The sequence below is a fragment of the Indicator indicator genome, chromosome 32, assembly GCF_027791375.1.
Source record: "Indicator indicator isolate 239-I01 chromosome 32, UM_Iind_1.1, whole genome shotgun sequence".
NCBI lineage: Eukaryota > Metazoa > Chordata > Aves > Piciformes > Indicatoridae > Indicator > Indicator indicator.
Window position 1 is genome coordinate 9723079 of NC_072041.1, and position 60948 is coordinate 9784026.

At 53.0% G+C, this 60948-nt stretch overlaps 1 protein-coding gene across 1 annotated transcript; it reads left to right on the forward strand.

Annotated features, from left to right (window-relative positions):
* Positions 1-32982: 32982 nt before the first annotated feature.
* WNT4 (Wnt family member 4) lies at positions 32983-48435 on the forward strand. The gene is made up of 5 exons (XM_054395085.1): positions 32983-33059; positions 44659-44894; positions 46942-47073; positions 47618-47760; positions 47968-48435. Exons 1-5 carry the CDS (start codon positions 32983-32985, stop codon positions 48433-48435), a joined length of 1056 nt encoding a protein of 351 aa, XP_054251060.1.
* Positions 48436-60948: the final 12513 nt, after the last annotated feature.

Genomic DNA, 60948 nt, shown 5'->3' on the forward strand with positions numbered 1-60948 from the left:
AATTGGTAAGGAAGGAGAATGTGGATGGATGACAGATACTGGGATGGTGAACCTGGGCAGATGGCTGTGGATAGGGGCAGAGCTTTGTGGGAAGGCTGGGACCACAGAACTCAAAGGTGGAGTTTGGAGCATGGGAGTCCCCAGAAACAAAGGACAGGAGGTGACTGATGGGAGCTGGTGACAGAAGGGGCAGGCAGGTGTCCCACCAAGGTCTGTGGGATTCCCAGTTCACTGTAAGGTGGGCATCCCCCAACCACACAGGCAGTAGTTCAGGATGACACTGGAATATCACCTGAATGAAAAGTCACAAGGCCGGGGAGGGCTCAGCTTCCTTTATCACTCTAATCTTGGCACACTTTTAAGTCCCAGAATCCCAGAATCCAGGTTGGAAGGGACCCCAGGGATCATCTGGTCCAACCTTTCTAGGTGACAGTCTAGTGGAAATGAGCTGGCTCAGCACCCTGTCAAGATGAGCCTTAAAACTGTCCAGTGTAGGGGAATCCAACACTTCCCTTAGGAGATGATTCCAGTGTCCAACTGTTCTCATTGTGAAAAATTCACCTTCAAGTGACCAGGATGAGCATCCTTGCAGCCTAAATCCTGCTCAGAGGGACTGCAGAGACCATGAGCCAACTCTGTGTCAACAAGGGGTCAGAAGCCAGGTAGGTATCAGGGGCCAACAAGGGTGTGACAGACACCATGCTCCTCTGGCCTGAGGAGTGACTGTTCCTCCAAGGAGTGAATATTTCCCCTACTCCAGCCACTCCCTACCTAGATTCACAGAGTGGTCTGGGTTGGAAAGGACCTCCAAAGGTCATCCAGTGTCACCCTCTGCACTCAGCAGGGACATCCTCCACTAGATCAGGTTGCCCAGAGCCCTGTCCAACCTCACTTTGAATATCTCCAGGGCCCAAACTACCGCCCTGGGCAACCTGTTGCAGTGTTCCACCACCCGCATGGTGCAGAACTTGTTCCTCAATCTGCTCTGCTCTGGTTTGAAGCCATTGTCCCTCGTCCTGTCCCTGCAGGTCTTTGGAAAGAGTCCCTCTGCAGCCTTCTTGGAACCCCCTTCAGGTACTGGAATGCTGCTCTAAAGTCTCCCTGGAGTCTTCTCTTCTCCAGGCTGAACAATCCCAGCTCCCTCAGCCGGTCCTCATCCCAAAGATCTTGAGGGGTCTTACTGTTCCTACCCCCTATCTGCTGCTGGGAGGGGACCCAACACCACTGGCAGCACCTCAGGCAGCAGAGCAGTGTGGGAAAAGGTGCAGAGTCCAGTGCCAAAACGAGCCCCAAAGCAAGGCAGCTCCCTGAATGCACATCCCCAGCCTGCCTCACTGTCCTGTGGTGGAAGTCATGGGATGCATCCCTTCAGGGTCACCAGCACATTGTCCTGGAGAGTTGTCATGGAGGGTAAGGATAGCCTGGGCTCACACATGCTGCCTGCAGCAGACTTCAAGCTCACTTCCACCTGTTTCCCATAAGCTCTCTAATCCCTCCCCATAATGATTCTTTATTAATGGATGCTGCTGTCTTCATTACATGCCTTAATTAGTGTTTTGTGAGCAAATTCAAGGGGATAAGCAGCCTGTCACATTTTCCAGTGAGAGGTTTGCACGCAGCTACCAAAATAGCTTTGTCTGTGAAACTGGAGTTCCTGTTCCACCCTGCCCATGGCCGGCATAGCAAGAGCTGTTTCTGCCTAATCCAGCAAGAGGCTGGAGCTGGGTGAGCTGAGCTTCTACCCCCTGCCCAGCCATCCCTCCCTTCCTCCCTGGATGGGTTTGCTGAGCTCCCACCAGCCAAGATGAATTTCAGTCACGCACAGACTTGAAGAGAGATTTGTCACCGGGAATCAAAAAGTCCTGGAGAAGTTCAGCCCACTGCTGCCCTGCTCACTGCATCCCCCCATGTCTGTCTGGACATGGGGATGGAGGGCAGCTGGGGCTGCTGTGGTCTCTGCTGACTGATGCTGCTCAGGCTGGTCACTCAAGCTTAAAGCATGAGGATGTTCCCTAAGATACTCCCAGAGTCCTGGGGGAAATGGCAAAATCCTGTCAGGGTCTGTCTTTTCCTGGCCCAGGGCCCAGGGGCGGGAGGAACTGGGTTGGCTGTGGCACAAGGGGATCAGAACAGCACCAGCCACCAGCAGCCTTCCTGGCAGAGAGAGACTGGCAGGAGCTGGTCCCATGCAGGCATTGCTGTCAGGTTGGGACCTGGCATAGCCAGCTCCCAGATCACCCAAGAGGGAAAAAAGTCAGAGCAGTGACCAGCAGTGCTGCTGCCCCGGGCAGGAGCTGTCCTCCTCGGGCACAGGCTGTTCTGTATCAGGCCCCCTCCTGATGCCAGCACAGCCTCTGGTGCTTTGGGACCAGCCTCTGCCCCTTATACAGGTAAGAACACAGCAAGGACACAGCGGAGGTGCCCAGGTATCCTGACACTTTCCCTGGCACTGGCCACCACCATGGGTCTGGGGACCCACAGCTTCACATGGCCCTGCCCCAGGTCTGCAAACCCTCTTTATCTTGACCCCATGTGGACACACCAACTCCAGGTCTCAGTGCCAGAAATCTCCTAAACTCTGCTTTCCTCTTAAAATTTAAAGCAAGTGTCACTTGCCACTGTGCCCAATCTGCTTGCAGCAGCAGCCTGAGCCTCCCAATGGCTTGTGCGTGACCTGAGGATCCCTGTGGTAGAACAAGGAAGGGGATCCCAGCAATGGGGGAAGCTCTCCTGCACAAACCAAGCAGGGATCCTGGTGCATGCCAGCACAGCCATGAGCCATGGATCATCTCCCCAGGTGTTGCAGTCCTTCCTCTCTGCCTTAACCCCTTGACATCCCCACCAACAAATTCCAGTTCCCACTAGGACTTTTCCCACTTTCCCCGAGAATGAAATGACCCAAAACTTGCCCCTTCCTGAAGGCTCTGAGGAGAATTTAATTCCAAGGTTCAAAGCTTCCCTATCCCTTCCCAGATAAAAGGGTGATCAGCAAAAGGGGATGAGCTGGTTAATAAAAGCTGAAGAAGAAAGCAGGACAGCAGGGCTGTGCCTATAGAGCAGAGCCCAGCAGGAGAGAAGCAGCTTTTCTCCACCGAGGCTTTCCCCAGTTAATAATTACAAGCCAGGCCCACCAGTTCCAACCCACTGCTCTGCAAGAAAAGGCAATTAATTTAAGACTAATAGGATTTTAAATTCAAAACAGCCCCGAGTGGGGCTGTGGCAGGCTGTGAATGCAGCCGAGAGGCAGCCAGCGGCTGGCGGGGTGGAGGTTGGGTTTGGCAGAGGGGCTGAGGCAGATGAAATCTCATCTCCTGCGGCCGCTGGGCTGGGGACGGCAGCTCCTCATTCACCAGGCAGCTCAGCAGGGGCTCTCCTCAGCGGCAAGACAGCGAGGAGGCATTTCATTAAGCTCACAACAGTGGCAGCAGCTGGACACAAAGAGGAGCCACTCGCCCATGCTGAGCCCAGACCACCTCTGATGCTGGGGCCAAAGGACTCTAAAGCCCATCCCTACTAGAGATAGCCCTGTGATGGCCCACAGACCTCACCCTGGCTCCTCAGAGCAAGTCCTGCATGAGGTCTAAGCATGCTCCAGCCATCCCCCCTCTGACCTGACACTGAGAGCTGGGGCCTAAGAAGGTCATGATGGGCCTGGGGCTGTCCCTGCAGCTCAGCCTGCAGTGACAGAGAAGCTCTCAGCTCCCGCAGCACCTCGTGGCTGTGTCTCCACCTCCCAGCCCAGGCAGGCTGGTACAAAATTTCCTCCCAGTCCCTGGAGGACTCTGCAGCAGCACCCAGCCAGGCTGAGCTCAGAAAAAGGGAGCAATGCCAGCCCATGTCCTAGGAAAGGGCTGGGGAGGCAGAAGACTCATCTGTTATGGAAGCTGCATGGTGATGGCAGGGGAAGGACAGGCACAGGGGCTCTGCCCTAATCCCCTCCTTGGCAGACAGAGCCCTGATGGTTCATTAGCATCTGCTAGGAGACAGTGGACTGGGAATCCATGTGGAGCACACAACTCCAGAATTGTAGGTACAAGAGTGCAAGGAAAATAATCAAGAGCTATGGGCTGCACTGAACTGCAGTCATGCTGATGAGAGCTGTGAAGGGGGCTTGAGGCCATAGCTCCTCCCACAGGATTTACCACTGCTGCAAGTAAAGTTCCTCTAAGACTGACTCAAACAGCCTCTCAGGAAGCCTTTCAGCATGACAGCATCCCTTCACTCCAGAGCAGCTGGGGATGTGGGCTCAGCCTCACAAGACTCCTTAGGTGTGGCAACACAGCCAAACACCCTGGTGAGTGCGGGGTTTGGCATCTGGTGCTACTGGAATGATCCTCTGCTGTGTTTGCAGGGACCCTGGAGACACAAGCATCATCCTGTGCATCTTTGGTGCCATCAGTCATCATGGAAGCATAGAATTATTTGGATTGGAAAAGCTCTCTAAGATCATGTAGTCCAACCATGAACCCCACACCACCATGGCCACCAAACCCTGTCCCCAAGTGCCATGGCCACACCTTTCTCGCACACCTCCAGGGATGGCAACTCCACCACCTCCCTGGGCAGCCTGTTCCAATCCCTGACCACTCTTTCAGCAAACAAATTGTCCCAAATCTCCAACCTAACCCTCCCCTGGCACAATTTCAGGCCATTTCCTCTCTTTCTGTCACCTGAGACTAGGGAGAAGAGACCAACACCCACCTGGCTCCAACCTCCCCTCAGGGAGCTCTAGAGAGCAATGAGGTCTCCCTCAGCCTCTTCTCCAGCCTGAACATCCCCAGCTCCCTCAGCTGCTCTTTCCCAGCCCTGTTCTCCAGACCCTTCCCCAGCTTTGTTGCCCTGCTCCAGCCCCTCAATGTCTTTGTGGGAATGAGGGCCCCAAAACTGACCACAGGATTTGAGGTGCAGCCTCACAAGTTTCCAGTCCAGGGGCACAATCACTTCCCTTGTCCTGCTGGTAGCACTCTTGGTGATCCAGGCCAAGATGCTGTTGACCTTCTTGACCACCTGAGCACATTATATCTACCTCTCAGAGCTGATGTGCAAGGCAGGAAAAGGGATGCTGCACACCTCTTCTACAGGTGCATTTTATGAAGGTCCCCATTCAGATCAATGGGATTGGTGTGAGGTTCTCTCAAGATCCTAGGGAGCTCAGCCTGATAAATAAAGACTGTTGGTGTCTGTGCATTGTCCTGCACCAACCTCAGTGCTTCTGAGAACTATGGAGAACGACTTGCTTCGAACCACAGTGACCCTGTGGTTCAGTGCCCTGCCAGGTCCCAAGGAAGCACTGCCCAGCCTGGGAATGAGGTCACACCTTGCTGCACCATCTCTCTCTCCAAGACAAGGCAGATGGAGAAGATGGCCCTTGGCCAGGCATGGGAAATATTCAAGAAGTTGATGAAGAAGAGTTTCCCAAAACCAGACTTCCCTTCTGCCAAACTTTCCACACCCACAGGTACCACGTCTGCTCCTGACCCAGGTCACAGTAATGCAGCACATTTCTCCTGGCCTTATTTTGACAGAGAGCATTTTACCAAATTTTCTATTTCTCCAGCAAAACAAATCCCAAACACCATCCTGGAGAAAACTCCACCCTCAGTTATGGGAGCTGGACACTGAGTCTTTCATTGTAGGAAACACAGAGATCTATAGGTAATGGGTGGAGTTTCTCCAGGCAAATAGGAGGCATTTATGGACCTGGCCACAGGCAAGGGGAAAGTCCCCAGGAAATATCTTTGTCCCTAGCCACAGGAAGGACGTGACCTGTGGTGCTGCCTTCATGGGCCGAAGGACAGGCATGAATCAGAGCCCTGCTCCTACACTGCGATCCCACAGGAATGAGAGGAAAAGCCAGGGATATTCAAACAGTTGCATCCTAGCTGGACACAGTCAGCAGAGATATACAGGGATGCAGAAGAGAGAGACCCCAAATTCCAAAGGCTGTGACTATGGAGGGGTAAAAGATGAAGGTGGGCTGACATTTCTCCCCAGTGCAAAACAGTAATGGTCCTTGCTAAGCTGACAAAGAAAGCTGTGAGGGTGGAAACAGAGAGCAGACAAGGTGGTGCATTGGAGATGGAAATTGAGGGACGTGTCAGGGCCCTGAGGAAACAGTCACTGCCAAAGCTCCCCAAAACCTTGCTGTGTCCTCTCAGTTCCAAATCCAGTGGCAACAGAGCCAAGGATCCCCAGAAAAAAAAAATGGGCATGGGAAGGAAAATAAAATCTTTCTTAGCTGCGGGTCTTGATGAGGAGGGAGTGGAGCCCTCATCAACTAACCCAACGTCAACAGCTAGACAAGAGACCCCTGGTTTGGTTGGGTGCCAATCGGACAAGAACCAGTTGCTGCTCTTCCACAAGAGGAGTGAAGCTTTGTCCCATTTGAACATCACAGTGAGAGAGACAGCACCCAAAGCCAAGCAGAGTCCTGCTCTGCTCAAGGCACAGTGTGCAGAGTGTGGGCATCCCATGTAAGTCTGGGGCTGGGCATGAAGGAAGCCTGGGGGAAACACAGATGCAGCGTTTGTTGGAGCAGGAGGAAGTTCTCACACGCTTGGTGCAGAGACAGGTTCAGCATTGTTGGAAAGCGTCATCCAGCAGAGCACAGCAGGAGCTCTTTCTAGCTGTGACCTCACTCCACTGTAGGGAAGACTGAAAGCTAGCAAGGAAAGCAGAACCCCCCACAGTTGTTCCAAGAGCAAAGGCAGCAGGAGGCTCATGACCAGTGGAGAAGTCTGCAGGGCTGTGACTCAGAGCCCTGCTGCTGCCATGGGGCCAGCCCAGTTGAGCAGCAGCCCGTTCTCCAGGGTCAATAATATTGATTGGGTTTGGGATGCTCAGAGGACCAGTGACAAATGCTGGCCACCAGCCATTCAAATAAACAGTAGGCAGCCAGTTGGCCAGTGGCCACTCAAATAACCAGCCCCAAGTTAAAAAAATACAGTAAGCCAGTAAATTTAGTAACCTAAAGAGAAACATTCCCCTACCAACCAGATGCAAATAAGCCAGAGGGGATATAGAGCTGACACAGTCCCCTGTTCGACTTTTGATATTCGATGGCCCTTCTCCAACTGGCTGCCAGTTGGTTATTTGCATTGGAACAGGAAACAAATTTTTCTCCTATTTATACTGCTTACCTCAGGAATAAACTAATTACTGCTATAAAATCCCATTCCCACAGTGTCCAGCACACATCTGTAACCCCTGGAAGGGACAAACGCACACAGCTTGCCAGCTGGACCGCCCCTGGCAATGGCCAAACCCCAGCTTGCGTCTTCGTTGACCCTCCCCATTAGATGAGGGAGAGGAGCCTTGGCTGCAAGCACCCCTCTGCAGCAGCTCTCCACCTCATTCAGAAACAGGTCACAGCTGCAAGATGCTCTCCAAACCTGCCCAGCCATGGCAAGATGTCCTGGGGATGGGACAGAGGAGCAGAGAGCAGTCTGCTGGTGCTTTGGTTCCTGCAGCCAAGGACAGGGCCAGCTGGCTGCTCCCAGCACCCGCCCAGTGCAGCAGCTGGGAGCAGAGGGTCCGGCAGTGCCGAGGCCCAGCCGTGCCACTAGGTGGAGTTGGACTGCGAGAGGTCCCCACAGCCCCCTCAGAATGCTGAGGCAGGCTGCAGTGGAGGTGGGCTGCAGTGGAGGTGGGCTGCAGTGGAGATCGGCTGAAGTGGAGGTGGGCTCCAGAGGAGGTGGACTGCAGTGGATATGGGCTGCAGGGGAGGTGGGCTGCAGTGGAGGTGGGCTGCAGTGCAGGTGGGCTGCAGTGGAGATGGGCTGCAGTGGAGATGGGCTGCAGTGGAGGTGGGCTGCAGTGGAGATGGGCTGTAGTGGAGATGGGCTGCAGTGGAGGTGGGCTGCAGTAGTGATGGGCTGCATTGGAGATGGGCTGCAGTGGGAATGGGCTGCAGTGGGGGTGGGCTGCAGTGGAGGTGGGCTGCAGTGGAGATGGGCTGCAGTGGAGGTGGGCTGCAGTGGAGATGGGCCGCAGTGCAGGTGGGCTGCAGTAGCGATGGGCTGCATTGGAGATGGGCTGCAGTGGAGATGGGCTGCAGTGGAGGTGGGCTGCAGTAGCGATGGGCTGCATTGGAGATGGGCTGCAGTGGAGGTGGGCTGCAGTGGAGGTGGGCTGCAGTGGAGGTGGGCTGCAGTGGAGATGGGCTGCAGTGGAGATGGGCTGCAGTGGAGGTGGACTGCAGTGGAGATGGGCTCCAGTGGAGGTGGGCTCTGGCGATACTGCAGATTGGAATTCCTGAGGTCCAGCACTGGCAAAGGACTGTAGGTCCCATCATGGTGGAAGCTGTGTCACACCACATGCTCTTGGCAGAGAGGACCTGTGGTGGGCAACACTTTTCCTAGTGTGGCAAGGCCCTTCCCACCAGCTTCAACACAATAGAAAGCTCCACCATCAGTCACTGCCCTGTGTGCATCCAAAGCCATGGCCAGGAGCCCTCCTGGGATGGAGCATGCCATGCCCAGCAGCACAGCGAGAGCACCAAGGCCACTGCAGCAAGGCCACCCCTCAGCAGCATTGTGCAGGAATTGCTGTTTCCTTTCAGCCCCAGCTGCTGCAGCCAGGGTATTAGCAAAGAAAAGCTGCATTCTTCCTCTTCATCTCCCTCTGTAAGGACTTTCTTGTAGCATGCCACTTGCAGATGGCATCTGAGGAGCATGCAGAGTGTTTGCTTTGCTTTCCTCTCATTTTAAAAGCCAAACTTCTGGTTTGCCAAGTCCTGACCCGTGAACACTTTGCAAGCACCTTGGAGCCACTTTCCTCTCTGCAGAATCCCTGCTGCCTTTTGCTGGCTCCCGACATAGACCCCCCTGGCAGAGGGAAGCTTCTCGCTGGTTCCCTGTTGCCAGAGCCCTGCTCACTGAGCCAGCAGACCCCTGAGCTTTGGGGGGTGCCATGCCATGGCATTACATCTGCAGGGCCCTGCTGGGCTCTGTATGGCTCCCTGAGCATGGAGGTAGAAAAGAAGTGATGGGTGACACACAGGCTGCTGACAGAGCTACCTACAAGCTCAGGTAGATGTGTTCTTATGCATCCGGGACAGGTTGAAGTTGGGTGTAACAAAGTGCAATTGGTGGGGCAGAAGGGTCCTAAGGGAAGAAGCTTCATCTTATTTGGGATGCATCTCATCTGACACTCTCCATGCAAGCTTGTGAAACCGGGCTACAGACCAGCAGATGCCAGGTGAGAAGATGAGGAGAAAGGTGGACTGGAGGTCAAGAAACACAGCAGCTGCAGATATTGCATCCGCAGGCTTGTCTGTTGGGATGTGGATGGAGACCCTGAGCCCACCTGGATCCTGAGATAGTGATTTCCCCATCTCTGGCCTTTGAGCACACTGGCTCTTTTTGTTTGCCATGTGCCCAGGTGTGGTCAGGCAGAAGAGTGCCTGTGTCAAGCATGGCAAGATGGATGGGGACCTTTGCCTCCAAACGTGTATGGCTGCCAGTGCCACAAGGGCACATTTGGTGTGTGAGGGAGGAGTGCTCCTGGTGCTTCAGGTTTCTGTTCACACATTATGGAGATGCTATCAGGGACCAGCCTGGAAGAGGTCACAGTACCATGCTGATGAGCCAACGCTTTCTGAAAACATCCAGCTTCTTTTCCTCAAGCCAGGTGTGGATGTTTTTCACCCTCCCTCTCCTCCTATTTGTCTGTCTGCTGCCTGCACATTCTACTCCCAAGCACACCTGCCCTCTTGTTCTCATTGCTCAGAGCATCAGCAGAGGGAGAATCAAAGACATTCACCCAGTTTGGATGAAATTCCAGTTATTATCCACAGCAGTCAGCATGGTCTGGGTAAACTGCCAGCACCCAGTGACTCTGTCATAACAATCCACAGTCAACCCAGGAAGGTGTCCTGGCACTGGATCTTTTCTGGATCTTCTGTGGGCATCAGATCCAGAAGATTCAGGCAAGCACAGTTCAGGACCAATGGAGAGTTCTGGGGCCAGCTACAAGTCTTAGGAGCGAAGGGAAGGTGCAATATGGCTATTGCTCACCACCCAGTCCTTGCTTACTGGAGCCCAGCCTCTGCCAAGGGAGAGGATCCAAGAGTAGGATTCTGGAAGGGCTTGGAGCTGGTCCTCCATGTTTCTGATCTATGTTTGGAGAAAGCAACATCTTTAACATCACTGGGACCTGCACCAGGGCCAGACGTGTCCCTAGCACCAGCCCAAGGCATCCCTGCATGACACAACTCAGGCACAGAGTTCAGGCATGCTGAAGCAGCATCACTAACCCACAAGATCACTGGAGGATTTCAGAGGACCTCATGGCTGGCAGTCATAGTTGGGCCACAAATACCTTTGTGCTCAACAGGCATCCACAAAGAGATGAAATGAGCTGTGAAGAGACCCAGACAGAGACATCTGGGGCCTGCTGAACTGACTGGCAGGCCCTGGCAGAAAGCAAGGCTGGCATGAGCTAAAGGAACTGCCCTGGTCTTCCTTGGAGCTATTGACATTGCAGAAAACTGGGAAAGGACAGCAGAGCTGCAGAGCTGGGCCACACTTTGCAGATGGGACAGAGCAATGGTAGTGGGACAGATGGGGCACTGGAGCAAGAGCAGCCTGTGCTGGGCAAGCGAGGCAGGAGACCAGGAACACGTGGGATAGAGGTGGCTGAAGATGGTCTGCAGGAAAAGATGGAGATTTATCATTGCAGGTGAAGGCAGAGGGAGTGGGATAGGTGTGTGCGTGGCCTTGCAGGAAGGCAAGCAGTAGATGAAGATGGAGTCAGGATGGGTGATGGAGCAGTGAGCTCCCTAGGTCCATTTCCCAGTGCTGTGGTTTCCCATCAACCCTCTAATCTCATACCCACCAAGAGCAGGGTTGGATGAGAAAGACCCTTTCTATGACCCAGGGCATCACTGAAGGGTCTCTGTCACTCAGGGTAGCTGTGCTGACCTCAGGAGGTTCCCTGAGCTCCCACAGCAGTTTGGAAACTCTGTGCTGTAAGATTAGAGCTGCTGCTGAGCTGGCAAGCCCAAACCCACAGAATGCCAAATCCTGTGCAAATCCCAAATCTAGACTTTCCCTAGCACCTGAGCAGAGATAGCATCTCCCCAAGGCCTGGAGTCCACCCAAGATGGAGAAAGAACTTCTGAGGTTGGGAAGAAGCCAACCCAGTTTCTTCATGCAATGTCTCTCCACAGGGCCATGAGAGGGCTCTGAACATCCCCTCATGAGAGTCAGATGGACACAGACTCAGAGGCTCTCTCAGATATTCCTAAACAAAGAGGCAGAAAGCTGGAAAACTGGGAAGGAAGCTTGCAGTTAGAAGACCCTTGTCTTGCATCCCTTGTCAGGAGAGCCATGGAAGAGGTGTACAGAGCCTTTCCTCTCTCCTGCAAGGAGAGAAAGTAAAGCCTAAAGACCCACCAAAAGGCTGGTTCTGTGGGGAGCTGGCAGAGGTGGAAGACCCAAGTGGCTCACAGCAAGAGGGACTCGAAAACTGGGGAAGTGCTCAGAGGGACAGCTGAGTCTTGGGGACATAGGATGGCTCTGTGGAATCAGCCCTGAACAAAGCACAGTGGTTCATGCACACAGGCATCTTTCTCCTCCACTCTGGCCACGGCAACATGCTTGGGGCTGGGGAGTCTGCACAAGACCACCCAGTTCCTCTTTTGGTCACCTTGGGCCTGTCATAGCTCACCAAAGGCAGCAGACCTCATGCTCCTCTGGAGAACACCTCTCTGTCCCTATTCTTGTGCCCCACACCCATCATCATGGCCTTGGAGATGGAGATGTGCATGACCTGGTCCCTTCCCAATCATGATCTCAGCCACATCTCATACCTTCCCCATCCACACACTGGTGCAAAGCTGCTGCCACACGAGTGTGTGACCTTGGCTTTGGGCTCAGCCTACCCCAGCAGCAGCACCAGCCCCAGTCCCCTCTTTCCAACTCCTGACCTTTACTTTGGTGGCCAAGTGTGTGACGTCTCCTCACACATATCTGGAGGCAAGGCAGTACTGTGTGGAGCAGGCAGAGCCCAGGACAGAGAAGCACTCAGAGAGGATTAGATTTGAGATTGGGTTAATTGCTCCTTTCCATCATTTGTTTGGTTTGGTGTGGGTCCAGCAGGCAGGAATGACACCCCCCACCCCCCACCCCCATGCGCTGCTCTGCTGACAGGCATCCGGATATTGCATCTGGTTTGAATATGGCAAAGTGGCTGCAGAGGCAGAGACAGTGTGGAGCTGCCTGAAAAACAACACACACCTTATGCTCCTGGACTCCATGCACCGTGTGCCCTGCAGCTGCATGGTGCTACAGGACCTCACCCTGCATCCCCAACCTTCAGCCACCACCTTCACATGCAATCATCTCAGGCCACTGTCCCTCCAACCTGTGCCACTGTCAATCCTGAGCAGCTCCTCTCCCTGACCAAAAGGCAGTACAGGAGATGGAGGAGGAGGACAACCCCTTAGACCAGTGCAGGGTGATGTCCATGCAGTGGGCTGTGATGGCCATGATGGCTATGGGTGGCACAGATGAACTGAAGACATTCCCTGATTCAGGAGAAGGTGTGTGGGGAGATGCAAAGGGACAAGGAAGCAGGGTGGATGCCAAAGGCTTTGTTCTCTAAGCCCTGAGCAGGGTTGAGTGACCACTGCAGATGCTGCAAGGCATGGGACATGAAAGGACTGTGGCCGAGCTGCCCCCTCAGTGCTGAGGCTGGCACAGGGGCAGGTGGAGCTGATTCCAGGAGAATTACAGCAAAGTAACCTTTGGTCTAAGGTGAAGGTGCCGGGGACAACCTCTGAGGCCATGGCACTAGCAACACCCAGAGGGCACAGAATTACAGCATCACAGAATGTCAGGGGTTGGAAGGGACCTCCAGAGATCATCCAGTCCAACCCTCTGCCAGAGCAGCACCACCCAGGGCAGGTTACACAGGAACACATCCAGGCTGGCTTTGAAAGTCTCCAAAGGAGACTCCACAACCTCTCTGGGCAGCCTGCTCCAGGGCTTCAGCACCCTCACACCAAAGAAGTTTCTCCTCATGCTGAGATGGAACCTCCTGGGTTCCAGCTTGTACCTGTTGTGCCTTGGGCACCACCAAACAGAGTTTGGCCCCTTCCTCTTGCTCCCCACCCCTCAGATATTGCTAGACATTGATCTCCTCTCAGCCTTCTCCTCTCCAGACTAAACAGGCCCAGGGCTCTCAGTCTTTCCTCATAGCAGAGATGTTCCAGTCCCTTCATCATCCTCATAACCTCCACTGGACTCTCTCCAGCAGTCTCTCCTGAACTGAGATGCCCTTATACCCCCTGCACTCAGACCCTGACCTGCAGCTAACATAGACAAGGACTTTGGAGAGGCTCAACCAGAGCTTTGGAGCTTTGCATGAAGTGGCAGCCTGCAAGAGTTGCTTCCATAGAGCCTCACAGAGCTGGTGCCATGCAGCTGCTGGAGGTGCAGGGTAGGATGCTTGGTGCAGGGACACCCTGGCAGAGGGAAGCACATGGCAGAGAATTTGCAGGCTGGAAACATAACCAGGGTGAACATAGCCAGAAAATGAAAAGAGGGTCTAGTGTTAAGCTGAGGTACAACATTGGGGAACTGCTTGAGAGAGTACAGCACAGAGCCACGGAGCTGCTGCAGGCAGTGGAACATCTCCTGTGAGGCCAGGCTGAGGGAGCTGGGGCTTGGAGCTTGGAGCAGAGCAGCCTGAGGGCTGCCCTCATTGTTGGAGATAAAGATGTACAGGGCTGGAGCCAGGCTGTGTTCAGGGATGGCCAAGGACAGCACAAGGGGCACTGGGGGCAAGCTGGAGTAGAGGAGGTGCCAGGGGAACAGGAGGTAAAACTTTGTCCCTGTGAGGGTGACAGAGCCTGGAGCAGGCTGCCCAGAGAGGTTGTGGAGCCTCCTCCTCTGGAGGCTTTCCAAACCCTCCTGGATGTGCTCCTGTGTGACCCACCCTGGGTGACCCTGCTCTGGCAGGGGGTAGACTGGAAGATCTCTGTAGGTCCTTTCCCACCCCTAACGTTTTGTGATGCTGTGATTCTGTGATGGGAGGTTGGCAAAATGCTCTCTGCTCACAGATGATATGGAAGTTCATGAGCAAACTGAAGCCAAGCCCCAGTCCCTTCCCTGTAACTCATCCCTTTCTTGCCTTTTAGAAGGAAGATGGGAAGAGGTCAGCCTGCACGAAGGTGCTCCTCATGCATTGAATTTTAGTCTGTCTCACAGGGAAGCAAGAGCCTGAGTTGTGGTGGTCACTTGGCTGGCTCCCACAGCAGAACCATGCCTAGAGGACCAAGGTGGAAACAGGATCCAGCCATGGAGATGACGGATGGATGTGCACTGGCTGCCTCCTGGCCGTTGCTGCTGGCATGTGCACCCTGATCTGCCCCTGTCCCAGGGTTTAGCTGCCTCCACTGACCGTGAGCACCTACAAAAGTGGGAGAGATGGAAGCCAAAAGCATTCCACCCTGGAGGCATGAGTCCCTAGAGGGGCCATGGCAGAGAAGAATAGATTTAGGTTGGACCTTAGGAGGAAGTTCTGCACCATAAGGATGGTGGAACACTGGAACAGGCTGCCCAGGGAGGTGGTTGAGGCTCTCCAGGGCTCTGGACAGCCTGATCTAATGGAGGATGTCCCTGATGACTGCAGGAGGGTTTGGACTAGATGACCTTCGGAGGTTCCTTCCAACCCAAAGCATTCTATGACTCTATGATTCCCCTGCTGCCACCAGCACCCAGGGTTGGGGGGGTTTGCTCCAGCTCCCACCACGGCACAGGGGAATGCCAACGTCCATGCCAGGATGGCCATGCAGGACCCTTCCCCCCCTTGCCTGCTGGCTGAGCTCTGATTTGTGCAGGTGTTGAGCACCCTCCATCCCCAGCAGCCCTCAGGGCTGTCACGATCACTCAGCATCTCCCAGGATCTGGCCTTTTTTCCTCTGCTCTTTTATGAAGCCCTCATTTTACGGCTTGTTAATTTGTACTTTCTGGAGCTTTTAGCAGGGAGCAGGGGCCAGGTCCCTGGGCAGCTCCTTGGCCGTGAGAAATCCCATTTGGTATCATATAAATGATTGCAGATATTCCTAATATTGCCTCTATTGTGTAAATACTGACTGCATGTTTGAAAAACACAAATAAATATGAGCTGGGCTGAGGCTGGAGCAGCTGCCTCTGAGCCATGCTGGGCCCCAGGGGAAGGAATCCACATTTTAAACTAATGTGTAAATATGTAACCTGCCTCCAGCCCCTGCCAGCACGGTGTGAGCAGCCCTTGGAAGCAGCCCAGTCCCTCAGCTGCATGGCCATGCTGTAACAACAGCTATAAATACACCTCCTCCACTGGGCAACTGCACAAACAAGGGCTCACCTGGCGGGAAGGGGTCAACAAGAGTCTCCCACCAGAGACCACTATGCTCGGAGGGGCACATGCTGGTGGGAGATGCTCAAGACTCCCTTGCTTGGGTCCTGGACCTCATCAGTCCACCCTAGCAGACCACAGCGTTACACATTGAGGCCAGAAATGGGCCACCAGGATCAACAAGGATACCTTCTCCAAGCCAAACAAGCTTCTTTGGTTGGGGTAGGTGCCTCTCCTTGCTTGCAAGCTTTCTTCCATGCCTGTTGAAAGAAATTCACAGAGCTCTCCAAAGTTCCAGTCCCTTGTCACCATTCGAAGTCCCAGAGCAAGGTGCCCCTTGCCAGAAGGCAGAACCAAGGGCCATGACCCTGCTACCTCCAAGCTTCAGAGGGTGGAAGCTTCTAGCACTTCCTCATGACTCCCTGTGCTGGGTTACACCCATCCTGGATGGGGCTGAAAGAACTCAGCCTCCAGGTGGACAAAAGCAACTTAATCCGGGGGAGACTTGGCTCCTCCCCTGCCGGGAGAAAGGGGATGTGGGGGTCCCCTGACTCGGAAGTGGTCTGTTCCACTCCCCCTTCCTGTCCAACAAGCCTATCACAGGGCGACAGCTCGCTGGTCGCTCTGTTTCCTGCCTCCGCTGCTCGAAAGATCACTGCTGCTGCCGCTGCCCCCTGCACTGACCACCTGGCTGGGGCCTACGTTCTTCCAACAGAATCCACTGGCATCCAGGGGAACACAAGGCCATCCAGGCTTGGCTTTCTATATTTCCCCATTTACCCTCATCCCTCACCTCTCTGAACCGTCCCTGTTATTCCTATGTATATGTATACATATATATATATATATATACACTTTATTTTTTCTTTTTGTAAAAAAAATAATAAATAAATAAATAAATAAATGACATTTACTTCTTCTACTTGCAAACTGATTTCTTTCACAAATTTACTTCCCCTTTCCCCTACCCCCTTTTTTTTTCCCTCTTTCCTCTCTCTCCACCTTGCTGGGAGAAAGGGAGAGGGGCAGGGGAGGAATCTCAATCTGTTATCATTCGAGCTCTTGAACTTCAGTCAGAGCTCAAACCACCACAGTCCCCAGTTCACCCCCATTACCTAGGACTGGCTGTGAATGGGATGAAGAACCCCTTGAACCCCTCCCCCACCCAGACCAGGGATACTGCCAATTGTCCTCTTGACACAGCAGAGGGAGTGGTGAACCACAGGCTGCAGACAAAGGTGAGGAGACAGCCTGCACCCCTGGCCTTCACCTTTGGTGGACATGAGATGATGATGGGCTTTACCCAGCCTTTTTTTTTCATGACCTTCCCAATCTTTTCAGTCAAGTTTAACCAATGGTTGCTACTCAGTTGAGTACAAACACATCTGGTCTTGCCCAGAGCCACAGAGCTCCTGAAGAGGATGAGAGATGTTTGGCTGGCTACAAGCAATGATGTGGGGCAGATTTGCTCCTCCGCCAATGGAAGGTGCACAGCAAAGATGATGCCAGGCTGTGTGACAGGTCCCATCACCTGGGACTGGAAAGGGAGGTGCCTGTAGCCACAGGGCCTCAGTACCCTGCCAGCAGGTAGCTGGCACAGGGAAGAGGTGAAGGGAGAAGCTGGGCCAGGAAGATGTGAGTCAGGGAGATATGGTCACTGTCAGAGGTGCTTCTGGGCAGGTGTCTGTCCCCTGAGGAGAAGCATGGGATTTATTCCATTCCTTATGGGAAAGGTGAAGACCAGGATGTGCATTCCCATTTCTGAGGCTGCAGGTGTGTTTGAGGCATGGAGTGCCAGCTCTGATCTTGGCTGCAGATGACCAAGATTAAACCCACAAGATCTCCACAGGACCAAATATTGCAGGGAGACTTCCCCTAACTTCTCCTGCCTCCTACCCAGTCTTGGAGATAGCTTGAGAGATGTTCCCCAAAGACTTTTCTTAGTGTCTCCCAAGTCCTGGCGACCAACTCAAGGCAGCATCTGCTTGTGGGCTTGGACCCTGCAAGGGACCACCATGGCCACAGACTCCTCCAAAACCTGATTTGGCTCCTCCAAGCTCCTGCAGTTGCTGTAGGTGCCTCAATTTGGCCTAACAGGATCAAAGTCCTCTCCCCAAACTACCCTTCTGGCTTGTACATGTTACACCTCCAAGCCTTTATACAGGTCCAGGTAGGGGTCCTTAGCCAAATGAGTCAACTGGAGCCAAGCAGAGCAAGGGACCAGGGGATGGACAGCACAGGATCGAGCTGTGCATCAGGGTCCAGATTCCCCCCCAGCAACCACAGATTAAAACAATACACTCAGCAAGACCCAGCGCTTGGCAGAGCCCCAGGAGCAGCGCTGGGCGACGGGCCCTGAGCTCACAGGCACAGCCAAACACACATCACTGCTCAGGAGGACTGAAAAGCAAAAACGAAGGGCTGTGATTTTCAAAGTTCCCTGAGGAGCCCTGACATTGAACTCCCATAAAAATTAACAGCATGAAATCCCATCCTGTATTTCTGGAGTGATAAAAAGCGCTACTCATTCTGCAATCAACTGCAGAAACTTATCAGCATTTATACCAAAGAAATCCTGAGTAATTCCACTGCTGTGGAGGGCTTCAGTCAGCATGAAATCCAGGAAGCAAAATCCCTGCTACTGGAATAGGAGAAATTACTCTTAAGATTCAGCAGATGAGCTACCACAAGGCAAAGTCATCTCAGTGCTTTATTATCTGCTGAGAACTGCCATCAGAGTCACAGAACAGAGCTGGTTGGAAGAGGCCTCCAAGCTCATCCAGTCTAACCCCCCACCCAGCACTGCAGGCTCAGCACCAAACCATGGCCCTAAGCACCAGGCCCACAGGCAGCTGGAGCACCCCCAGGGATGGGCATTCCAGCACTGTCCTGGGCAGACCATTCCAATGGCTGAGATCCCTTGCAGGGCACAAATCTTTCCTGAGCTCCAGCCTGAGCCTCCCCTGGGGCAGCTTGGAACCATTGCCTCTGCTCCTGTGCCTTGTCCCCAAGGAGCAGAGGCTGTCCCCTCCTGGCTCCAACCTCCCTTCAGGGAGCTGTGGAGAGCCATGAGGTCTCCCTCAGCCTCCTCTTCTGCAGCCTGAGCACCCCCAGCTCCCTCAGCCCCTCCTCTAGCCCAGGGGCTCCTGGCCATCCACTTACTCTTGGTCTAAGTCTAAGTCCTGACAGTCCAGGAGTCTCTGCTTCTCACAGCAGCCTTGAGTTTGTCCAGAGGAAAATCTAACCAGGAGAGATTTTGGTGCAGAGATTTTGGCCCTCCCTACACATCTCTGCTGAGTTCCTGCATGTCTGCATGCACCTGCAGGTACTGGGATCTCCTGCCACCACCCCTCACTTGGCAAGTACTGCTCAGTTTGGTACCAGGCATCTTTGCCAGACCTTTCCCGTGGTCACCTGAGGATCACAGAATCAGAGAATCATGGGAGTCAGAAGGGATCTCCAGAGACCAGCCTGTCCAACCCCCCTGCAAAGCAGGACCACCCAGGGCAGATCACACAGGAACACATCCAGGTGGGTTTGAAAGTCTCCAGAGAAGGAGACTCCACAAACTGTCTGGGCTCCAGCAGACTCACAGTGAAGGTTCTCCTTGTGTTGGGTTGGATGGGACAGAGAGCACATGGCCTAGACATGGCACATGACTCTGGTGATGCCTTTGACACGAACAGCCCTGCTCCCCAGGGCCCATGCCCGCCCTGACTGCCCATGCCCACCCTGACCACCCATGCACACCTACAACAGGAGGTCACCACAGCTACATGTGCCCCACTGACATCAGGCCTGAGGCAGAGTGGCTGGAAAGCAGCCAGGTGGGAAAGGATCTGGGGGTACTGGTGGGCAGCTGAACATGAGCCAGCAGTGTGCCCAGGGGGCCAAGAAGACCAAGGGCATCCTGGCCTGGATTAAACCAGCGTGGCCAGCAGGAGTAAGGAAGTGATGGTGTCCCGGCACTCAGCCCTGGCGACGCCACAGCTTGAGTCCTAGGTTGAGTTCTGGGCACCACAGGATAGGAGACACTGAGGGGCTGGAGGGTGTCCAGAGAAGAGCAACAAGGCTGCTGAGGGGTTTGAAGGGCTTCATACAAGGAGTGGCTGAGGGAGCTGGGGTCATTCAGTCTGGAGAAGAAGAGGCTGAGGGGAGACCTCACTGCTCTCTACAGCTCCCTTGGAGGATGAGCAGAGGGTTGGAGCACCTCTCCTATGAAGACAGGCTGAGAGAATTGAGGTTGTTCAGTTTGGAGAAGAAAAGGCTCAAAGGAGACCTTATTGTGGCCTACAAGAAAGCTTATTGGGATGTTGGGTAGTGCTAGAACTAGGGAGAATGGATCCAAGCTAGAGGAGGGGAGATTTAGATTAGGTGTTAGGAAGAAATCCTTCCCCATGAGGGTGGTGAGACACTGGCACAGGTTGCCCAGGGAGGTGGTGGAAGCCTCATGTCTGCAGGTTTTTGCAGCCAGGCTGGATGTGACTGTAAGCAACCTGCTCTAGTGTGAGGTGTCCCTGCCCATGGCACAGGGGTTGGAATTGGATGATCCTTGAGGTCCCTTCCAACACTGACAGTTCTGTGATTCTGTGAGGTTGGAGTGAGGCTGGGGTTGGTCTCTTCTCCCAAGTAACCAGCGACAGGACGAGAGGCAATGGCTTGAAGCTGTGCAAGGGGAGGTTTGGATTGGACACGAGGAAAGAATTCTTTAGTGAGAGAGTGGTAAGGGTTTGGAACAGGCTTCCCAGGGAGGTGGTGGAGTCACCATCCCTGGAGGGGTTCAAGATGTGGTGCTTCAGGACATGGTTTAGTGGCCATGGTGGCTGGCTTATGGTTGGACTTGATGATCTTAAAGGTCTTTTCCAGACTTGGTGGTTCTATGATTCCTTCTTGCCCCATGTTCAAACATGCCCTTTGCTGAACAATCAGGCACCCAATGCCATGGTTAGACCCTACACTCCTCTCTGAACACTGTGGTCGTCTCCACACCACATGTGTATAAATGGGCATCACACCTCTGGCTTCACGCAGCAGATGGGCCCTGCAGCCACATAGTTACCTCACTCCCAGATGAACAGAAGATCAGCAGCATCTTTCATGCCCAGGGAGAGCTCTCTTGAGGGAAGTTTGATCCACAAAACCTTAGCTTTCAAAGTTGGCTGAAGAATTAAGCCTTGATCTCATTACAATTTAGTAGGAATCATGTCCCATCCTCCTTTAGGTTCCTTTGAAACTCTGCCCCTTCTTCAGTTCTCAGCTTAGGTGTACATCCAAGACCAAAGCAGTTTTGGTGCCACCAGAAGTCACTGAAGCTAAGAGTCCTGAAGAAAAAGAGAAAAAGTCTTTAAGAAAAAAAAAGAAGGAGGCTGTAGGTCACAAGAGGCACCCATACACCCTGAGGAACCCAAAGCTGTGATCTCTTGTTGAAGGGAAGCCACAGCAAAGACAAAGTGGAAAACTCTTGAAACTCTTCCTGTCATCAGAGTCATTTTTGGGTCTTCCCCACAGGTCACATCCCACCATGCCATATGCTCACTGCACACACTGAACAGACCCAGGGCAGAGCTCCCAGGATTTGCAGACCTGGAAAACACCACCCAGCCTCTGGAGTCATAGCAACAATGAGCAGGAAGAGTGAAGAGCAAAGTCTGCCCCATCCCAGCACCCATCCAGTGGCCTCACCACCAACCAAGGGGCCAGAGAGCTCTGCACCTGCATTGCCTTCCCCGGCTGGGGGTGAGCTGGCTGCGAGCACCACAGGCAGCCCAGGCCCAGAAGGTCCAAGCTGACAATGGCTCACACTGGCCACCTGGTCACTGGTCACTGGGCCTGCCCCACAGGCCCACGCTGGTGGCCAGGGGCCATGGCCGTTACACATGGCTGTGGCCCCCTCTAGTGGCGTGTCCCAGCCAGCATGCTGCTGGCCACCGAGGTGAGCCAGGCACCCGTCCTTGGCATGGTCACAAGCAATCCACACCTCCATGATTCCTTGGTAGTCCTGTGCTGGGTGGAAGGTCCTACAAGAAGAACTGCTGCTGCTGCTCCATCTCAAGCACCATCAACCTTGGGGAGGCTTTCCTGTAGGGAAGAACAAGTCCATCGAGGTGAGCAGGACATTCCTGGTGCCCCCAAACTCTCCAGTGGCTGGGCTAGGAAGGGTTGGAGTTTGCAATGGCTCTGCTGCCTCCTATGAAGGGGTTTTGAGAGGGCTGGAAGGATTAAGAGACTCCATTCCAGCAGCTGCTCCAGACAACGAGAGGAGCTACAGCTCTGCAGGCTATGAAGCCAGTGAGATGCCTCCCCACCACAACCAAGATCTAGCATCACTGTTAGCTTGGACTTCCTCAGCAGTTCTGGTTACATCTTCGTCCACCCACAGCAGTCCCCCAGGGTGGGATGGAAACTCCATTGTGATCACGCCTGACAAACGCAGCAGGTCAGGCTCCCTGCTAGCTACACGTGCCCTGCAGCCTGCCTGCTGCTGCTCTCCTAAACAGGCAGTGTTGATCTGGCTGCTGGTTCTCTCAAGCAGCTACAATTGTTTCAGATCTCCATGTTTCCATATATCCTGCAAAAGCAGCAACACAAACTGCCCAGGCGTCCGCAAGAGAGCAGAACCATATTGAATCAGCATGGTGACTCCTTTGGTGGGACACAATCATGGAACAGAGTTGGTTGGAAGAGGCCTCCAAGCTCATCCAGCCCAAACCCCAACCAGCACTGCAGGCTCAGCACCAAACCATGGCCCTAAGCACCAGGCCCACAGGCTGCTGGAGCACCCCCAGGGATGGGCACTCCAGCACTGCCCTGGGCAGACCATTCCAATGGCTGAGATCCCTTGCAGGGCACAAATCTTTCCTGAGCTCCAGCCTGAGCCTCCCCTGGGGCAGCTTGGAACCATTGCCTCTGCTCCTGTCCTTGTCCCCAAGGAGCAGAGGCTGTCCCCTCCTGGCTCCAACCTCCCTTCAGGGAGCTGCAGAGAGCGAGGTCTCCCTCAGCCTCCTCTTCTGCAGCCTGAGTACCCCCAGCTCCCTCAGCCCTCCTCTAGCCCAGGGGCTCCAGGCCCTTCTCCAGCCTCCTTGCCCTGCTCTGGACAGGCTCCAGCCCCTCCATGTCCTTCCTGCAGGGAGGGCCCAGAGCTGAGCACAGCACTCGAGCTGTGGCCTCCCCAGTGCTGAGCACAGGGGGATGGGCACCTCCTGGCCCTGCTGCCCACCCTGCTTCTGATGCCAGCCAGGAGGCCTTTGGCCTTCTTGGCCCCCTGGGCACTGCTGGCTCATGGTCAGTGACTGCCAACCAACACCCCCAGGTCCCTCTCTGACAGACCCACTCTTGCTTTTGAAGTGGTGCATGTGACTTTAAGAGCTCCAGGAGATGATTGGACCCTCTGGGGACCTGCTGAGCACGCTGGGGCCGAGACAGTTCCCTATCAATGCATCTCACCAACTTGTGCTTCAGTTTCTTTCTGAATTGGGGTTTCCAGACTAGAGGCCCTGTGTTAAGAGCAGCAGAGTGTCCACTGAAAAGGATGCTGTGAGTGCTGCAGCCTCTGCTCATACCATGAGGCTCCAGCCATCATCTCCTGCACCTCTGGAGAAGAACTGCTTGCAAATCAACATTTAAGAAATTACTAATAAATGCTTTTTGGGGGAAAAAAAAAACCAAACACCAAAACTGCAGACTTTTGAGTATTTCTCTGCTCATTGCTGGGGCTGGGGCTGGGGCTGTGCACACTGGCCACTCTGTGCTGCTCATCTCAGCCTGGTGGAGAGCCAGAAAGATGTTTGAACATCTTCCCTTTGGCTTTCCCTTCATACTGGGCATGCCCCAAGGGCCTTTCTGGGCTATATGAAGCCTGTCCCTTTGTGGGGTGTCTCTGAGCTGGAAGATGACCCAGGTATCAATGTCAACATGCACAGCTGGTGAGCCTTTGAGACCCTTGTGTCACCCACCACTGCACTTATGTATTCTGGCATCTGTGACACCAGCTCTGTGGGGCTGGGTTGCCTGACTTGCTGCTGTAATTTCCCCTTCAGAAACACTGGGGGGAAATGCCTCAAACCAGCCAGCAGCTCACAAATTTAATTTCTGAGGCTGCCAGGGATGAATTCGTCTCACCCCTGAAAAGGTCCATTCCTGAGAATCTACATAGGCTTCTCTACAGCTTTGCCAAGCATTGCCACAGACTCTGCAAGAACATTGCATTGGGGAGAGCTAGGGTGAGTGTTCCCTGGAGAGGACAGCATTGCTCCATGGATGAAGGAGGGACTCTGACCGATCCTCTCACAGCTGACTCCCTGTTTTCAGGTGGTTTCACTTAAAGAAAATGAGTTGAACCATTTGTGGGTGGACTGCCATGTGTGAGCTCCCCACAATGTGCTGAGTATGATGCATCCTGCAAAGGACCTGTCTGAGGATCTCCAAGGGGTCCGGCAGGCCAGCAATGCCCTCCAAGATCAGGTGTTTCAGAGACCACTGTAGTGTGCTACAGATCCCAGCATGGCATCCCTACCCAAACCCTCAGCATTCCCAAGGCCTTCCTTCCTACCATGGGTTCTGTTATTTCACTCTCCCCAGGGGAGGAACAGGAACTCCCCTGGAGCCCAAGGTTAGAGGACACCGAAGAAACCCTTGGGAGGAGAAATGTAGCCAACCTCTCAGCTTCAGTGTCCAGATTGGTCACTGCTTGGAAGGTCTTGATCTAGATCATTTCCTTTGATGCCTCTGACAATATCTGTGTTTGAGAGCTCCTCCACTCACAGCATCCCTGCTTACCCAGGTGGGAAGCCCTGCATCCTCCATCTCTACTGATGGGTGTCTGGGCTGTGCCTTTCTGCTTCTTTCATCTCTTCCTCATTTCCTGTGACTCAAGGGCACTTCTGTTAGTCCATTCCTGGTAGGTAGCCTCAGAGCATGGTCTCACTAACACCATCCTGGTAGGACTACTGCATCTCAGCACTCAGCGGTGCACCTTACGGCTTAGGTACTTTGCCATACTTGAACCCACAGTGCTCTCCATGTGCCCATGGCATAGACTCCAGCTGCTACCTCATTGATGGAAGAGACCATTGGGTCTAGAAGCCTAGAAACAGTGCTTAGTTCTTCCTCATCCCCAAAGAGCTGCTGAAGAGAATCCAACGGAGAGCCACGAGGATGCTTAGGGGACTTGAGCATCTCCCCTCTGAAGAGAGACTGAGAGCCCTGGGGCTGGTTAATCTGGAGAAGAGAAGGCTGAGAGGGGATCTGATCAATGTCTGTAAATATCTGAGGGGTGGTGTCAAGTGGAGGGGGCCAGGCTCTTTTGGGTGGTGCACAGTGATAAGACAAGGAACAATGGGTTCAAACTTTAACATAGAAGATTTCACCTCAACATGAGGAGAAAATTCTTTACAGTGAGGGTGACAGAGCCCTTGGAGCAGGCTGCCCAGGGGGGTTGTGGAGTCTCCTTCTCTGGAGACTTTCCAAACCCACCTGGATGCATTCCTGTGCAGACTACCCTAAGTGATCCTACTCTGGCAGCAGGGGTTGGACTCTTGAGGTCCCTTCCAGCCTCTGATATACTGTGAGACTGTGAAATCATCCATCCCTTCACTGACTTTTGCCCAGTAACCCACCAGGAGTTACTCTGGCGATGCAGCTCCCTTCATCAGGGAGACAAGATGTTGCTCCACAATACATCACCACCTGAGTACAAGGAGCCAGGTCCATGAACAGGATCTATCATTTTTAATCTCCTCTCCACTTCCTTATTTAGCCTTCTCCAAAGTGTTCTGGCCCTTTCCACTTGCCTATGGCTCATCCCTAAAATATGTGGGGTTTCCCCTCTCTTTCCTACAGCCATTTCATTCTTCCCCAATAACCTCAGTAGGACTGGGAACATGTGCCTCTCTGATCCCGTCTCCTCCCCAAATTTCCTGTGTCTGAGCCCCTCTGCATTTCCCCTGTTGCTCTGGCTCCCTGGTATTTATGACCCATCTCTTTGTTCTGCGCCGGAGAAATCCCAGTGCTGCAGACTTGGCTGGCTGGGATCCCCGGGGCTGCAGCCACCACATTGTTCTCAGGAGCATTCCCATGAAGAGGGGACAGGTGATGGACGCAGCACTGCTGGTGCAGGGCTGACCCATCTCATGTGTTCCTGCCTTCAGGCTGAAATCACAGATCAGATCAATCTCTGTATTGTAGAGATATCTCTGTATGTCCACAGGTCAGACACATGCAAACACCCACAGCTGCCTGCTGATTTCTGATTTCTGTCACGAGGTTCTCTGGCACACATCTGCCCCATGCCTCAGGAACCCTCTAAACTCAATGATTAAGTGATTTAAGTCTCACCGACTGTCTCCCATTGTGTCTTCTGGATCTGCACTTTTGAACTACTGATATGCAAAGCCTTACTGATGCGGGGTCCACAGAAAGTAACTCATCAACCTGGAGGCTGTTATCAGTACACTTAAGGTGCTCTAGAAGGGGCTGCATGGCCACAGGAACATTTTTCATACTCAGTAAGCCAAAGCAGGTTGAAAACCACTGACCAGAGAGCTCTGGGGATTCTGGGGAACATCTACGATAAGTCAGAGGCTCTGCAATTCCAGAGCTGAAATGCTAATAGGAAACTGTTGACTTGAGCTGAGATGAACACTGCTGTGCTGATGTGAGGAGGAAGCACCAACTGAGAAAATAAAAAGTGGTCAATATTTGCCAGGTGCCAGATTGATTCCTGATCAATTCACAATGCACAGCTCTGCACAGCAGATCAAATAAAACCAGCCACTGCCTTGCCTTTATTTCAATTAGCTGCAAGTAATTTGCTGAGATATTCAGGGTAATGTGTAACTGAGATGTTGTGAGGGCTGTTCCCAGCCCAGGGCTAAACAACCTGACACCTCCGAGTGATGTGGAACATTTTTAGCCTTGGCTGGAGGCAAAACTGAAAGTTAGACAGCACAAGGCTAATTCTCCCCCAATTGCTGGGATGGCTGCTGCTGGGTCCCTGCCCCACAGCCACAGTCTGGGTGTGAGTCAGGGGGAAGGAGGCCCAGGGAGGTTGGGTGCAAAGGGGGGGGGTCCCGTGATGTGGCTCCTGCTGGGCTTCACAACCAGCTCATGTCAGTGTGGAAAATTCACACCATTGTCTGTGCCCATAAAGTGACTTCTAGCAGCTGGGAAATCAGCGGCTGCCTTTCTCCCTCTGCACCAGGCAGTTTTTTGTCCTGTCTTCTGTACACCTCCACAGAGCCATAAAACTCTGCCTTTCTTCCCTGCCACAGACATTTCAAGCTTCACTGATTAGGTTTGCATTGTATTGAGCTGGCTATTAAAGCCAAGCATTTATGGTCCTTCCAGTTTTGCAGGATAATTTCAGAAGCAACAGCCCCAAGGAAGTCCTTTGCTGCAGCTGAATAACCTGATTTGTACAAATATTTTAGAAAAAATCTGGGCTATTCTGATTTCTGTGTGGCTTCCCTCCTTTCCTAAGAAAAATGGCACCAAATCCTCCAAGACATAGGACAAACACAGTGGTTTCACTCCATTACAACAAAGTGGAGATTTTTCACTGCTGCGTCGCCAGGTCTCCACTCACCTTTGTCTCCACAAGGTTTTATTTTTATCATTTTACCACCATATTTATGTAGAAATGTGCTGGACAGCTGAGGGGATTTTACTGTCTCTTACATTTCCTGTTCTGCTGTTTAATTAGTCATTTCTGAAAAGAACATTACTTAAAATAGGAAGCTTCCTGCTTCAAGAGAAAATTAAATGGAACAGCTCCAGATAGCCCAGCGCTGGTGTGCAAGCTCCCTTCATGGTGTGTTTCAGGAGAAGCAAGGATTTGGGTGGGTGCTCAGATGGAGCTATCCATGGCATTTTGGCAAAGCAGTGGACTCCAAGTCTGAGTGCAGGAACCTGTCCCTTGGTCACATCCCAAAGCCCATCCCTGCATCTTCCTCCCAGTCAGGAGACGATGCCTTTGCTCCATGTGCATCAAAGAGGCCTCAATAAGCCAAGGCCCAGCTCTCCAGAAGATTCTGGCTCCTGGTTCTCAGGTTCCTGTTTCCTCCTGCACTAAGAAAATAGAACAGATGGTACAGCACAGATATTGGGAGTTCCTGGAGCTGGGTGTGCAGGGGAAGCAGTCTTCCCTTAAAGCATTCCCCACTCAGGGAAGTGGAAGACAGGTGGATGTCCTCCAAACATAGCAGACACAGAAAAACTCTATCCCTTATGGATGATCCACATGGCCTTCAAAGGGCTGTGCCAAGGCAGCTCCACAGCTTCTTTGCCAAAGAAAAGAGGGACAATCTCTGTATGAAGGAAGCAGACATCTTGGGCAAGATGCAGAGGAGGATTTTGGGCCTGGACTTCTCCACTGGCACAGGCAAGTTCAGTTGTCCCTGGCTGCCTTTGTCTTAGGAGGAAGATTGGAGGCTTTTTCAGCCTTACTGTGCAGTTTTAATTGCTGCTTGAGATTTAGAAGATTTTTCTCCGGTTGCCTTCACCATCAGTAGAACAAATATCCCAACAGCACCTCTCTTTTCCTTGATTTTCTTCTGTTCCTTCCCGCCTCTGGGTTTGTATTCCCAGAAGACTATGTCTGCATGATGAAGGAAAATAGGCCAGGGAATGGTGGCACAGAGAGTTAAATGGTATGGACGTGCCAGGGACCACATAGCTACGCCTAAAACAAAGCTGTGTCTACTGTCCCCTTGGAACAAAACCTCCCTCGAACTTCACCTAGCATGTCTTGCTCCACCTCTCCCTTGGCACCACCCTAACTCTTAGTGCTCTTGCTGGTGTAGTTTTGACCCAGCCAACTTGCACCTTGCCAGACCCTTTGCAATCCTGGTGGCCACCATCCTTCCTCTCACCCTGCTCGGCTGAGAGTGGCTCCCAACCAGCTCCCACGATGGTGCTCCTGAATGCCTGGAGGTATAATAAGCACTGCAGAGGAGTCGTCCAGGGTGTTATGTATCCGACCAGCCTGCAATCTCGCTTGCTGCCTGGGCAGGGTGAGTAGGGCAAAGGTTGCAGTGCCTGGCTGTCACTCCAGGGCTGGCTCCCCGCACGTGCGCCACTGCTTCTGAGCACTTGTCTGGCACCTGGGTCGAGATTGGTCTTGGCAGTGCCGCAACCTGCTTGGCTTGGCCGGCACCAGAGTGAGCACTGCAGCAGTTGTGGGAGGTTTTAAACCTGGGGGCCTGGAATTGTGACACCATCTCCTCTGAAGATGGTACAAGCCAGGGGACAATTCACCCACAGCCCTGTGAAAGAGGCCCTATTGGGATGGTGGCAAACTTGGCTCTTTCTGCAGGGGAGTGGTTTGAAAGCATTCAGCCATTCTCTTGGGTTCCTGCATGGACAGCACCCACACTCACCACAGGCACTCCTTTTTCCCAGAGAAACTTTCGTGGTCCATCCAGAGACAACCTCAAAGAGCAAAGACCTTAAATCCCAAGGTACTCTGCTCTTTCTTTTTTTCCTTTCTGACAATAAGCTGAGAGGAATGAATTTGTGCAGTTCTGGTGCTGGGTTTCAGGTGATGGCAGAGCTGCCAGGAGTGAGCGCCTGCACCCGCGGAGTCTGGATGCTCACAGGAAAGCACATCCCCAAGCACGCCTGCTCAAGTGCTCTGCAGCCCACATGGAGCTGAAGCTTCCTGCTGCAGCCAAAAAAGAGCTGCCTTCATTTTCTAGTGACCACCGTGCCGTGTTTAGCCAGCCAGGTGAGTACAGGGTACAGTAACCACTCGCTTTCTGTTTGTAATGCACTGGACACAGTTCTTTTGTCAGAGCAATTTTCACCTTTGCAAAGCTGCTTCTGTCTGTGAGCTGCGCTCCGGCACAGCCCCTGCTCTGAGCAGCCATCAGCGTCGCGCTGACATGTTTGGATAGTTTGAAATAAATTTCATCAGAAAAACCACAGGTTTCTATAAAGGAGTACAATTGTCCTGTGTTTTCTGGCATGGAGGCTCTCAGAACAGCTTCTCCTTTCTCCAGGACAGGATTAATACATGCACTGTTGCTAAGTGTCCCATATTTATGTTCCATTCAGCTCCAAACTGAATTTGTTTCTATTCAGCACCAACCCCGCAGCCTCGGATTCACACAGGAGTTTTGCCTCCCTCTTTCTTGCAGCTCTTCTCCCCACTGTGTGGCTGAGATCACAACCCCAGCTGCAGACCAGCCCACTCTCAATCCTCTAAAAGTATCACCCACAGCTTCTGTAACTAATAACACTGCTCAGGTCCAGGAACTGAGCAAGGGTGCTACCTGCCTGAACTTTTTCAGCAGAGCTGCATTTACATCACTCAAGTCCAGATTCTGACTATACCTCTGCATGGATCTTTGTAAGCTCTGCACTTTCATGATGGTTTCAAGTTAGAAACCCCCTTCCTGCTACCAGCACTGGGACCTTTTCCTCACCTTTGGTACGGCAATTTCCCTGCAGCCTTTGAACAGAGAAGCACCTGGGCAAGCCTATGAAACACTCCTCAGGTGCATTTTATTCCTTTTCCCATCAGATGAAATATTTACACATCAAAGGGAGCCTTCTTATCTAATGGGGTTTTGATGTTCATTAAAGCAAGACATGGGCAGTAATAAAAACCAATGCCCTGCAGTGCTGGGGTCATCAGTCACAGAGCTCCAAGCCACACTTGGGGGTGACAGGGGCTCATCACCCCAGCTGCTGTCCTGAGAAGGTCCTAAAGAAGGGGCCCTGCTGTGCAGGGTACTCTGCACGAGTGCATGAGGTCAGGAGACCTGGTGCCTCCTTAAATGCTCTCCTAGGTCTGGGACTTTCTCTCTTCCAAATCAGTTGTGCTTTGTAGTCTTCACAGCCACCTGGCATCTTCTGAGGAAGAGGCCAGATGCAGAAAGTGCCTAGGCTGCAGGTAATGGCTGAGCATTTCATGGGCATCTCTTTACAAGGCCAAGAGATCCCTTTTACCTGGTGAGTGCCCATTTCCATACCCTGTCCTTCACACTCATCATCTCCTCCACCAAAGGGGCTGTAAAATAAACTTCCCTCCTACCCTGCCACACTGTTATCATTTTCAACAGACAGAACAGCTGCACTTCCCTTCAAGGTGACTCACTCCAGATGTGTCTGTAGCTGCTTTCTCTCTGGCATGGGGCTCCCACCCATCACCCTGTGGACTCTGTAGTCCCAACACATCCCCATTCACTTGGTGCTGTGAATGGCCAAGGCGTTCAAACCGTCTGCATGTACTTCCCTTCCTGCTGGGTCAGCAGGATGTTCCCCTCTGCTCTGCCTGCTACACAGGAGACAGTGGCTTGGAAGCAGGTGAACATGGTCTACAACTCCTCAACAAGGACAGGAGAGATGCCAAGGCAGCTGTGCTGCACACAGAAGCTGGGAAGTGAAAGGAAGGAGGGAGCAGACCAAGGGGGACCATCTCCAGAGGTGCTGGGGCCAAGTGGCTGGTAACTTCCACTGCTCCTCTTTCTTCCCAACCATTTCCTTGATACACCTAACCTGCCCTTAACACAGGCCTAGCAAAATGGATCCAGGTGATGGAGGAGATGTCATGGGGCAGAAGAGCATCTCACATCACTCAGAGCATATGGGGCCTGTACGAAGGGCCTTGGGAAATCACACTATGGCATCTCACAGAGGTCTTCCAGCTCATATCAGGCTCTTGCTGCATGATCCTGCCATCACAGCTACTGTGACAAGAGCTGCAGGGTGTCCTGAGCCTGCAGCACCACCACTGGCCCTGGCACCAGGAGTATCTCAGCCAGGGATGCTCCTCAGGCTGCAGGTATAGTCAAGGTGCCCCCACAGTCAGGCACCCAAGAAAAAACCTGGGTGCATGCCCACCACTCTGGCTTCTGTTGAACTCTCTGGTGTTTCTCCTTGGGGAGCAATAACACATCTGAGGCCCATAAAGATGATATTCCCATGGACCCATGTGGCTCTGGCCAGCCATGCATGGCCCTCTAACCTCTCATTCCCCTTAGCCTTTCAATCAGCTCTTGCCTTCCTGATGACTTCACTCATCACCCAGAGTGATTAAGAAGCTGGAGGAAGGCCACAGCTTTGTCTCAGACCATGAGCCAGATTATCCAGCTCCAGTTGCACTGAGCTACCCAGCCAGGGCTCACAGCAGCAGCCTCCCACCCATCAGCACCACAGCCAGGATGATCGGCAGGGCCGTGAGAGCCAGGTGAATGACAAGCTGAGGGTGGGCTGCTGCCCGTCTGGAGCTGCAATATCAGCCAGAGCACTTTGCAATTAAACCCTTGGCTTTGACAGGAAAATCATGCAGCGATTCTAAAGGAGGTGTAACACACTCAGACAGGCGTGAGCGCAGCCCCGCACGAGCTGCCGTGCTGGGAATGAGCGTCCCAGCTACAGGAGAGCAGAGGAATGGAGCTGAAAAGACAAAGAGAACCCTGAATAGCTCCAAACCAGCTTGGCAAGATTTTAGAGATGGCAGCAAGACGTTTTAGTAATGGACCTCACTAACAAGATTGTCAGGAGGAAATTTGGTGCACAGTTGGGATCTAGGGTTTCACACCAAGCAGCCATCTCATTTCCCTCCTTGGATTAAAATGCAGTAGTTTGTGCCCACATGGACTGCTGGGGACAGAAGGAGACAGCAGATGGGGAGGAGACTGGAATCTTCACTGCACCCATGACCTCCAGGGTGGGCAAACTACAGGGCTAGTAGCTCCTGGGGTTCTCAAGAGTTGACCTTTCTAGACAATTTCAAAGGTGGATTTAAGCCTTGACACTTGGTCAAGCATCACCTTCCACACACACAGCCCAGAGTCCATCACCAGAGCTCTATGGTAGCTGCTCTCCATGGGGGCAGTCTTGTGGAGACACCAAGAAGATTTGCAACCTCGTCCCTGCTATCGGCTCTGGCTAATATTCCCTGTGGATAGAAGCTCCCCAGACCCCTCTCCTTCTTTGTGAATTTCCAAATGCCAAAATTTGGCATTTACTAGATAAATCAGGCTGTGGGCAATCCCTCCTGATCAAACGGGGAAGGTGGCCTTGGCAATGCCCAGACTGCTTCCATTAGCTTGGAAACCGGAGGCAGTGCCAGGCCCTGTCCTGCGAGCTCTGAAGTTCCATGCCCACGCACAAATCATCCTAAAAGCATCAAATGCGAGAGAAAATCTCCACACTGCCCGGTGCGAGCTACCCTTTCTGTCCCTGCACCTCCGGGGAGCAGCGGACCCCTCCAGACCCGATCTCATCACACCCGTCAAACCCACCCAAGGGGGTCGCGGAGGTCCCTGGGTAGGGGGAACTGCAGCAGGGCCGGAGGCGCCAGCACAGCTGCCACTACCAGCCCCGCCGCTGCCCTCCCCGGGCGCCGTCCCGCCTCCAGGGGTGTCCCCGCCAACGGGTCCCGCCCAGTAGCGGCGGAGCCGGGGCGGCCCTCAGGACTGCCCCCGCCCCCGGCCCGCCCCCGGCCCGCCGCTCCATCCCAGGATGGGCCGGCCGAGCTGACAGTCGGGCTCGGCGGCCGCCGCGGGCGCATCCACCGGGCAGCGCCCGCCGCCGCTGCTGCCCCGCGCCCACCTGCGGCGGCGGCTGCCCCGGCGGGGCGGGGGCGGCTGCCGCCGCCGGCTCCGCTCTCTCGGTCCCTGCCCGTCCTCCAGGATGAGCCCGGAGTATTTCCTGCGCTCCCTGCTGCTCATCATCCTCGCCACTTTCTCGGCCAACGCCAGCAACTGGCTGTGAGTAGCCGCGGGGCGAGGGTGGGTGATGGGACGGACACTTGTTGATGTCGCCCGGAGCAGGTGCCGCCGGCGTCGGCCGCCGGGATCGGGCAGCACTGGGGCGCGAGCCCCCCGCAGCGATGCTGTTCGGTACCCGGAGGGGCACCGGGCTCCCCTTCCCATTGCGCTGGGTACCTGCTGACCCGCTAGCCCTTCAAGCAGGGGGGGTTGCAGCCTGCACCCCGGACATGTGGGCAGCGGAGCTGCCGACCCTCCTCAGCCACTCTTGTCCGGTGCTGGCTGGGCAGCGGCTGGTTGCTGAACCTCTTGTTTCCTTTCAGTCATTAAATCATGAGCCCGGTCTGCGCCAGACGAGGCTGGAGGTGAGGGCACCAGGTCAGAGCAGGGCCCGGGGGTTGGCGAGGCTGGCAGCGGAAGGACCGTCAGCGCAGGGGCTAGCGAAGGGCCAGGGAAGGTTTGGGCAGGGCTGGCAGGCAGCGCGCCGGCCGCGACGATCTGCAGTGGGCAGTGCTGCCCACGCCTATCTCCTCCCGTTCCCCACGGGTGGTGGGGGCCTTTTGAACGCCCCAGGGGAGCCCAGTGACATTGGGAACCCACTGAACAAAACACAGAAATTATGTGTAAAGTAAACTGGGGCAGAAATCATTCTGGAAAATTCCTGCATGTTTGCCAAGGTGGTGGGGACTGGCTTCTGGGGAGACCCTCCCAGGGCAGAGGGGATGGAGCATGACAGCAGGTTCCCACCGAACTGTGAATGAAGGCACTGATTCCTCTGAATTATTCTACTCTGGTGGGAGATGAGGGCTTCCTGTGTGCCCAGCATTGCTGGCTGCCCTAAACTAATTTGCCGCCAGGACACACACCCAGCAGACCCGCTAAGGCTGGAGACATGGGCTGCTTCTATCTCACCCCCCCCCCCCCCCCCCCGCCTCAGGTCTCCATCGGCAAGCACAGGTACACCATGGCCACATGGGGAGGTCCTGGGTCTATCATCATGAAACGTCCTGAGTGGCTTCTGCTTCTCCTGACACCTACACACAGGTGGGCATAGCCCCATAAGCACATCCTCTGCCTAGAGGAGTCCTTCTCCACATCAGGATAGAGTTCTTGTCTCTCCTGCCTTTAAATTAAGCTTGATGGAGGCTGTAGGACCTGGAGGGGTTCTGGAGGATGCTTCCTGTGCCTGGGAAAAGTGCCAGGTCAGGGGCATTCTCAAGGTGTCCTGCAAGTGGGGAAAGGTGATTGCCCATCAGTAGCTGCCTGGGATGTATTAGCAATTAGTCCTTCTCCCCTCCTTCTTTGCCAGATGGAGTGACTTGTGCACCACACGTCTCCAGCAAGTGGTGGGTGGATCATAGCAGCTATCAAGGTGGTCTTTTAAGCTGTCGTGCTTCTGGTGGAGGTATATTGGGAACTGTGGGAGTGTTGTTCCTGCAGGGAGAAATTCAAACTGAGAAAGCCCTGGAGGATGATGACAGGTCCCTGGACAGGAGCAGCCTTGGCTGCCCCAGAACTGGCACAGGGTAGTGCCAGGCAAAGGAGGTTTTCTTGAGAGAGGTTGACAAGCCTCTTGGCACAGATGCAGCACTCCCCAGATCTAGGCACTGCAGGCATCTGGGGTGGTATCTGTGAGGGTGAGATGGAGGGGCAGATCACTGCAGTCACCAGGGAGCCATGCAGCCAGCCGTGCTGGTGAGGTGAGGGGTGGGCAGGGCACCAGCGTCTTGGCCAAGGCAGGGTCCGGGCTCATTCCTGCCAACAGGGGAGGAAAAGCAGCTCCATCTCAGTGCCTTTGAAAGGAAGGGGGTCAACTTTTTTTTTTTGATGTTGCAAATGCATTGTGATAAAAGGATTGTCCCCTGCTTGGTGCTTTTTATTCTTTGCCTTCAGGATTAAGACAATTTCCATTGTTTATCTTTTCCCATCAGAAACAAAGGCTGCCAGAGGCAATAAACAGTTAGAAGGATCCCAGGAGTTATCAGATATTCAAGGAATGAGTGTGCCTTGTACATCCTCACCAAGCCTCCTGTGTGTGGGCTCTGGCATGCTCTGCGTTATCACAGAGCTGCCTGGGTGCTACCAGCCCACGCCTGGTGCACCGGGGCTGGATCCAGCCTCGCTGGATGCATTTTTCTGCACATAGGTGTGTGCACTGAGTGGCAGCTCGCAGGGAAGTTTGCTTTTCCAGAAACCTGCTGGATTAGTGATTAAGCTCAGTTGTGACTTTTTTTTCCCCTAAAGCTTCTCCCAACCTGCCCAGACTCGCATTCCCCCCGCGCTGCCGAGACACCACTTGCAACACTTGAGCTGAAGGTTTTCTATAGTCCTGGCTTTGCAAGGAAGGGCTTGTTTTGGCCATGCAAAAGGTGTCCTCTGAGCCACCCCATCCCATAAAAGAGGGAGACAGTGCAGGTACCTCTCAGAGGGATCTCTCTGTGCAACAACTGTTGAACTGCAAGGAACTTTGCCAGATCTCTCATTAAACAGACCAAGCTACTTTCTCTCTGCTTAGGAAGCAAACGTCAAGTGTTTTTTCAGCATCTTGAGTGTGGAGAGTTGTTGCTTGGCTTGCTGCCTAGCCAGAAAGCTCTTTTCTCCATACCTGAAGAGATGTTCTTCTCCTTCCTCCTGCCTTTGGAGGCTCAAAGAGCCTCTTCAGGTACATGATAGTAGAATTAAAGGCTGTAGTTAGTGCCTTTTACATCTAGCTGGCTACATACATGATTTATCCAGGGGAAATAGCAGAGTTACTTTCCAAACTTGCATTTCACAACCTCACCTGAGCTCTGAACCTGCACGTGCAGTGCCATGGTTGAGTTTGGAAGCATGTTCTCTCAGTGACTCAAAGCCATCCTGATGCTGGCTGAGTGGGTTGTAGAGGGTTTCAGCCAAGCTAGCACTTCTCTGAAGTAGACATTGGAGCACCAAACTCTGGTTTCAGTAGGAGGTAAGGGGCAAGTGGTCATTCAGTTGTTTATTTGTTCATTTGTTTACATGTTTTGCAGGGAGGAAAGTGAAGAGGCGAACTAGAAAATGTGCCAAGTGGGGTGTGGATGTGAGCACCCACTGACTGCAGGTGGCACTGGGGCTGCTGTCATCTGTAGCTGGTTTGGGTGGTTCGAATGATGCAAGTCAAAACCTGTGCCCAGCAAGGGTAATATACAACAGGGCAGGGGGCCTTTATGGGAGAGACCCCTTGTTGTCAAGCTGTCTAGGAATCATTACAGCCTCTCTCCATTTTCTTGCAGCTAAAAGTGGCTTTGTTGGAGGCTCTCCACATGGATCATCTGAGATGTGGTTACACTGCTACAGAACAGGGGGTGCCACCAGCAGCTCTGTCTACCCCCTATTTATAGGGGTTTAAAACTTCTGTCTAGCCTTGAGACTTGGCTTAAAGGGCCAGGAGCACAGATGTGCTTTTAAACACTCTTAAAAATTTTGAATTTGAGCACTCTGGGAAAGCTTGAAGACCTTGCAAGTGTCTGAACAAGCCTGGCTAAGCAGCTGCTCTCTAATAGCAACTGCCTTTGAGGCTGGAGAGGGTGGGATAAAAAAAGTTGGGGTGTCTCTGGCTCCCTTTCCTCTGAACATCACAAGGTGCCTTGCAAACACGGGGCCTGACTCTCTATGCTCATCCCTGCCAGTTTTGCAAAGGGATGTTGCAAGAGCTCATTTTGTGCTGGTTTGGGCCATTGTGCAATGCAGAGGATTTGGGAAGAAGCATGCCTTGGACCTCGCTGGCATCCCTCTAGTTTTAAACTAGACTTGTTTTTTTTCAGGGTCTCAGCAGCTGTGGTAGCCAGGAGAGCTTCCTTTGCCTTGAGCCTGGTTGGGTTTAATTTTGTACAAGGTTCTTTGCATTGTCACTGTGACCCTCCCAGGGCGACCCACCTGGCGAGGAACCAGTCCAGCGCTCTGCCAGCAGATCCGCGCCACCGCAGCACCAATGGGGCCGGTGCAGCTAGCTCCAGGGCAGAGCTGCTTGGCCCAGCCCCACTCTCCTCTCCATGCTCATGGCTTTTGATGAGAGGACAACGTCAGGAAAGCTCCCCAAGTCACATCTGCTCTGGCAACTGGCATGTTAGTTTGCACCGATGGGGTTTGATGGAGAACCTCCTTGCTTTGAGGGCTGCTGTGGACTGTGCTGCTCTCCACTTCTGGGGTGCCTATGGATCCTTCACAGTGCCCTGGGGATCCTGCTGGGTCTGCCAGGTTGGTGCATGCGAGTGACACCCCTTCCCCAAGAACATGAGGAGGGAGAGTAAAACCAGCAGCCTCCACTGGAAATATTTATTAATTTTTAGTTATTTCTAAGTTTTACCTTTTTTGACCAAACAAGCCAATTTTAGCCCAGCAATGAAAATGGGCTGGCTTTAAGGGTTGCCTCTGCCAATTTCAGTCCTGGACTTCCAACCAGTTTGGCTTGTTGCTGAGCACCATTGTGCAGGAGGGGCCTGCTGCTCCCTGGCCCCTCAGTGCTGATGGTTCCTGCTGCTCCCCGGCCCTCAGTGCTGATGGGCATTTCTGGCTTTTCCTAAGGAAGCCTAAAATAAAGCTGCACCTCAGTCTTTATCAGCCCAGCCTTATTCTAGGGAGGATGGACATGACTGAGATAAAAACCACACTGCACCCCAGATTGTGCAGAACTGTATCAGCTCCAAATATGAGCAACAGCAAGAAGCGGATTTCTTTTTTGCAGTGGTTTGCTCTGACTCCATGAGTCAGAACTGGACATTTGCTTTGAAGCCAAAAGAAAAGAGTTGATGTTACTCTGCTGACAGGTACTGTCCTCTCAATTAATTCACCCTTGCAGATGGAGAGAAATGCATTACAGTCATTAATTTGGGCTTTCTTAAAATGAGGAAATTGCTGAGCAATGCAGGAGGTTAGCAGTTTCCAGGAGGTTCTTCCATATTCCCTTACAAGTGCAGCAATGCCAGCTCTGACCTGTGCTCACTTTTTGTGAATCCACAAAAATCTCAGTCATCCAAGGCTGCTCAAATGGTAGAGTCTGCTCTGGATATGAAGTGCAGGTAACCTTTATTTGGCTCCAGCCCCAGGGTGTCTGCCTCCCATGCCTGTGGGTGACCACTGACAGCATCTTCCAGGGTGTCCAGGAGCTGCTGCCATAGGCTATTGCGGTTTGCAGCTGGGGAGGTGGTGTGCAGGATCTGGCTGGCTCAGCAGAACGGCAGCCAGTATTGTGCTTTCATGAAATTACTTGGGGAAAAAAATAATTGAGTATCCTGGTTGCTGGAGAGCAGCCTGGGGTCTTTTGCAAGTTGGGCGAGATCAAACTAATCCTGCAGAAGGCTCCTCTTGCAAATTCAGATCAAAACTAAAAGCTCATCAGATTTTCTCCAACCGGGTCTTGCCTGAAGCACTGCATGAGGAGAATTCCCACAGTGTGCATTTGCCTTTTCTTGCAATGAGGCATTGCTGTTGTAGCTCCTTCTCAGCTTCCATCCTGGTCTTCTCCATCACAAAGTGGAGATGTTGGTCAGAAAGCCAAACAGCAGCACTGTCTCAGGACCAGCAGCTGGGCAATCTTGCTGTCCCCAGAGGCTCGTGGTGACTGGGACATGGGTAGCTAGGTCTTTACTGGGTGCACATGGTGCTAGGTGCAGGGGCTGAGATTTGGCCCAGGGTGGAGGGCAGGATTTGAGCTGCAGGCTCACCTTTGAGCTCAGGCAGTGGTGCTGCACACTCAGGTCTGTAGGCAGAGAATGGTGAGCATGGCAATGCCTCCTCCTGACAGACTGTTTTGGCAGCTCTTAATCGAAGGTAGAGATGAGGGTGTGAAATGCATCGTTTGAGCCAAGAGATGAAGCCTGAAGTAACTGTGACAGGAAGGACTGAGCCAGAGAGATGCTTTCCTTCCAGGGGAGACACCAGACAGGCTCTGATGGTGATTCTGTACATCACTTTGAATGTATGGAAAGGCAGGAGAACTAATCCCAGGAGGGGGATGCCTCATGTCTGGGAGGGACATGTCCTGCTGTAGAGTCATCAGCTGGATAAGGGTGACCTTGCAAGCTGCAGGTCTCTAGCAGATCCCAACAGGAAGGTGCCCAAGTTGGCAGACCTGCTGCAGCATGCCAAGGATGTGAGTGGCACCTATGAGAAAGCACAGAAGCTCTTTGATCCTTTGACCTGCCAGTCCTGCAGTCCTCTCTGTATCTTCTCTCTGCATAGAAGGGGAAAGCACCAAGGCAGTGATGATTCCCTTCTCCATAGCTGCAAGACAGCTCTTTGTGGTGCCTCTCTCTGCACACATCTGTTTATCTTCATGCACTTTTGTTTTTTTCTATCCTAAACAAGCCTTTTCTTCTTCCTCAGAAGAAATGAGTCTGTACAAGGCAGTTTAAATCCTAAGTACAACCCCAAGTCACTGGATGACCAAATGTCCAGCCACAGGAGACACAGAGATACACTACTGATGGAGGCTGACTCTGTGCTTCTGTCAGCAGGGAGGATGTTTGCAGAGGTTGCCTCTCAGATAGGAGAGCTGAAGAATCTTTGCAATTTGTGACTTGAATAAGCCTTCTGTGGACCTGGCCAGGCAGGGTGAAGCTTTTGAGCTCATCTGACTTCTCAGCACCTCTAAGTGGTACATCAGTGATGCCACTGTCCTGGGTCTGACTCTCACCATCTTCAGGAAAATATTCCCCAAAGAGGACAGCACAAAGCACTCTCACACTTGAAACTAATTTGTTTAAATAAAAGAAACAGCAGAGATTTCTGCTTTCTCCAAGACACCTTCCCTAATCAGCCTCTACTGAGAATTTATCAAAGATTGAAATTTCCACACCTTCCCACAACAGGGAACCTCTTCTCTTCTCCTTCTGACTCTATCACTGTGGCTCTTCCAATGCCTTCTTGCCATCCCACCAATAGTTTTTCCTCCGGACAATATTATTGTCATTTTTATTTCAGTAGGGCTTTCTCATCCTGTTCTTTCAAGGCTCCCTGGGTTTGAGGCTTCCTTATTTCCTGTCTTGCAGGGTGGATCAACTGAAGCTGCTTGAACTATTGGGCAAGATCAATCTTGATCTTTTTTTTTTTTTTCTGAGAATAGAAAAAAGGAAGAGCTTTCCATCAGTTAACATTAAAACAATTACTTTTACTAAAAGTGAGATTGTTCTGGAACAATTTGTCTGAATTTAAAGGCAAGAGAAAATAAATATGAATGCCATGATGAAGCAAGAAGACAAAACATGAACAAATGGCTTGGGCAGCAGCTCATCCCTTTGCCCAGTCTTGGAAAATGAAGGAAATGTGCCACGATTTGGGTTTGCTTGGTTGTTTTTTCCATAAGCAGGGCTGTTTCAAGGCTGCATCTGAGACTTAAGTCATGATCTTGAGTTCTGCACAGCAATCAGGATGTGATATCAGGATGGAGATGATAGAATCATAGAATGGTCTGGCTTGGAAGGGATCTCCAAGGGTCATCCAGTGTTTCCCCCCCCACACACACCTCTCCTGAAGTCAGCAGGAGAGTCAGCCTGGAGAAGAGAAGGCTCAGGGGAGACCTCATTGCTGTCTACAACTACCTGAAGGGAGGTTGTAGCCAGGAGGGGTTTGGTCTCTTCTCCCAGGCAACCAGCACCAGAACAAGAGGACACAGTCTCAAGCTGCGCCAGGGGAGGTTTAGGCTGGAGGTGAGGAGAAAGTTCTTCACAGAGAGAGTGGTTGGCCATTGGAATGTGCTGCCCAGGGAGGTGGTGGAGTCACCATCCCTGGAGGTGTTCAAGAGGGGATTGGACGTGGCACTTGGTGCCATGGTTTAGATAGGCATGAGGTGTAGGGTGACAGGTTGGACTTGATGATCCTTGAGGTCTCTTCCAACCTTCTTGATTCTTGATTCTTGATTCTTGACATTCTCCACTAGATCAGGTTGGCCAGAGCCCTCTCTTTCCTCACCTTGAATATCTCCAGGGATGGGCCCCAACCACTTCCCTGGGCAACCTGTTGCAGTGTTCCACCACACTCATAGTGCAGAACTTGTTCCTAACTTCCAATCTCAATCTGCTCTGCTCTAGTCTGAAGCCATTGTCCCTGGTGCTGTCCCTGCAGGCCTTTGCAAACAGTCCCTCTGCAGCCTTCTTGCAGCCCCTTCAGGTACTGGAAGGTTGCTCTAAGGTCTCCCTGGAGCCTTCTCTTCTCCAGGCTGAACACCTCCAGCTCCCTCAGCCTGTCCCCATAGCAGAGGTGCTCCAACCCCTGATCTGCACCAAGACCTTGCAGAAGGCAAGAACTGCTGGGTTTCCTCCTGTAATGCCTTTCTTGCTGGGTGTGCAGGTGGGCAATGGCTTCGCTTCTTGTTTCTACCACCTTGGTCCAGGAAAACAAAGTTTGGAGCAAGGCCTTCATTAAGGACCAAGCACAGTGCTCGGGCTGGGTTTCTATGATGACTGTGGATTGTGCAGATTGGTTTGGTGCCTTGCTTGGGCTCCACAGCCCTGAGAAACATTCAATGAGTTACGGGGTGGAAGCAGCTTTGAGTGCTGGTGAGGACAGAGCACATTTCTCAGGTTTAGTCCTGCCCTTGAGCTGCCCCAGAGAGGAGAGAAAGGGTGAAATGTCCATGTCCAGTGTCCCTGAACATGATGTGGAGAGGAGCCATGTGAAAGCTTCAAAGCTGAGGTCTTTCAGCAAAGGTCCATTCTTGACTCAACCTCTGAATTTCTCCTGGTCCAGGGACCGGGATAAGAGTCTCCTCTCCACCAAAAAATGCATGTTTTTTGGAAAGGATGGAATGTAAGAGATTGGCAGCCATCTGGTGGTCTGACTGGGCCATGGCATTTTAGGCAGGCATGGTATGGCTTTTTAGGCTCCTTCCTTCCTAGGAGGGACAGATGTGCATGGGCTGAGGAGGGATGATGGCATACAGAGGAGCTATCATGGGGGAGAGAGGCCAGAGCACTGTTCTGGACAGCTTCATCTTATTTGTCTGCCTTGCAAAGCAAATTAACAGACCTGTTCTTGGAGAGCTGTACCTATCTTTGAAGCATTCTCAGTCTTCATTTTATCATCCCCAACAGCATTAAATTCTTGTTGGGGAGGTACCTTATCAGGTGCATCTACTTGGAAGGGCTTGAAAGGCTCTTGTCAGGCTTTTCTTCATGTGTGCTTTGACTTTAGAACTACACATTGCCTGGATCATCCCACTGAGATGAAAAATCTTTTAGAAAGGGAGATGATGCCTCTATCCTGAGAAGATCTGATGCTAACGTGGCTGTTAGACCCATGGCACAGCTCTCTACTGCTGAGGTGTCTGCAGCTGACCTGGACACTGCCCAGCCCAGTCACTGTGCTAGGCAGGAGCTGGGTCCCTGCTAGAGTAAAAGCTGCTGAAGTTGTAGGAGGCAGGGAAAGCCAACATGAGGGGTTAGCACTGGAGGCAGAATCTGGTTTTCTTGGCTTCAAGGCTCAAATCAGCTGACCCATGATGTCAGTCTCACCACTCTGTGTGTCAGCTTCCCCATGCCCACACTGAAATCATGGCTGGGCCTGGGAGGGGACAGAGCTTTCACTCTGTGACTGCTCTGGGTTTGCTCGGCATCAAATGTCCTTAAAGCTCCAAGGCAGTTTGCTGTCTTCATCCTGGGCAAACGAGTGCAGCAAGATGGGGACACAACAAATGCTGCACCCCACGCCCGGGACAGTAGCACAGCAACAGAGACACTCACTGCACGGTGTGGGGGCCAGCAGATAGGTGACAGCCCTGAGTTTGGCCAGGGTGGCATTTCCAAACCATCTATGTGCACTGGGGAGCTGCGTAGCCAGGGCTCTGCAAACAAGGAGCACAAAGCCCTGGGCAGATGCTTAGCTGGTATGAAGGCTAGAGGAGAACTTGGCTCTGGAGCCACGGCAGCCTGCCCCTTCCCGCAGTCCGAGGCATTGCATCAAGTGATCTCCATGCACAAGGAGAGATGGATGTTTCTGACAGCTCACCATGAAGACTCCCCACGGACACTGAAAGCTTCCTCACCATCTCCCATGGTCCCCCAGTTGAGAGTGTGAAACCAAGCTGGTGAATAATTCTGCTGATGCACAGAAGAGAAAATCTTGCTGTCTCCTCCTGGGGCAGGCTGGCAGGGCTAACGGGAGGAAGAGGCTGTGCCAATTTGAGTTTGTGGCTGAAGTCAGCAGATTTGGCTCCTAGGACACATGGGAAAAGGCAGGGAGCAGGAGCCACTTTTGCACAGTCACTTCTTGGAGGCAAGCAGGGCTTCAAAGGAAAAATCCGTAGCAGAATGTCGCAACTTGGGAGGAGGAGGAAAAAAACAAGCAAACAAAAAAACCCACAAGCTCTGCAGGGCTGGGAAATGCAGAGTCAAGGAATGAGGCTTCCAAAAATCCCTTCCTTGGTTCTCCCATCTCTTGGTGCAGATAAGGTAGCAAAGTGAACTGATGCTGGTGATTCCCAAGGACACTGAAGCTCAGTGTGGTCAGTGGGTCCAGTGCAGGAGATCTCCTTGCTCCACAGCAGCGCAGGACTGCACTGGTGGCAGGGTCAGTTAAACCGGGTGCCAGCAACCACGGAGGGAAGGAGGGAGTCTCACTGGAGCACATGCTGGCAGAGGCACAGATAGAAGGTCTGGGATCATCCAACAGCCTGATTGAGCTGTGCAGGTCTGTCTCAAAATCACTCAGGGATCCAGAGGCTGGAGCGTGGGTGAACATGCACACATGCATGGTGTGGTGTGTTGGGTTACTGTGTCCATGTGCTTTGTGAGGAGATGCCAAAAGCTTGTAGTGTGCTTGCCCCAAAAGGGGCATCTCCTGTTTCCTCCTAATGCTAGCACTCAAGAGCAGCTCTGTATCTCCTTCTGCTGAGCATGGGGCGATGGAAAGCAAAGCACATAGTCACCTCCATGCTGGGCCAGTCTTTTCCAGGTCAGTAAAGACCTCATGGCCGTGTTCATGAGCCAGGCTGGTGGAAGAGGTGCCCAGCACATGTGGCTTTCTCTGTGGCAAGCTTCACTGCCCACTTCAAGCCCTGCTCAAATCCCAAGTGACAGGAAACCTGGCAGCTCCCAAAGGCCACCCTTGAATGCTGGGGGCTGCGGGAGCTAAAAACAGGGTCCGGGAGGGAAGTGGTTGGGAGGGCAATGTTTGTCAGGGATGAGCACACAGCCATGTTGCAGGAGCAGTGTGGCAGCTGGAGCTGGCAGCTGAGCTCCTGTCCTGCTTGTTTTGGCTGACTTCAGAGACCTCTGGCTTTTCCTAGTAGCACTTGGATGTGCCAGTGCTCAGGAGACCTGACCGGGCGCATTCAGACAACGCTGAAAATATCTTCCTTGCAGGCAGTAGAGGCAAAGGGGAGCCAGCAGCTGAGCTCCCCAAGAAACAGCGGCCCAGGAGCAGAGATTTGGTTGTTTTGCTTGGGCTTGCTCTCCCCTGGCCAAAAACGCATCCTGTAGAGCCACCACAGTGGCACATTTAAGATGACCCCCCGGAGGGGCACCAGGCCTCAGCTATGGAGGGAGTGAGGGGGTTAAGCCTCCTCACTGTCTGTAGTGCAGCTGAAAATGGGTTCATGTTCCCCCAGCACCTGCCTCCTAACCAGTTCTGCTGGGTGTTGTGGCAGGTATCTGGCAAAGCTGTCTTCAGTGGGGAGCATCTCTGAGGAGGAGACCTGTGAGAAGCTGAAAGGCTTAATCCAGCGCCAGGTGCAGATGTGCAAGAGGAACCTGGAGGTGATGGACTCGGTGCGGCGCGGGGCCCAGCTGGCCATCGAGGAGTGCCAGTACCAGTTCCGCAACCGTCGCTGGAACTGCTCCACGTTGGACACCCTGCCCGTCTTCGGCAAGGTGGTTACACAAGGTGAGCCGAGACAACACAGGCCTGGGGTGGTGCTGCATGGGGGAATGGCTGCAGGAGGCTTTTGCTTGCTTGCCCTGAGCCAGTGCCTGGGGACAGTAGGGAATGGCACAGTACTGGATCCTGGGGCTGACAGGTCTTCCCTAAGTATTTCAGCAGGGCTATCTTGGCTGTACTGGGGGGCACTATATTCACACCCCTACAGCACCTCTGCTGCTAGATGCTTCCTCTCTGAACCCTTTTCACACCCAGCAGGTGTCCGTTGCATGGAGGCACCAGCCCAGAGCATCCAGAGAGCCTGAACCTTTTACAAGGACATACCAAATTCAAGCAGGGACCTTAAAGTTGCCCCGTGGTCGAATCTCTTCTCCACCAAGCCCAGGAGCTTCACTTCCCAACCCTATGGCAGTATTTCTTTGGTACCCTCTGGGCAGCACTGGAGCGATGACCGCTGCCAGGCTGGTGGCTGCTCAGCACAGGGCCTCAGGAGGAGGCAGCCCTCTGCTGCTAGCAGCAAGTAAAACACTGCAGTGGGCCCTGGGGTTCAGCTGCATCACCTGCCACCACCCTGCTGCTGGCCTTCAGGGCAGTTTATGGCTAAGGCAGACCCCAGCCCTCCTCTCATGCCAGCTGCACCCAGGCATCCCCAAGCACAGGGCCATGATCAAACCAAGCAAGGACCCAGAGCATTAGAGTGAGGAGATGGAAGGGAAAGCCCCTCTGCAACCCCTGGAGGTCACCAAAGTGTCCCTTGCCTCCTCTCAGGGGCCACTGCCATCTCTAATGCATCCCCTTGTTTCCCATCCCAGCACCCATAGACCAAAGCCTCCCCCCAGCTCGTTGCTTGACGTTCCTCCCTGTAGTGCAGAGGTGAAGATCTCTTCTTGTGAAGGTTCAGGGGCTGGAAATACCAGAAATACCAGAAGCTAAAAGTTGTCTCATTTTAGGCAGCCACAGCACAAACCGACCAACATGATCCTACCATTAACCTCGATTCCCTTGGAGGCTGTTCAGTCCCTGTGCTGCCTGGGGCCTCTCCAGCCACTGCCGCCCAGCCAGATTGCAGCTGGGCCACCAAAGTCTGGGCTGCGACCACCAAAGTAGCTGCCCTCTGTCTGACCGGCGAGCTGGGGGGATGTCTGCTTATGAGCCATCCCCCCTCTACCCCAAACATGGGACCACCCCGAATGCCAATCCTCCTTGCTCAGACATCGAGGAGCTACATCCTCAACCAACCTCAGAAGATGATGGGGATTTGGGTGTTGCAAGAGCTGATCCCTGGCCATGCCACCCTCTGTGTTTATGCCCAGGGATGTCCCCTGACTTCCCAGAGGTAGATGCAAGAGCTGGGAAGGGGCTGCAGCCTAGGAGCACTCTCTGGGAATGCATGGGGTTTTGCAGAGAACTTTGGGAGGTGCTGGGAGCTGTAAGACCCTGTGTGAGAGAAGGGCAAGTCCCTGGATGTGGAAAGCAGGCATCTATGTTGGATGCAGGAGGGATTTCATGGCAGATGTGCCCTGCAAGCACCAGGTAAGACAGTCCCTCCATATAAGCTCTGGAGGGCTTTTCATGATGGCAAAGCAGCCTTTGCCTGCTCCTCAGTGCTAGGTTGGAACCTGTGCATCACATTTGTGGTTTGAACCTTGTGGGACAGTTCCTGGCTCCCTCAATACTGCAAGGACAGAGACCTCACTGATGCAAATGATCTCTGGGCAGCTGTTTCTGCTGAGACTGGTCCAGGCTTGGCACTAAGAAAACAGCATCCCTGGGAGCGGGGAGGATGAGTGTCCTCTGTGAGGTGGAGGACAGATGATGAGGAAGACATGGAGCAAAGTGTTTGACTTGCTAGCCCTGCATAACATGTTTGGCTAAGTCACTTTTCAGCTCAGCTTTTCAAATGGCAACAGCAGCGTTCAGAGGGAAGAGAAGCAGAGACACACAGAGCAGCCCACCAAGGGCCTTTGGCACCTGACTGCAGGCTCTCCAGAAGACCCTGGCACATGCCTCAACCTGGCTGCCACATGTCCCACCATGGTTTGTGCTGTTGCAGGGACGCGGGAGGCAGCCTTCGTCTACGCCATCTCCTCGGCAGGGGTGGCCTTCGCCGTGACCAGAGCCTGCAGCAGCGGCGAGCTGGACAAGTGTGGATGTGACCGCACGGTGCAGGGGGGCAGCCCACAGGGTGAGCAGGCAAGGGCCTGGGGACAGCACAGCTGAGCAGGGATACAAAACAGCCAGGCAGAGAAAGGGCCACTCCCTGCAACTGCCCAGAAAGGATGAAAAAGGTTTTTAAAACCTCCCTCCTGTTAGTCCACGAGTCTTCTCTCAAAAAGACATCTAGGAACATTGCCCATCACAGAATCTTGGCACAGTGGGAGTTGGAAGGGACCTCTGGGGATCATCCAGTCCAACCGCTCTGCTGAAGCAGGGTCACTCACAGCAGCTTGCCCAGGATCGCAATGTCCAGGTGGGTTTGGAACCTGTCCAGAGAAAGAGGACTCCACAACCTCTCTGGGAAGCCTCCTTGCAGGGCTCTGCAACCCATGAGGCAAAAAAAGCATCTTGTCCATGTCCCACACCTGAGGCTGTACTCTCCAGCTTGCCCAGTTCCCCAAGCAGAGTGTAGCAGTACAGCAGCTGGGGGCACATCAGGTATATTTCAGCAGGGCTAGAGGAGAAGCAGTGCAAGCTGGCTGCATCTCTTTAATCTGTGCTCTCTGCCTTAGGCTTCCAGTGGTCAGGCTGCTCCGATAACATCGCCTACGGTGTGGCCTTCTCACAGTCCTTTGTTGATGTCCGCGAGAGGAGCAAAGGGGCTTCATCCAACAGAGCGTTAATGAACCTCCACAACAATGAAGCAGGGAGGAAGGTAATGGTGAGGAAGAAACCTGGACAGCCACTGTGGCTCCGCAGCCATAGTTTGGGCCAGTCTGGTTTCACTTCATCCCATCAGCTCCACAAATCAGTATGGCCTTCTGCACAGCCCTTCCAGATGGCCCCCACCATGTTATACCCTGCTTGCTGTGTCCATGCTGAGCTGACTGTCCCATCTCGCTTCTTGTGTCTGTTGCTCCAGGCAATCCTGAACAACATGCGGGTGGAGTGCAAGTGCCACGGCGTGTCAGGCTCCTGCGAGTTCAAGACATGCTGGAAGGCCATGCCCCCCTTCCGCAAAGTGGGCAACGTCCTCAAGGAGAAATTCGACGGCGCCACAGAGGTGGAGCAGAGTGAGGTTGGATCCACCAAAGTGCTGGTGCCCAAAAACTCCCAGTTCAAGCCGCACACGGACGAGGATCTCGTCTACCTGGACTCCAGTCCTGACTTCTGTGACCACGACCTCAAGAACGGGGTGCTGGGCACCAGTGGCCGGCAGTGCAACAAGACCTCCAAGGCTATTGATGGCTGTGAGCTGATGTGCTGCGGCCGTGGCTTTCACACGGACGAAGTGGAGGTTGTGGAAAGGTGCAGCTGCAAATTCCATTGGTGCTGCTCTGTCAAGTGCAAACCCTGCCATCGGGTGGTAGAAATCCACACATGCCGGTGATGCACAGAGGGGAGCACCCCTCTGTCCCCGTTCTCTAACTGACCCTGCTTCTCCCTTGCCCTGTGGCCAGGACTGAGGAAGTCACCCAGATGCTGCAGGGAGAGCACAGCTTCTTACAGAGACAGAACCCCAGAGGAAAACAGATTTTAAAGAAAAAAAATATTTAAAGTTAAAAAAAAATATTGTTGGCTTTTTTTTGGTTTGTTTGTTTGCTTCCTTTATTTATTGCTGAAGCCAGAGCCCCTTCATGTCCTGTGCCAGCAGGGATGTGTCTGCTCTCTGCAGCTGGCCAGGGATCTGCGTGATGCCTGCTCTCCTCGGATGGGCTCCTGCTGACTCTGGAGCATTGCAGATGGGAGGTGCCTGAGCTGAGCTGGCATGAGGCTCCGGGTATCCTCTGTCGCAGTTATTTTTGTTTAAGGCATGCACTGAGCATCCCAGAGCACTGCTTGCTTGGCTGATCCTCAGGAGGGGATGGAGTGTAGCCAACATATGCAGCCAGTTGCAGGGCAGAGGATGGGCAGATGATGATGGGGTGGCACTGTCCGTGGGAGTTCGTTTCAATGGGGGGGAGAGTGCAGCCAGGGTGGAGAGGGATGTGGGACACTCTTGCTTTGAGGCCCCTTGATGGTCTCCTCAACTTGGATGGATTTTGGAGCAACTCCAGTGGCCACTCTGATGTACAGAATTTCCTTAGTGCCTGCCCAGGACTGTTAGAGGACACAATGTTCCCAGCATGTCCCCCTTCCCCTTGCAAGGCCTCTTCACCCCTCACTTCTCCAGCATATTGTTCTACTAGAGACTGTGAAGAGGGTCCAGAGAGGCCATGGTACCTGCAATCTGATCATTTAATGGAGCTCGTGGGAGGAAATCCCTGAGGATTTCTCTTCCTATGTCCCATAATTGCCCCCAGCAGTTATGCTCACCAGCATCCTTCCTCAACCTGCATCCCACCAACAGGTCTCCACTTCTTCCTCCATGTGTCTGTTCTCCACAACTGGTGAGGGCTTTGGGGACAGCCCCCTTCCACTTGGCTGCTGAGAAAAGCAAAGGTATAAGTGGAGTAATTGTTGGGGGGAAAGACAATGCTGGGGAGAAAGACAATGCTGGGGAGAAAGGCAATGCTCCTGCTCTGCCACTCTGGCTGGCTTGCCCTGGGGGAGGGTGAGAGGAGGGCTGATGTGCCGTGTGTGCCGCCACTAGCAGCATTTGGTGCGGCAGAGCCGCAGCTGCCCTGTCCCACTCCCCGCAGGCTGGTCTGGAGCGGTGCCATGAGGGGAAGACGCTGTCCGCCCGCCCCGGCTGCCCCCTTGCCTGGGAGCGGGCGAGCGCCAAGCCCTCGCTGCTGGGCTGCAGGACAAAATATTTGGAGAACTAATAAGCAGAGGGGCACTGCGAGGGGAGGCGGAAAGCAAACCAGTTCCTCTCCTCCTCATCCACTTTTATGCGAGTCGAGAGGTAAAAAGGGAGTGAAGCAAAAGCACGGGACGGCACCTGAGGCCCGCGGGAAGGATCTGCCCTCGGTGAGCCGGAGCCAGCATGGGGTGGCGGTGCTGAGCCGTCCTGTGCGATGTGCGAGCGCCCGCACCCTGCCTGGGCTGCAGCAGGGGTCCTTGCAAACCTTCAGGCTGTTTTCCTTCCTTGCTTCATCTTGAGAGGGGAAAGGTTGGGGGAAGGCACAGACATGCATTCAGTGCCGTCTGTGACAGGCTGGGGGAGAGGCTGTGGTCGCTGGAAGGTCTCCAGACATCGTCCGGCTGGAGGCTGCTGACAGCTGACTGGAAGCAGCGCAGGGCCAGGGAGGTTTGCACTGAGGATCCTCACGCTGCACCTCGGCTGCCGGCCCCCCCGCCCCCTCCAAAACCCCTTGAGCAAAGGGTGCCAGGTGGCAGAGGAGCTGGCATCGTGGGGACACCCCAGGGACACCCCAGAGCGGAGCCTCCATGAATTAATTCACTCAATGCCAACCAGAGCTCTCCCCACCAGAGCCTTTCCCAGTGCCTGTGGGTTGGGTCAGGGGTGCAGAATTAAATCCTCAGGAGGGTTCTAAGCTTCAGGCCCCCTCTGTCTCTAGCTATTTCATCCCCCAAGGCTGCAAGTTCTCAAGTACCTTGGAGACTGTTCCTCCTCATTCCAGCTCATGCAGAGGAGGTCACAGACCCCAGGCCACTGGCCAAGTTTTCTGCTCATTGTCCATCTAGGATGAGAGCCAAAGCTGAACAAGACAATCCAGATCAGTGTGGAGATAATCTCTTCACAAGGGATTTTTTCAAGCTGTGATGAAAGCTGAGGCCTGTAAATGTCACCCAGAGGTACCCTGGCTCCACAGCGCTGGCTCTGCACACAACTGCTCCTTGCAGCAGCAGGGTGGGGCAGTGGGAAATGCCTTTGTTTCAGATTTACTTTGTCTATTAAAACGTTTGTGGTGAATGAGCCACAGGGGTTTCTTCTTCTGGCAATCAGGCTCCACTGGGCAGCATAAACCAGCACACAACTGCAAACACCTCATCGTTGTTGGTCTCCTTTGAGAGTCCTTAGCAAGGAAGAGACGTGCCCACGTGGTGCCCCTCAACAGTGCAAAAGATACACTAGGGCTGTCCTCATCCCTCCTCCTCTCTGTCTTTGGGAGGTGATAGTGTTTGGATCACAGACTGCATCCATGTTTCCCCATCCCTTGAAGAAGAACTTGCTCACTAATCTTCTGCCTTAATCTTCTGCACTTGACACACTCCTGCTTAAGATGCCACTCATCTTAGATTTCAGTAAGTCTGTGACTTCCTGTTGTCAAGAGGGCACTGACACTCATCTGCTCCATGCAGTGCTCTGCTGCCCACAGCCAATGAGCCACAGCTGCTCTGAGTGCTGCTGAAGCCACCTTAGCAGTGGTCTGGAGGTGTGTTTGGACTGTAGATGCAGAGTCAAGGACCCACCACCTCTTGCCTCCATCCCTGTGCTGCAAAATGCTGGATTTGGGAAGGATGTGGGATGAGATGCCCAGCATGCTCCTTCTGCCCTCAGTTGTTATTCATCCTTCCATGAGCCAGGGGCACTCAGCTGCATCCTTTCCACGCCATTCCCAGTGGTCTGGAGCATCTCACTTCAGTATGGGCTGCTGGGTCCTCTTTGGCCTCTGTGGGTGGCAGGGGTTGAGGGCTATTTTTGAAGTTTAACCATTGTTGCAGAAATAGGATGGAAGGATGGGAGAAAAATGAGTCCCCAGTCTCCCAAAACCCCTTCCTTCAAACAGCTTCTCTCTTTCCCTGGTAGATAACACCCCACAAACTCCCAGTTCCATCCCTTCCTCCTCCCACTTCAGCTTCAGTCCAAGGTGAGGGACTGTCTCCACTCCCTGACATCACAGATTCACAGATTGCATCGGGTTGGAAGAGACCCTCAAACGTCATCTTGTCCAACCCCCTGCGTCAGCAAGGACACCTCCAACTAGAGCAGGCTGCCCAGGGCCACATCAAGTCTGATCTGCCTCTGCCACATCCCTGGGCAACCTGCTCCAGCTATTTCACTACCCTCATGATGCAGAACTTCCTCCTGATGCCCAATCTAAATCTTCCCTGATCCAGTTTCAAACCATTGCCCCTTGTCCTATCCCCACAGGCCCTTCTGAACAGTCCCTCCCTAGCTTTCCCCAGGCTGAACAGCCCCAACTTTCTCAGACTGTCCTCACAACAGAGGTTCTCTAGCCCTCTGATCATCTTTGTGGCCTCCTCTGGATCCTCCAGCAGGTCCATGTCCTTCCCATGTTGAGGGCCCCAGAGCTGGACACAAGACTCCAGGTGAGGTAGAATCCCCTCTCTCCATCTCTGGCCATGCTGCCACACTACTTTTGATGCAGCCCAAGCTGCCATTGGCCTTCTGGGCTGCCAGTGCCCACTGCTGCCTCCTGTCCATCTTCTCATCCAGCACCCGAAAGTCCTTCTCTGCAGGGCTGCTCTCAATTTCATCATCCCCCAGCCAGGACTGATATCAAGAAGTGCCCTGATCACCTTCCACCACAGTGGTGAAACAGAACATGCTTCACCCTTTTGCTGAAACCAGGTGCAGGAGATGCCAGATTCTCTGCAACCATGGATGGAGCACAACGTTCATGTCCACACACTCAGCCTGTCCCCTACATACCCCATACATCCCAGAAATTCCTGCTAAGCTTCTCCCCGCCACTGCACGCATCCATGTGCTTGCTTGTCCCAGTCCCACAGGCTTGGCACATGGTCCTCATCCTCAACCCTCCTGGCATCTTCTGCTTGGTGAGCCCGTCCCTTCACCAAGGACTCAGAAGCCAATGTCTCCATCCAGCCTCTCCCAGTCACAAACATTCCTGAGTGCTCCACTCCTGACTCGATCATCATGGCAAAACCAAGTCCTCCCCACCCTACCCCAGCAGATTGGTAACTTCTTGATTGCTTCCCCATTCCCCAAACTCCCAGCTTAACCACCATCTTCTGCTCCTTCTTTTTTCTTCCCATTTTATCCTGGAAAACCCACCCCCATGTGTCACATACCTTCACCCTCAGCTACCTTCAACCTCAGCTACTCCATGCTTGGGGCTTTACCTGTGCCAGCTCTCCACTCTGGTCTGAGCACAACACGGCAAATCATACAGGCAGAGCTGATGTTTCTGCCCAGATGTTTTGGCCACACCATTCTCATGATCTCTGTTGGCCATGAACAGTTTGATCTCTCCTGTCTCATTCTTCCTCCCCAGGCACGCTCAGCATCACTCATGCATCACTCTCCTTGAAAAGCAATTCAGTCACCATAGGTGATCTCAGTAGTGTCCATGCAGAGCACCATCTGCATCTACCTCTGCATCCTTTCTCTCCCTCACACCACCAGGGACCACAGTCATTTTCCTGTATCTCCTGCTTTCCCTTTGGCCACACAAATGGACTTCTGGGAAGCAGGAAACAAGAGCCTGGGACTACTGAGAACGGTAGGATGCTCCAGAGCTGGGATGATGTCTCTCTGCATGGGCAAAGAACAGAAGGGGACCAGTCTGTGCTGTGTATGGGAACTGGAACTGGGTCTTCCCCAGCCTGGCACAAGAGCAGTGTTCAGCTCCCACCTACACTTGCTGAAAATGTCAGCAGGGTCTTGGCTGTCAAGTGCTTCCTTCATCTCCTCCAAGCTGCAGCAGAAGGCCATGCTGAAGGACACCCAGCAGAGCAGAGCTTTGACAGCAGCAGGATGCCGTGACAGCAAGAGGGCTCCCAGCCAGCACTCCTCAGAGAGGCCTCCCGACCCTGACTGCCAAAATTGTGCTCTAAGTACGGGAAAATAAATTGTTCAACCTGCTTGTGACTGGCAGAGACAGAGGAAGGGGCAGAAAGTTGGCTGGGGACCAGGCTCCACATCTCAGCATTTAGACTGGACCATGCTAACTCCTGGCACTGGAGTAGCACCTACACCTGATGCTCCCCTCCCTATCTCCAACAGGGATGCCCAGCATGGTTCTGCAGCTGCACAGCCTCTCCTCAGGGGTCCCAGAGACATGGCCACACATAAGCCATGTCCTTGTGCCTGTGTTCAGACCTCAGGAGCCACGAGCTCCCCTAAGCTAGCCTCCTGGCCTGGCAAGGCTTTACTCTCCCTCCATCTCAAAGCTGACCATTACTATTTCCTCAAGCACACAAGCAAGGTGTTGGCTAGGGGAGTCTCCAGACCACTGCAGATGCCCTGGACAGTGCCTCAGTGTCAGATGCTTGGTCCAAAGCAGGAGTCCTCTCCTTCCAGATGTTCATCACAAGTGAAAGTATGGATTGCAAGCCTTGATAAGAACTGGTTGCTCAGAAGTGCATTGTAATACTCACCTCAAATCCCTCAGCACCTCTGAGCCCACACCTCCCTGCGGACTCTGACCTCAGACACACTGCACTGCTGCAGCTTCGCTCCTGTCACTGCAGCCATGCGCAGCAAAGGCAGCAGAGTGCAGGGATCACACCTGAGCTCCTCCACCTGCTCACCACCAGGCAGAGCTACCATAGCAAGGCATAAGAAGAAGGGGCTGGAAAATGCAATGGCCTGTCTGCTCAGATGTACAGCCTCCCTAAGCTGGGTAGTAGCCAAGCTCAGTCCATGAGAAGATCTCACCACTGCCTTCAGCCCTTTCCAAAAGGCTACCCAGCAGGACTGCAGCCACGAGTTGTTAGAAAACATCCTTTGCTAAGTCATTACTGGTGTACAGATCAGGAACCAAAATTATGATGGCTGATCACCTCTCTCACCTGCATTATCATCCCCAGGTGCCCAGAAGGTGGTCTCATAGAGGGACATGCACCCTTAGCCAGAACAGGACCACCGCTGGCCAAGCAAAAGCTTAACAGAGCTGTGACTTTTTCCTCACACCGTAACATGAGAAGTCATCAGCTCTTGTGAGACCCCACCTCAAATCCTGCCTCCAGGTCTGGTGTCCCAAGCACAAGAAGGACACAGAATCCAGAGAAGGCCACAAAGGTGATCCAAGGGCTGGAGAAGCTCTGCTGTGAGGCCAGGCTGAGGGAGCTGGGGTTGTTCAGCCTAGAGAAGAGAAGACTCCAGGAGGACCTTAGAGCTGCCTTCCAGAACCTGAAGGGATCCTGCAGGAAGGCTGTAGAGAGACTTTCCAGAGCAGGCAGAGCAGGGTTAGACTGGATTTAAGGAAGAAGTCTTTCAGTGGGAGGGTGGTGAGACTCTGGAACAGGTTGCTCAGGGAGGTTGTGGCTGCCTCCTGCCTTGGGGTGTTCGAGGTCAGGTTGGATGAGGCTTTGAGGAGCTGAGTCCAGTTAAGAGGTGTCCCTGCCCATGGTGGGGAGGTTGGAGGAAATGATCTCTGAGGTCCCTTCCAACCTGAGCCATTCTAGGATTCTATGATTCTATAATAATAAAAAATTAAAAAGGGAATTTTCAGGCTTCTTCTGAGAGACAGTTCAAGCACTCTGTTATACTGCAGAAAAACTGCTGAGCTACTGCCCAGGAAGTAAGTTGTGCAGAAAACTAAATGTGACAGGATTGTAGATGCCTTCAAACTTGATACTTGGCTATAAAACCAGATGTCCAAGAAAGACCACAGAAATACAGAACATGTTAGGAGCAGTGCTGGGGGTCAAGGCACTGTGGTTTGTACGCAGCTCAGATGGAAGAGTGAAAAATATCTGGAATTCTGAGAAAAAAGCATCAATATTCGTGTTCATGAACCACCAAGGGTAACAGTCCTTGCGCAGACAAGCTCTGAGGCCAGACCACCAGCTTGCAGCCTCTTCCAAGGACACCATGAAAATTCATAGATTCATAAATTGGTTTGGGTTGGAAGGGACCTTAAAGATCATCCAGTTCCAACCCCCTGCCATGGGCAGGGACACCTCCCACCAGCCCAGGTTGCTCAAGGCCTCATCCAAAGTGGCCTTGAACACTTCCAGGGAGGAAGCATCCACAGCCTCTGCAGCAGCCAGCAACACCCACGGCTTGACGTCCCTGAGTCAAAGGTAACACATGTTCCACAGCAGCAACAAGCCATCCCAATCCTTACACCAACCACAGACAGGACAGAAACATTTGTTCTGCAGGTGAGAGTTCCCCCAGGGCTTCTCTGACAAGAGAAGACAGGAAGGGGACTTCCTATAAGAGCTTGTAGTGACAGGGTGAGGGAATGGATTGAAGCTTTGAAGCTTGAGGAGGGGAGATTTAGACTGGAGATTAGGAAGAATGAGGGTGGTGAGGACACTGGAACAGGTTCTGGGATCTCTACCTGCAGCAGGATTATTTATTCTGCATGGTCAAAGCTCATGGGGGGCTACAGGGAATGCCCACAGAAGGCATTCATGGGGCAGTTTTCTGTTCTAGAGCAAAGTCTCTGCAAAATCAGAGGCAGGGGAACTGAAGCACTTCATCTCTTGCTTCACCAGCAATGAGCCACACCACCTGGTTTGCTTTGCTTTGCAGCAGAAGGCAGGCTCATTCCAAGCCCATCAGTAGACCTCACTAGTGGGGAATGAGCATGGAAGAGGGCATCTTGCAACTGCCTCTGGCATAGAGGGAGGCTGTGGGCAGGGGGGTTCCACATCTTAGTTTTTCATCAAAGCTGAGGGAAGTCTACTGGTCTGACAAGCAGGAGGAACAAGCTACCAATGGGGCAAAAGGAGGATGAGAACACACAGCCCACAGCACAGCAGGAAGATGCAGAGTCTTGAGTGGACCACAGTGGGGAGAGTGGGACAGACAGGCCCCCCAGGATGCTATTAAGAAAACCAAACTTTGAGATGAACATGGGGAAAGACAGAACAGTTGGAGTGAAACAGCAGCACTGGAAGCCCTGCAGATAGCTCATTTGGGATTTGGTCTGGTGCAAGTTATCTGCTTTCTGTAGCCAGCCGGAAAATCTGCAGCCACTTCATTTCCATCAAGAAACCCAGAACATCTGGGAGGGCCTCAGAGCTGAATTAGATGCAAAATAAATCAGCCCTTTGTGTCCCTTTTTTCTCAATAAAGTCACTTTGCCATCTCAATTTTCCATGTGCTGCAGCAGGCTGCTTAAGAAGCTGGATGGGATGATGGCAAGCTCCAGGCTCCTGGTTCTAGGCTGCCTGCAGGTTCAGGAAATCAAGGCATCAACTGCAGTCTGCTCTTGGGTTTCTTCTCTTTACCTTCTCCTGGTTAGAGAAGGTTGGTGCATGCTGCTGTACCTGCAGACCACATGGAGATGTGAACACAATCCTGGTCACCTTGGTGAGTGTCAAAGGCCTGACAAGAGAGGGCAGCCATGCAATGGAAGGGGATCTTCCAACACCATGGCTGTGAGAGAGCTGCCTAGCTAAAGGTTTTAGCAGGTAAAGAGGCTGGAGATGACAACACATCACCTGCAGAGCTCAGGACAAAGATGTTGCTCAGGAGCCAAATGGAGATTTTGGGGCTGAGGAGCCTGTCCAGGCAGTGGACTCAGGGCAGAGGCAGCAGTAGAGGTGCTGCAACTTCCCCAAACCCTCTCAGTCTCTCAGCCAGTATGAGCTGGAAATCTCCCAGAATTGGGCAAAGAGCCCAGAAGAAGCTGAGCTCTGAACTAGTGAGGATGATGCCTGGAGAGCAGATGATGCTGAGGTAGTAAAAGCCAGTTAGAAGTGAGGGCAGTGAGACAAACCTCTTTCAAATCTTCCTGCATGGCTCTGCCACAATTTTAAGAGCAGTCCTTTGAAGGTGCCAAAGCTCTCCCAGCTGAGCAGTTTCCCAGCTGCTGTATCCCTTGTACCTTCCCATGGTGCTAGGACCCACGTACTCAATGCTTCCCTGGTGCTATGGAGCAGAAGTAGATGCTTGGTTGGGTAGCTGGGGAGAAGTTGTTTTGTTGCTGCTGGAGAAAGTTCATCAGAGATCAAAGAAGCCATTTCTGCCACAGCCACAGCCTAGCCCAGCAGAGGAGGAAGGAAGGTTCCTAGCACTCAGCCAGGGATGGCACCAGGCATTTCTCAGGTCATCATTTCTCACAGCAGCCATCTCCAGGGATGATCCTCTGCACATAACCACAGCCAGCTCTGGAGGATCTGTTCTGCACCCTAATATTGCAGAGGCCCTGAGCTTAATTCTGCAACGAGAATAAAAATCCCCTTTAAAAAACACATTCACAATGGTCCCAATCATGCCAACACCTTCTCTGTTCCTTTGTAGCCACCACTGGGGAAGCCAACTCAAGCTGTTTGTTCCACATCCTATTTCTGTCTCCATCTCCCATTTCCTTCTATCCAACATTACCTTCCAAATTCCAGCTCTGATCCTCAGATAATTCAAATATATTGCACTGCTTTACAAACTATGTTATTTTATCCCTTTCACCTGCCACTTTTCTTTTAGATAAACACTCACAGCTCACTTTAACTCTTTGACTGTCACTGGAAATTGAACCAGCCAAGACTTTCATTGGGGAAATTCTTCTCCTTTTCTTCTCTGCATTAAGCCAAGCAAAATGTTATCTGCCTTAGCATTGTCTTCAGATCATTTCACTTAGGTTCCACCCACTAATTTCACCACCTTCTGGGGTGATTGTGCTTGTTCAGGCTGGAGTTGTGGTGTAAAACTGTCTTAATCACAGCTCCTTGTTGAGGGCTACTTATTTCCTGCCCCAGCTACCACTTCTCAGGGTTTGAAGACTCTGAGCTGTGCACAGGATACCAGACTTATACACAGGCACACCCAGGCAAAGCAGGGAGCTGACACATCTCCCACCCACGTCCCACCCCAATGCAATGGGCATGGACAGCACCTTCAGCAGCAGCTGAGCAAAGTGCTCCCAAATGAGGAACATTTTCCTTGTGCTCTTTCCATATCACTACCAGCATTTCAAGTCTAGCCCTGTCTCGTCCTTGCTGCTGGATCTGAGCTCAGAGTTGTTCCAGCATCACCTCTTACACATCAGCAGTTTTCTGGCAAGTCAGAAACAAGTCACAGTGAGATAAGGAACAACAAAAGCATGGGGCAAAGGGCAAAGTTGTAAGCCAGAAATCCCTTCTTCTCCTAAAAACAAAAATCAGGAGAGCTTCACTCACCATTCTCATATCCACCAAGGATGCCTGGGCAGCCCTTTGGGCTTAGCTGTGCCTGCCCTCCTGAGAACCCAGACCCACCTCCTTTAATCATGGGATCAGCTAAATCACCAACCTTCAAAGCATCTGATCCCCTCAGTCTTCCCAGCATTAACTGCCTAAAACTCTGTTATCCTTCCCCAAACTTCTTCCTTCAGGACACTGGACCAAAAGAGGTTTTGGTTGGAATTTGTCAAGACAAGGATTTCGCAGAGAAGTCAACCACTTTGCATGGAGTCCCTGCATGGGGCAGAGCCAACAGCAGCCCTTTAGGTATGCTACAAAGATACTAGCATTGAACATCTCTCTCTTCACCTTGCAACAGTTGGGCCCTCACTGAGTCTTGCTGAAAATGTTGCCTTGGCCAAATGCTCCTCACTGCTGGGCCACCATTGCCAGCAGCCTGGTCCTCTGCCTCCTATGCACCTTACTACCTGTGCTTAGCTTGGGTGCCATCCCAGTCTAGATGGGCTATGGGAACATGTCATGAATGGAGCAGGTGAGGTGGTCATGGAGAGAAGCTAATTGGAACACAGCTTTCTTTCCGGCCATGTGAAAGCGTCTCCTGGTATTCACCAGTGGACGCAGTGCTTACTGTCACCTTCCTCCAGGGCCACCTTCACCATCACTTAGAGGGAAATGAGCCAAAACTTTGGGGGAGTCCTATGCTAATGCAGACTGATCTGCTGGCCTCAGTGCTCCAACATGGAGCCAACAACCTCTTGCCCTTCAAAACTAGGACTCAGGAGCCACCAGTGGGACCAGATGAACTAAAGTTCTGACATGAGGGAGAGGTGGGACACCTCACAGTTCAGGAGGGAACCCACAGCCCTCCACAAACTGGCTCCCTTGCCATGAGCCTCAGAAGGCTGCTGGGAGGTGCCTGGGTTAACAGGGCTGCTCCACAGAGATCCACCCACTTAGCACTGGGTTACAGCCGAGCAGTGTCTCCCTGAGTCATCTGCTTCCTCCTCAGTCACCAAACATTGCCTCAAAGTTTGCACAGATGGTGCTTAATCCTCCTTTGGACAATGGGTGTTTGGGCTGTTAGAGGACAATTACTAAATGAAAGCAGGAGGAGGGAAAGGAGGCAGAGAGGAGTGGGAGAGGGCACAGGCAGGACCATAGGATGACGATCAGCAGCACAGCAAGATAGGCAGCACCCAGCAGGGATGCAGGCTCTGGACAGGCAGTCTGGTTGAGGCACAAAGGTTCAAAGCAACAGCCAATGCTAAATCTCAGAGGGATGAGGACCAGTCCTCATAAGGATCATGTCTGCCCCAGGAACCTTAGCCTGCCTGGGTCTTTCTCTCTTTGAGCTTGCGTAAAGCCTGCTCCCTACACATTGTCCTGGGGGGTGCCATGGGTCAACAGCATGACCATGGGTGCAAGAAGAGCACTGGTAGGGTTTCAAGGTGAGAAGTGCACATGGCAGGTCCTTCTCCAGCCCTGGATCAGATCTACTTCTGGGAAAAGACATTCTCTCCTACCATGGATGGATGGCTGATGCTGTCGTGAGTTTGGCCTCCTTGAAGGGGAGGCATGCTGTGCCCAGTCTGCCAAGGGAAATGCTCAGCACCCTATAAAGTGCATGCAGGGCTTTGGTGCTGGCATGTCTGGAGGGCCCAGAAAAAAACTGTCTAACACATGGGGAGATGTTTTGCTTCCCATTGAGATGAGGAAACTAGACCCCTTTGCACCACTAGCAGCCCCAAAGCTATGGCAGGACGAGGTGGAGCAAAAGGACAGGGATGGAGAAGGAAACCCTTCTCTGGAGCAGAATCCTCCTTTCCCACTGCTTGTCCTTTCCAGCCACCAGTCCCACCAGAGCATAGAGAGACCTGCACACAAACATGAGAGCAAACCTGGGCTGAGACAGGGAAAGGGAGAGCTAGGAGGGCTCAGCACAGGGATTCAGGACTGGGAAAGCTTTTTCCCTGCCAATTCCTCCCCT

Coding starts and splice junctions, on each gene's coding strand:
- WNT4 (XM_054395085.1), top strand. CDS start 32,983: ATGAGCCCGGAGTATTTCCTGCGCTCCCTGCTGCTCATCATCCTCGCC. Junction 44,895..46,941: donor CGGCAAGGTGGTTACACAAG/GTGAGCCGAGAC, acceptor GTGCTGTTGCAG/GGACGCGGGAGGCAGCCTTC. Junction 47,761..47,967: donor ACAATGAAGCAGGGAGGAAG/GTAATGGTGAGG, acceptor CTGTTGCTCCAG/GCAATCCTGAACAACATGCG.